The 72089-nt window shown below is 35.7% G+C and overlaps 4 protein-coding genes and 1 pseudogene across 4 annotated transcripts; 1 reads left to right on the forward strand and 4 right to left on the reverse strand.

Annotated features, from left to right (window-relative positions):
• Window positions 1–13171: 13171 nt before the first annotated feature.
• On the reverse strand, window positions 13172–14110 carry OR6C68 (olfactory receptor family 6 subfamily C member 68). Its single transcript, XM_001170548.4, has one exon. The coding sequence runs from the start codon at window positions 14108–14110 to the stop codon at window positions 13172–13174; it is 939 nt and encodes a 312-aa protein (XP_001170548.4).
• A 6245-nt stretch (window positions 14111–20355) lies between these two features.
• OR6C1 (olfactory receptor family 6 subfamily C member 1) lies at window positions 20356–28294 on the reverse strand. Its single transcript, XM_001155086.6, has 2 exons — window positions 28038–28294; window positions 20356–22151 (listed from the first exon to the last, which is right to left on the reverse strand). Exon 2 carries the CDS (start codon window positions 22116–22118, stop codon window positions 21180–21182), a length of 939 nt encoding a protein of 312 aa, XP_001155086.5. The 5' UTR covers window positions 22119–22151; window positions 28038–28294; the 3' UTR covers window positions 20356–21179.
• A 1582-nt stretch (window positions 28295–29876) lies between these two features.
• Window positions 29877–30816, reverse strand: LOC107967755 (olfactory receptor 6C3-like). Its single transcript, XM_016924803.3, is given in 2 exon segments — window positions 29877–30386; window positions 30388–30816. Coding segments are annotated over 2 exon segments (939 nt in total).
• Window positions 30817–46038: 15222 nt separating this feature from the next.
• On the forward strand, window positions 46039–48606 carry OR6C6 (olfactory receptor family 6 subfamily C member 6). The gene is made up of 2 exons (XM_522422.5): window positions 46039–46289; window positions 47351–48606. The coding sequence occupies exon 2, from the start codon at window positions 47376–47378 to the stop codon at window positions 48318–48320; it is 945 nt and encodes a 314-aa protein (XP_522422.5). The 5' UTR covers window positions 46039–46289; window positions 47351–47375; the 3' UTR covers window positions 48321–48606.
• Window positions 48607–58292: 9686 nt separating this feature from the next.
• Window positions 58293–59217, reverse strand: LOC100611256 (olfactory receptor 6C6-like; annotated as a pseudogene).
• Between the last annotated feature and the right edge of the window lie 12872 nt (window positions 59218–72089).

Here is a 72089-nt window from a genome sequence, read left to right on the forward strand (position 1 = left end):
CCATTCACAACTGCTTCAAAGAGAATAAAATACCTAGGAATCCACCTTACTAGGTACGTGAAGGATCTCTTCAAGGAGAACTACAAACCACTGCTCAATGAAATAAAAGAGGATACAAACAAATGGAAGAACATTCCATGCTCATGGGTAGGAAGAATCAATATAGTGAAAATGGCCATACTGCCAAAGGTAATTTATAGATTCAATGCCATCCCCATCAAGCTACTAATGACTTTCTTCACAGAATTGGAAAAAACTACTTTAAAGTTCATATGGAACCAAAAAAGAGCCCGCATTCCCAAGTCAATCCTAAGCCAAAGAACAAAGCTGGAGGCATCACGCTACCTGACTTCAAACTATACTACAAGGCTACAGTAACCAAAACAGCATGGTACTCATACCAAAGCAGAGATATAGACAAATGGAACAGAACAGAGCCCTCAGAAATAATACCATACATCTACAACTATCTGATCTTTGACAAACCTGAGAAAAACAAGCAATGGGGAAAGGATTCCCTATTTAATAAATGGTTCTGGGAAATCTGGCTTGCCATATGTAGAAAGCTGAAACTGGATCCCTTCCTTACTCCTTATACAAAAATGAATTCAAGATGGATTAAAGACTTACATGTTAGACCTAAAACCATAAAAACTCTAGAAGAAAACCTAGGCAATACCATTCAGGACATAGGCATGGGCAAGGACTTCATGTCTAAAACACCAAAAGCAATGGCAACAAAAGCCAAAATTGACAAATGGGATCTAATTAAACTAAAGAGCTTCTGCACAGCAAAAGAAACTACCATCAGAGTGAACAGGCAACCCACAAAATGGGAGAAAATTTTTGCAACCTACTCATCTGACAAAGGGCTAATATCCACAATCTACAATGAACTCAAAGGAATTTACAAGAAAAAAACAAACAACCCCATCAACAAGTGGGTGAAGGATATGAACATACACTTCTCAAAAGAAGACATTTATGCAGCCAAAAAGCACATGAAAAAATCTCATCGTCACTGGCCATCAGAGAAATTCAAATAAAAACCACAGTGAGGTACCATCTCACACCAGTTCGAATGGCGATCATTAAAAAGTCAGGAAACAACAGGTGCTGGAGTGGATGTGGAGAAATAGGAACACTTTTACACTGTCTGTGGGACTGTGAACTAGTTCAACCATTGTGGAAGTCAGTGTGGTGATTCCTCAGAGATCTAGAACTAGAAATACCATTTGACCCAGCCATCCCATTACTGGGTATATATCCAAAGGATTATAAATCATGCTGCTATAAAGACACATGCACACGTATGTTTATTGTGGCACTATTCACAACAGCAAAGCCTTGGAACCAACCCAAAAGTCCAACAACGATAGATTGGATTAAGAAAATGTGGCACATATACACCATGGAATACTATGCAGCCATGAAAAACGAAGAGTTCATGTCCTTTGTAGGGACATGGATGAAACTGGAAACCATCATTCTCAGTAAACTATCGCAAGGACAAAAAACAAACACTGCATGTTCTAACTCACAAGTGGGAACTGAACAATGAGAACACATGGACACAGGAAGGGGAACATCATACTCCGGGACTGTTGTGGGTTGGGGGGAGGGGGGAGGGATAGCATTAGCAGATATACCTAATGCTAAGTGACGAGTTAATGGGTGCAGCACACCAATATGGCACATGTATACATATGTAACAAACCTGCACATTGTGCACATGTACCCTAAAACTTAAAGTATAATAATGATAAAATAATAAAAAAAGAAAAAGACAAAATAAATTATGGGTATGAAAATCAGAAAATGAGTTAATGTTAGAATGATGGGGAGGAACTGTGATTGGGGCAGCAAGAGGGAGTACTGTGGGGTCTAGCAATGCTGTATTTTATGATCTGGATAGTGGTTACATGCAATTATTTAGTTGGTAATGATTCATAGGGCTTTGTACTTATCGTATGTTCCTTCTTTTGTATATATTATAGCTCAATCATGAATTCTTACTAGGCAAGAAACACTCCACCACTATGAGGAGTTATATGCCCAGTAATGTTTAAAGTTCAGGGATTTTTTATGAACGAAATCCTGGCAGTCCTGCAAATGCTTATTCTTAGCCAATGCATCTCCTCCCTCAATACACACCTATATTTTGGGGAGAATTTCATTTAACCCATTTACCAGGAAGAAAAACAATTGAGCTTAGCTTGTAGATAATCTTTGAGTATATGCTTATCTAACCAGAAGTAAGTTAATAACCATGTACATAAAGTTTTCTTTCTGTGGATAATAGTCACTTTTCTTAGCTAACTACTCTGTTGTTTACTTAATTGGGAAAATAATAAAAACAGCCATGCTGATTCTTTAAGATGTTATTTACAAGCTCAAGATATGTACTTTGACAACAATACTGACTTTGACCATGATGCGGGCCTACTTTGTCCGAGAAAGTGACCCATCCTAAGCACTTGTTTTGGCATCATATCTGTAAAGCAAATGGGAAATATTTGTTTCTAAAACAAATTTTATTTTATATAGGGATAGGGGATATGATTTTTCTTCCTGTCATGTTATACCAGTACCAGTATTGATGAACTATCTATATGCTTTTCCACTGGCAACTTATCCCACATGAAACGTTTTTGATTAAGACATGTCTATTTCAGCAAAATAAATAAGGCAATGGCTTGGTGCCACATATATACACTAGTGTTGTCATATACCATAACATATGGAAAAATTTGTCCTTGCAGAATGATGCATTGTCCTATTGAATATCAAGAGGATGGGTACATTATCTTCAATGTTGCCTTGTAGGAGATATACATAATGTTATGAACAAATAGCCTACGTATGCCCTAAATTTTTCATAGATAATATATGGGTCAGAGAATGAAGAATTAGAAGAAGGTGGCTGTGCTTTTCATGTTTTGCAACAATGACTCACCAACAAGTTTTCAGTTAGTGTGATGGTTAATACTGAGTGTCAACTTGATTGGATTGAAAGATGCAAAGTATTGATCTTGGGTGTGTCTGTGAGGGTCTTGCCAAAGGAGATAAACATGTGAATCAGTGGTCTGGGAAAGGCAGACCCACTGTTAATCTGGGTGGACACCATCTAATCCCCATTAATCTTGGTGGACACCATCTAATCATCTGCCAGTGCGGCCAGAATATAAAGCAGGCAGAGAAACGTGAAAATGCCAGATTGGCTTAGCCTCTCAGCCTACATCTTTCTCCCGGGCTGGATGCTTCCTGCCCTCAAACATCGGATTCTAAGTTCTTCAGCTTCTGTATTGGAGCTCACTTCCTTGCTCCTCAGCTTCCAGATGGCCTATTGTGTGACCTTGTGATCATGTGAGTTAATACTACTTAATAAACTCACCCTCTCTCTCTATAAATATATATCAAATTGATATATACTGTATATTTGATATATATGATATATACATATATACACACACACACACATATGTATATCCTATTAGTTCTGTCCCTCTAGAGAACCTTGACTAATACAGGGTTATCTATTTCTTTGTAACAAATTGCCACAAACCTAGAGGCTTAAAACCATACGCATGTATTATCTCACAATTTCTTTGGGTCGGGAGTTCAGGCATAGCTTAATTGGGTCCTCACAAATGAAGTCTCATCTTAGAGCTCTACTAGGAAAGAATCATTTTTTGGGTTCACATGGTTGTTAGCATGATTCACTTCCAGGCTGGTTTTTGAACGGAGAGCTTAAGTCCATTGCTTACCGTAGGCTGGAGGTAACCCTCGGATCCTTGCCACAGGGGATGAGGCCTCTCCAACATGGCCACTTGATTTATCAAAGCAGGAAAGACAAAAAGGCAGCAGGGAACTTTTGCTAGCAAGATGGAGGTTGCAGTTTCTTGTAACCTGGTCATAGAAGTAACATTATATTATCTTTGTTTTACTTTATACGTTCAAAGCAAATCTCTAGTCCAGCCTTCACTAAAGAGGAGGAAATTGTACAAATGTGGAGATGTCAGAAGGCAGGGATCATTGGGGGGCATTTTAGAGTCTGTCTGCCGCAGTTAAATTTTACATTACTGTACTCAGCTGAGTAAATATTTTAATATCTGAAGGAGGAATGTTTTAAACAAAGTAACACTTGTTAATTTTTTTCACTTTTATGTTAGGTTTGGAGTACATGTGCCGGTTTGTTACATAAGTAAATTGTGTGTCATGGAGATTTGGTATATTTCACCACCCAGGTAATCAGCATAGTACCTGATAGGTAGTTTTTCTATCCTCATCCTCCTCCCATCCTCCACCCTCAAGCAGGCTCTGGTGTCTGTTGTTCTCTTCCTTGTGTCCATATGTACTCAGTGTTTAGCTCCCACTTACAAGTGAGAACATGCAGTATTAGGTTTTCTGTTCCCGTGTTAGGTTGCTTAGGATAATAGCTTCCAGCTCTATCCATGTTGCTGCAAAGGACATAATCTCATTGGCTGCATAGTATACTGTGGCTGTATATGTACCACATTTTCTTTATCCAGTCTACTGTTGATGGATATTTAAGTTTCAAAAGAAGATACATATGGCCCCAACAGGCATATGAAAACATGCTCAGCATCACTAATCATCAGAGAAATGCAAACCCAAACCACAATGATACAATTCCCCAGCAGTCAGAATGGCTACTATTAAAAAGTCAAAAGCTAACAGATGTTACTGAGGTTGTAGAGAAAAGGGAACACTTAACACATTGCTGGGGGGAATATAAATTCGTTCAGCCATTGTGGAAAGCAGTTTGGCAAATCCTCAAAGCACTTAAAAAGGAATTACCATTCGACCCAGACATCCCATTACTCGGTATATATTCAAAGAAATATAAATCATTCTACCATAAAGACACATGCACACATATGTTCATCACAGCACTATTCACAATAGCAAAGATATGGTATCAGACTAACATACGTTGTATGATGACTATTTTGAACATCTAATACCACTATATAAACATGCAAAAGAAAACAATGTGTTAAGCGGGTGACTTAATCTGATTATTAAGTTGAAATATATTTATTCACTACTACAGTAGAGCAGGAGGATATATGGATAAAACACGTGATAAAGATGTACTTAAATCAAGCATAAGCAAGATGAACAAACACTACTATTTCTCAGCAATAAAGGTTTTGGTCACCCAGCTAAGTATAAAAAGCTGAGAAAATGCTAGATGAAGGAAATTGTAATCTGGATAAGTAACATAGGAGGGGAAATATGAATAAAATATATGGACTTGTGATTAGGTGCTAATTTTTATCTTCTTTTACCTTTCTGTTTTATCCAATACTGGATTTGCTTAGGCATATTTTTGATGATTAGTTTCATCTGAAGTTTGCATAAAATTAAAATAGGATCATGAGAAAACCAGAGAAAGATTGAGCAGCATCTAAAGAGCATGAAATTTGGCCAGGTGCAGTGGCTCATGCCTGCAATCCCAGCACTTTGGGAGGCCAAGGTGTGGGGATCACTTTAGGTCAGGAGTTCGAGACCAGCCTGGCCAACATGGCAAAACCCTGTCTCTACTAAAAATACAAAAATTAGCCATGCACGGTGGCGGGTGCCTGTAATGCCAGCTACTCGGGAAGCTGAGGCAGGAGAATCACTTGAACCCAGGAGGCGGAGGTTTCAGTGAGCTGAGATCGTGCCATTGCACTCCAGCCTGGGTGACAAGAGTGAAACTCTGTCTCAAAAAATGAAACAAAACAAAACAAAACAAACAAAAAAGATCATGAAATTTGCATGGGCTGGATGAAATGTTTGGTAATTAAATTTTATCCCTTGGGGTAAAGACAAATGGATTCTTAAGCCTTCTCTGTCTTTCTGTCTCTGTCTCTTGTCTCTCTCTGTCTCATACACACACACACCCCCACATACCCACCAGCCGAAATATTCATTTGTGTTTGTACATACAAAATGAATGTACAAAAGCATACATTATTTATTTTCATTAGCTTCACAAAGTTGATGAAGCATACATTTTAAATATACATTTTGAATGTCCTTCTGTTACAGTCTCACCAATGCACCACAATTTAATAGTCTCTCCTGTGAGGTATTACCCGGAGTTCTTCGTCTCATGTCCAAGATGATTAAGGAGCACAGACACAAGGGTCAGGTTGGAGGAAAAGTTTAATAAGTGAAAGAAGAAAGCTCTGCACAGTGGTGAGGGGAGTCTGAGTGGATTTCCATTTTTACGGTTGAGTTCAGAAGCTTTTATAAGAAACTCCTCTCATCTCTGTAGCAGTTCAAGTAACTTCTCTTATCAGTAAAGCTGTCTGTGCAGCTCACTTTATCTTATGCAGCTGTGGGTACGTCTCTAGGCAAGCACAAAGCGCAGCTTTTTTTGTTTGTGTAAGTGTGGGTTTGTTTTAGGTAAGCCTGCCTCCTCCCTGTGCAAGAGCCCACAGAGCCCACTGTGTACCTGTCTGAAAAGAGAAGGAAACTTTTTCCTGGGAGCTTGTTAATCATACAAAGAACGAAGGGCTTGTATGCTGGACTTTGCCTGCCTGTCTGCCTATCTGTGGCTTATTTGTGCAGCTGTAGTCTGAATTTTCGCCAGGCTGATGTATTTTTGCCTGTAGCTGTAATTTTTCAGGCAGGCAGCTTCTCTAAGGACTGGTCTCTTAGTTGTTTACCCAAGTCATTTTTCCTTTCCTTCTCCCTCACTTTTACTACCTGCAAAACCCAGGGCATAGGTATGTGGTTTTAGATGAGCTAATTGGATTCTTAAAACTGGTACTTCAAATCTTAGTGAGTGATATAAAAATGAAGGAAGGTGAGATTAGATATTGTATTAGGCTGTTCTCACCTTGCTATAAAGAAATACCTGTGACTGGGTAATTTATAAAGAAAAGAGGTTTAATTGGCTCACTTTTCTGCAGGCTGTGTAGGAAGCATAGCACTGGCATCTATTTGGCTTCTGAGGAGGCCTCAGGAAACTTACAATCATAGCAGAAGGCCAAGGGGGAGCAGACATGTCACATGGCCAGGGCAGGAGCAAGAGAGAGCAAGGGGGGAGGCGCTATACACTTTTAAATGACCAGATCTCACGAGAACTTACTATCATGAGGAAAGCACCAAGGGGTGGTGTTAACGTATTCATGAGAAATCTGTCCCCATGATCCAATCACCTCCGATCAGGCCTCATCTCCAACATTGAGGAATACATTTTGACATGAGATTTGGGTGAGGACACAGATCCGAACCATGTCATGTATTCCTACAGGCTTGCCAACATCTGGCTCAATGGCAACAGCTTCAAATGAAAGTTGTTTTTAGCAGATGAGAACTCTCGAGAGTATCTGTAGTCTTTGGGAAAGACCCTTCCTACTGCTCATCTCATCTCTGCTCATGATCACATTCTAGGCTTGCTTAATTAAATTTATCAGAGCATTTACATTTTGCAGTAAATTTCTTTTCTGCTTACCTTATTCTGGGCCAGTTTCTATATGCTACCCTTTGCTGCAGAGCAAACCATTTTAAAACTTAGTGGTTTAAACAGCCTTTTTTTTTTTTTTTTGCTTATAATTCTGTGAATTGTCAATTTGGTCAGGGTTCTGCTGATGTAGTTCCTCTCTACTCCAAGGGATGCTGGCTTGGCTCAGTCAGGTATTACCAATTATTTAGTAAGTCAACTGAGGACAGATCTGTTTTGTGCAGTCCTACTCACATGTCTGGTGGTTGGTGTTGGCTCTGGATAGGCCACACATATTTCCAGCAGGTGAGCCCTAGCACCTTCACATAATAATTGTGTTCCAAAAGCAGAAAGACGGAAGGCAAGCTCAAATGTACAAGCATTTTCCACCTCTCCTTGTATCATTTTGCAAATGATACAGCAAGGGAACCATGACTCCCTAGTCCATTAATGAAACGATCTGTTATGACTTCTATTGTTAGTAACCCTAGGAAAACCCAAAGTGCTGTGGAGGCATGTAGGGTGACAAAGCTTTTGATTCAGCTAGAAATGTTTGGTTGCACGTATGAGACACCTATTTTCAACTTGTTAGAGATAATAGACTCTGTTGATTGATGTGAGACAGAAAGTCTGATGGTAGGGCTGGTCTTGGTACACTATGATTCAGAAATTCGTGTCACTTCTTTTTTTCTGGTTCCACCTCCCTAAGAATTTCTAGGTTCTACTCTTCTCAGTATGACTTTTTATCCTCATGCTGGCTCCCTTTATAGTAGCAATACTTGTGACAGCAGTTCTGCATATAATATCCTTATATAACATCAGTGAGAAGAAAGAAAGTAGTCTGGTCCCTAGGGTTTTCAGGAAAAATTAAGATCTGCTTGTTTTCGTAGGGTCATTTTCAAGGCACTACGGTAGCTAGACAAACAGAACATGCTATGTGAATAATCCTAGACTACATCATTTACTCTTGTAGTCAACTATAAGATAAACATGTTTTTTTGCTTGTCTATTTGTTTTGCCTTATATGGTTTATTATGAGAAAGGAGAAAAGGTGCTGAGCAGAATAAAACGAAAACTGAAACTAAAACAATGCATGTTTATTACAATATGTATATTTTTGATAGCCTAGTTTCCACAAGCATGCTTCTTCCTCTACATATGCTTTTTAAACATCTTTCATATTATATTTAAAATAAATTGAGATACAATTTATGTATCATAACATTTATCCTTTGAAATTGTACACGTTTTAGTATACAAGCTTTTGAAAATGCTCAAGGGTGCATAGAACATAATAAATAATTCTCAAAAGGCAAACCCAAAGTGCATTTTCCTTTAAGTCCAGGAATATTGGATAATGTTGAATTACTTTTATTAGTTGTAGGTGCATCTTTCCTCAGATATGGAAGTTATTATTAAATAACGTTGGCCACATCCAACACACCCAATATACCATGGTAGAGAGAGAAGGTGATAATGAAAATGACTTCATTTCATTTCATTATTCCACGTTTGGAATAATAAGGAAAATAATGTATAGCAGTTACTAGTCTATAAATTGTGTCATGTTCTAATTGGAAGGCATAGCAAGAATTAATTGCCCAACTGGAGTGAATCAATTGGTGGCCAGTCCAGGTTCCTGTGGTTTTGAAATTTGGGAAATAGTCTTCATCTTGTCAGAGTGCACATACTTGAAATGGGCACTAAAGCTTTCCACCACAGGGATTTGTACAAAACTAACAGTTCACTTCTTGCTGAAAATGGGAGTGTATGTCTCTTGAGATTTTCTGAGGAGCTAAGCAATCATAAGCTGTTGGACAGACTTGGTGTTTCTTTGGCATTGGAGGAGCTTAAATTATTGGTATTTTGCAAAAGCTCAATACGTGCAACCATGAAAAGCTTTGTATTAGGTAATGTCACACAGTAAAAATAATAAGCATTATTTTAAAAATTAAGTTTGTGCAAAGCAATTCTAATAAAAATACTAGCACAGGTAAAATCTATGTTAAATTTGTAATAAATAAACACTATAGTAAATATGGGACTTTACCTTAAAAGGTAGTTGAATGTAAGGGTTGGTAGGAAAGGGCTGAAGATGCTGAGTTGTGGCGATAAGGGTAGTTTCAAGACAACATATGCCAAAATGAGCCAAGAGGAAGAATTCTGGATGAATCAGTCTGGTTTCACGATGTTATAATGCTCTATGGTTTCCTGCATTCTTCTCTGATAGTGCTCTTTGCTATTACTTGACAGCACAAAATATTACATGCTGGGAAAAAATGATAAATAAACTAAAGACTCCCATGTTATCTTGACAATATATCCCCATTCACTTATCATTTATGAGCCAAGTCATTACAGAAGCAAAGCTGAAGATATTTTCAAGTCAGATTCAGAAATGAATCTGAGGACTTGTGATATGACATCCAGCTCTTTTCCAGTGCTTTATTCAAACCTCTCATTAGTAACTGTCTTAGACTTGATCATGAACTGGAGACAATTCAAAGCAGTGGCCAGGTGTAGGGAAGCACCTTTAATCTGCCTTGTGTCTCCAGAATGGATCCCTCCTACTCTGTTGTAAACTGGAGTCAATCTTTACTAGTTGTAGCAGGGGATGCATCATGAAAATTATTTACTGTGGTACAGTGCCCGAGTAATAAAACCTATTGTTGAGTCCCATATCCCATATTATTTCTTACTAGAGTTCTTTATTCTAGACTTGCTTTCATTAACTTTAACTTGCAATATACAAAATTGACTTTTTCAAGCTTGCAAGGCTGCAGATTACTGATTTACAGGAATTCTGAGAAATAATTTAGTATCTTTTCTTTTTTCTGTGTGAGTCAGTTTCAAGTAAGCTTTATTTTTCTCTATTATATGACCATTTTGATGGCTATAGAAAGCTACTTAGAGTCAACCACCCTAAAATTTTTCCACTGTGTCCCCTAATCCTGTAGTTTTGCTAGACACAAATCCTGCATTCTCAACACAAGCCTGGTGGCAGTTTAACCAATTTGTTCACTACAGTATAAGAAATTTTTCCTTTCTTACATTGGTTTGTACAATTACAATTTTTAGATCTGTCACCTCTTTCTGCTACTCTTGGTAGCAATTTCTCATGAATAAGTATCTTTTACTGGCAAGTTACCAAAAAAACCTATGTTGGTGTAAGAAATACATCAATATACATACAAATACTCCAAATAAATTATTGACTGAGTTCATATAACTTGTGGAATTAACCTTTCTCATAGTTTGATCCAGAGGTCCATGAGGCAATAAGGGTACTGTTTCCATCTCTGTGTGACTCACTGAGCTATGTGCTCTAACCTTATCTGTGTGCTGGCCTGGTACTCAGGGTAGTTCCTTCTCTGATAGAAACTGTAACCACAGCAGTGTTAGACGTTACTTTTTCACACCATATCGGAGAAAGAATGTACAATGTATCCGACTTCCAGAAGAAGTCTTGATTAACTCTGATTGGCCTGATTTAGATCACAACCCTGAATTAAAAACACTGTGGATTGGTTAATAGAATGCAATAATTAACTTTTGGGGGGTTTTGAGGTTCTCCACTGAAATTAGGAATGGAAACAACTTTCCTGAAACATTCAATTTGATAAAGTTGTTCAATGGGTGTTTTACCTTCAACCCCAAAGATTAATGTAGGCTGAGAAACAAAGCAAGAGGCATTTGTCAAATATTACCAATAGAAACAAATGACACGGGCTTAGAGAACAGGTGAATATTCTTGAATTTTACATCACTCACTATTATCCCAAGATGAATGGTGTAAACTGTACAGTGTGTTTTTACATTTCATTTCTATTTACACAGAATAATTTATTCACATATTCAAACTTTCGTACAGGCAATTATTCATTAGTTCATTCATTTATCAAATATGTTCTGTGCATTGTGCAGCAAGATTATTGTATTTGGTGCTCGTGGTGTGGGAAAGGGATGACTAAAACATGTATTATCTATCTTTATGCATTTATGATCAACATAGGATTTTATTTTTCCTAAATGGCATAATGATGTATGTATTATCTTGCAAATAGTTTAAAAACAATTTTTTTTTTTTTTTGAGTCGCAGTCTCGCTCTGTCGCCCAGGCTGGAGTGCAGTGGCATCATCTCGGCTCACTGCAAGCTCTGCCTCCTGGGTTCATGCCATTCTCCTCCCTCAGCCTCCCCAGTAGCTGGGACTACAGGTGCCCACCACCTCGCCCAGCTAATTTTTTGTATTTTTAGTAGAGACGGGGTTTCACCATGTTAGCCAGGATGGTCTTGATCTCCTGACCTCGTGATCGGCCCGCCTCAGCCTCCCAAAGTGCTGGGATTATAGGCGTGAGCCACCGCGCCCAGCCAGTTTTTAAAATTTTTAATATCCTTCAATTATAAGATCAAGTTCTATATCATTTGATAAGTACTACATCTTATGCTGTAATTCCCTAATTGACTTACACATTGCCAAGTGATGTTCATTTGGTTATTTTCAATCTTTTACTATTACAAAATGACTGCAATGAGTATAATAATTGGCAAGTAGATTCTGGCATAAATCCCTAGATGTTGATTTCTAGATGAAATCTTATATGTACTGTTAGTAAATATAAATTCCAATGTTTTCAAGTAAGTTGTGCATTAAGGTGTATGTTTCACTTTAAGTGTTAGCATACTGGCTAATATTGAACATACGAAAAATTTAGTTTGTGCAAATATGATGGGTGAAATGTATATCATGACTTTAATGTTTAAATCTGTGGCTAATAGTGAAGTTGTGCATCCCTTCCTATTGCTATAGGTAATTTTATTTTTTAGTAAAATAAATATCTAATATTTTCTTGGTATTTATAGTAAATTTGTTGCCTGTTTTGATTCATAGAAACTTCCTACATGTTTATTATATTAAGCCTTTCATGTTAACTGTACCATAAAGCTATTCTTTTACTTATGTTTTCTCTTTAATATTTTTCCTTAAATTTTCTCTTTTTGCTGTAGATATTTTAAAGTTTCTTACTTAAATCTGACTTTTTTTCAGCGAGGGAAGGAATTTGTATCTTGATTAAGAGTGAATTCTCATAGACCAGGTGCAGTGGCTCACGCCTGTAATCCCAGCACCTTTGGGAGGCCGAGGTGGGTGGATCACTTGAGACCAGGAGTTTGAGATTAGCCTGGCCAACATGGTGCAACCCTGTCTATACTAAAAATACAAAAATTAGCTGGGCGTGGTGGCGCATGCTCTTAGTTCCAGTTACTTGGGAGGCTGAGTCATGAGAATTGCTTGAACCTGGAATTTGGAGGTTGCAGTGAGCCAAGATGGCGCCATCGCACTCCAGCCTGGACAACAGAGTGGGAATCTGTCTCCAGGGGGGGAGAAAAAAAAAAAAGAATGACTTCTCATAGAAGTTGGGAAAAAAATAACTTCACACCCATATTTTAAAATTATCAGAGAAAATCAACTGGAAAGAAGGAAAAAAGAGTGGTTTAATCCGGTTAAGGATTAAAAGTGATATATTTTGTCTATCATAGAATATTATTCAATAATTAATTTCTCAGTACGTAAATTAATAAAAAATTAATGATTAAATGGCTATGCAGTCAACTTGATTGCTCTATAGACTAAGAATTTACAAAGTTGGTTATTGGCTTTATGAAAAATATGAAGCAGATCTTTTATACTGATTTATCAACTTAGGTACACTTTACTTTTTTAAAAGAAATGCAATTTTTTTGAGTGAGTCATGAAAGCCTTGTTTAACTTGCTCATTCCTAAGAGTATATATGAAAGAATTCAACATAGGTGATATGGATGAAATAAGCACTGACACACCTTTATTAATGTTTACCTCTTCTTTTGCAGATGGCTTGATATAGATGAAGATGCAGCTGCCATAAGTGATGGAAACCACAGTAATATGTGAAGAACAGGTAGAAAAGGCTTTTTTCTTTTGTTGAACAGAAGGGAATTTTAGAATTGTTCTTATGATATATGTGTAGGACAGAACTACACATACAAGAGTGATAATAAAGGTTAATACAGAAGAGGCTACAACCATCTGCTCAATTAATGATGTGCCTGAGCATGGTATTTTCAGAATAGGCAATGCATCACAGCCAAAATGATTGATGACATTAGAGTCACAGAATTCTAGATGAAAACCTAAGCTAGGTGGTGGGAGGATAATCATAAGTGCTGCCATCCAACAACAAATAACCATTGTTTTGCACACTTTGTTGCTCATGATTGCCATATAATGCAAGGGTTTGCAGATGGCCACATAGCGATCATATGACATGGTAGCCAAAAGAAAAAATTCAGTTACCCCAAAGAGGTCTGCAAAAAATAGCTGAATGACACATGCATTATACGTTATTATTTTGTTCCCAGTTGAGATACTGTATAAGAATCTTGGAACACAGGTAGCTGTAAATGAGATTTCTAAGAAAGATAAATTTTGGAGAAAAAAATACATGGGTGTTTTCAGGTGGGGATCCAACAAGGTGAGGGTGATGATGGTCAGGTTCCCTGTTACACTCAACATGTAGGTGATAAATAGAAACATGAAAAGCAGAACCTGCAGCTGAGGATCTTCTGTCAGTCCCAGAAGGATGAATGTTGTTATTGCTGTGTGGTTTCTCATTACCGACTTCTGCATTTTTCCAAAACTACATGTAAATGTCAGAGAAATTTGAACTGCAGCATTCAATAAAAAAAGCAGCTAATGATGAACACTCTCATGCATGTTTCATTTATCCAACATCATAGGTTTTACTTGTTGATCTGCAGAAGTTTATAGTGAGAATATAAATAACATATATGTACATGTTTTAGTACGTTGAGCCCCCTTGATCTATTTATACAAAATGGCCAAATAAGATTATTTTATAAATTTTAGTCAACGAACTATAGAATAACTTTTCCTTATTAATCTTCTATAGTAATTAATTTATAGTGTATTAAACATTTTAACTCATTCTGAGTTGTGCCTTTTTATTGGATTGCATTATTTTTTGAAATATGACTGTTTTTTATGCTGCCAAATGTTTTTCTGCAACTCATAAGCTACATTAAAATAATTCGCTTTAGTTTCATCTCTGTTTTAAAATTTGGGAACTGTAAAACCCTAAAATAAAACGTACATCAGGTTCCAAACAAAACATTTCAATTCCCTCTAAGATGTATGTTTATTTGCTTTTTGACTGCTTTTTAATTGTTGGTTATTCATTTTAAGAGAAAACCATCTTTTGACCCTAAGGCATCCACGTTTATAATTTTACTTATCTCTTCTAAGTTTCATTATCTAAATCTTATATCTACTCCCTGGATAATGCTGTGTAGTATAATCTGATTATTTTTCAGTGCCCTTTTATCACAGTGCAAGACAGTTTTGATTATAATAAACGAACTGCTGAAAAATATAAAAACTATGTCTTCCTGTGTTCAGTTAGCTACTCAGATTAGAACAAGTTATACAACATGGATAAAAGTCAAGACAAAAATTGCTGAATATCCTCGCCATGACACAATATTCTCTCCTTTTTCATTTCCTTCAGATCTACATTCTTTGACTCTATTTCCACAGTACGCATTCGTTTCTCAATCTGTTACTCTCTTATTTTTCACCTCACCAGATTTTTAAAAGTGCTTAATCAGTTAACTTTCTGTGACTTAACCCAGTATAATCATAATATGACAAACACAAATCTCTTGCTATGCTTCAGGCAAATCTCTTGCTATGCTTCAGGCACTCTTTTAAGTCTATTACGTATATAATTAATATAATCCTTAGGACAACCTGTGAAGTAGGGAGGTATATTATCTCCACTTAAAAAATGAAAAAGCTTATCGACAAAGAGGTAAAGTATGTGGCCATTGTTTCAGGATAGTAAGTGGCTAGAGAAACCCCAGAGTCCCAGTTCTTTAATCACTGCACTGTGTTTGTGGTGAACATTTTACCTGAATGTTTTAATTTCATGAAGATAATATTCTGTCTATTGGTAATTGAAACAAAGCTGGGGTTACTACATAATTTATTATCTAAACCAAGATACTTGAGAAGCAAAGCAGGGGCAGTTAATAATTACGTTGATACAACTGGTGTAAACAGGGCTATCAAGAGCAAAAACTAAATGTGTGCCATTCTCTATACAAATACTTACTCCTCGATTCAGGTGTAATATTAGAGCTAACAGGGATTAAAATTTGCCAAAGGGCAACTGGCTAATTTCCCCCATCTTATTCTTTATTTCTTTTAGTATATTGATCCCTCAATGTTTCCTCAATATTTCTTTCAGTGAAATAATAAGACTGAAGACTAGGGACTCTGTTATTCTGGGCTAAGTTCAATAGCTAGGTAGAAGTTGCTGTTATGTATTCTCAATCATATTGTTAGATATTCACAGGTTTCTAATTTGTAAGTAATGTCTTAAGAGCTTCAAATTTTCTTACCTTTATTAAATGCAAGAGAGATATAAAATAAGGCATTTTCTTATGGTTTTAGAACATTTCACTCAGAAAGCCCTAATGCATCTACTACAAGAGCTTTAAACAATCAGTATTTTTCTCTTTTTTGTCTAATCAAGTAAGCACTGTCTTCTGCTAGTATACACCCAATATACTGAGCAAAATCTCCATGGTAGAGGAACACCATCACAGGGCAGACATCTTAATCTAGGCTCAGGGTAGATAAAGCTTGCTAGGAAGCTAATGCCCTTTTGAGGGAACATTATAATCAGAAGATGACTCTGTAACTCACACTTAGAACCTCTGTCCTGTTTTCTTCTTTTTCACTATTTCAATTTACCATTCAGTAGTTCTCTTGGTATTGGATTCAGCTTTGTTTGGGTCTTAAGACTATCTTTCATTTTTGATATTTTGCTTTCCCTGAATCCAGTCTTGCATAAATATTAAATATTTAACAATATCATCATATTCGTATTGACTCAATACTGCTTTGCATATTTAATTTCCAGAAAGTATTTCAATTTGGCAAGAGATCAGAAATTCATAATAAGATCTCATGTAATATTTCAGTCTGCTGCTATTATGCACACTGTGCACTTGAATTTATATATTTTTTTGCATACCTGTGTGTGTGTGGCAGGGGGGAGTTTTATTTCTGAATATTTCCCGCCCAGAATTGATAATGATTTCTAGGCTCATCATTCTAGAAAAAAAAAAAGGCATTTCATAAATGATTGTAGGATCTTTCCATCAAATGCTAACATAAGTATTCAACATATTGATTATTTAAGCCTAACACTTTACTTAAAGAGAGAAATATATCATTACACTTCCTACTCACCTCTCTCTTCCTGCCAGTATATATGCAACTGTACACTGAAATACACTGAAAATAACTTAAAGTAACAAACGTGTTCACACTTACCCTTTAAGCAGTAAGTTATTTCATGAAATCTGTTGACAGTTTATTTGCAGAAGCTCACGGTAAGAGAGGCTGAACAGGAATACGACTGTGGAGTCATGTGAATGCTAAGTTTTCTCAGGAACCAGAAAAGGCCCTGGAAGTGCCCAGGGCCCTTTTTCACAGATTTTTTTTTCCCCTGAAAGGGCTTCTGCCATTTTAATCTAAGAAGCCATGTTTTTGTTCTCTTGTTAGCTAAAATAAAGAAATACCTGGTGTAAAGTGCTGGGGATACCATGAGCTATTGGATGATAAAGGATAGTTGATCTTCTGAACTTATCAGTCAGAAAAACATGTTTGGCCTTAAATATTCATTTATAAAAGAAGTCAAGAGTCAACAAATGATAGAGTCTTTGGATCCCAGGTTTAAAAGTCACTAAGGAATCTTTATTGTAATCACTTTTGGCAATCAACCTCATACAGGCAACAATGGGGACAGAGTCCCTGGGGACAAAAAAATGCAACATGAGACATACTGTGATCAGACTGGACAATATAAGTCAAATAATAAGGTGTTTGTTTTTTTTCTTGTATTGTCTAAGGCAATAAAACTGGTATCGGAACACTTTCTCTACTTTTAAAAGGTAACTCGTGGATATCGTGAAAAATATGAAGATTCAAAAAAGACACATAGATAACCGTTCAAATATTAGCACATAAGTAAACCTGTAAAAACAGTTGTAATCTACTATTTTTGTTTATTATAGCTGTTTTTAATGATCATGTTTAGTGACTGGATTTATATATTTTAAATCTCAATTTGATAATAAGTACCACCAGTTTGGAAACTTAAATTGTTTACATTTCTTCTTCGTAATGAAAATACTGCCCTGAAGTTTTTATATAATTATCTTTGCACACATAACTGTTTATATACCAGAGCATTCTCATAGGAGAAATTCTTAATTGTAGGTAGAAAATTTTTGCATTTGTATTTACACATTAATATTCCTCCTTCTTAGTAAAACATACAAATATTTTCTCTGTTTTATTTAATCAATATATGTCCTGAGGACCATGCTACAACAGTGTATATCTCTCATCCCTTCTACAGCTGCAGTGTATAGCTATAGTACAGTTTATTCAAATTCTTAAAGACATTTATCCAATTCTTAAGATATTGGAAATGAAAAATGCAGCCCTACTGTTGCAGACTGTCTGGTTGGTAAGAGAAATGGGGATTTCAGGAATCTCAGGTCTCAAAATATGCAGAGAACAACCTATTCCTTGATACAGGCTAAGTTTTTCATCAGTAATACAGTCCACTTCCCACAACTGTATTCTTTCTAAACTGCTGTAATAATTTATGGTTGAAACGAAAGTGTCCATATGTATAGGTTCTGTCCAATTTCCTATTACAGACTTCCTTTAAATAAAGCTTGTTTGTTAAGTAAAATCAGTATAGAAGTTTAGCCTGGGAAATGACCCAAACCTAGCTATCTGAAGGTAGAGTTATCCATTCAACACCATTGTAAAATGTCTGTATATCAGTAGATACCTATTGGGTAGAAACCTGTAATATGAATTAAATGTTGAATGTCTACAAGCACTTCCAGAAAGTGAAAGCTTATTTGGAAGACACTAGAGGAATTATACTGTTGGTTATAACTATGTAACTTATACTTGTTTCTAAGGACAATAATATATTTGAATTGTTTTGAGCTGTTAATCTGTTAGTTTGGAACTGTCAACCTAGGATGAATGTCACCCATGCTCTGTCACCCAGGCTGGGTGGCATGTGCTTGGGTTCAGTGGTGTGATCTCAGCTCACTGCCACCTCTGCCTCCCAAGGTTCAAGTGATTCGCCTGTCTCAGCCTCCTGAGTAGTTGGGATTACAGGCACATGCTGCCACGCCCGGCTGATTTTTGTATTTTAGTAGACACGGGGTTTCACTGTGTTGCCCAGGCTGGTCTCAAACTCCTGACCTCAGGTGATCTGCCCACCTCGGCCTCCCACAGTACTAGGATTACAGGCATGAGCCACTGCACCTGGCCTAAAAAGACTTCTTTTTGTGGGTATTTTAATGGTGTCTCTGCTGGAAGTCTGGCTGCATTATCATCCAGGCCCTCTATGATAGTTATCTTTTAGATTTCTTGTATAATACTGTGAATGAACTCTAGTTACATGAGTTATTTATTTTTTATCTCTCTCTTCAAAAAGTGCCTGACAAATGAATGCTAATCTCTCTATTATGGACAAGCAAAGTTTATAGCAATAAGAATCTAACGGTGTGATTATGTGTTGCAAATGTGGGATCACCTATCTGCATATAAAGAACACAATGGTTGAGTTATTATTCTTTAGAATCTAAGCACTTATTCCTGGTAATCATACTGATTACTTTCTAACAAGTCTAAAATATTTCTAAATCAATTACCATAAAGAATACAAATATTTCAGACTGGTCTTCAAGCAATTCTATAATTTGTTTCTGGCTAAGTACATGTACATATCCTGTTTCTCAGTAACAATATAATATGCACCAATGTCAATATTCCAAGGACTCTCTTACCTCTCTCGTTTAAAAATTCCAAAATTCTGTAATTATTTTTCATATCAATCATGTTACAGCATAATGAATTTCTCAATATTTTATAATCATACAATCATCTTTATCAGGTTTCCATAGATAACTCTGAGTAAAATTTTCTCCTCCTCATCTGTTACTGAATTTAGTTTATACATCTTTTCAAACATTGATGATAATGTCATTTAGTTTTAATTTTTATAAATGCATCTGTCAGCTGTCAGCTATTATTGACCTGAAATCCTAAAGAAATAAAATTTTTTAAAATTTAAATCTGAACATAATTGTAGATGTACTATATGTAAAAATAACAATAGAAATAGTCGTTACTATGTATTGTTAGCTCATTATGTTACATGCTTTACAGATTGATTTCCATTCTTATAGTAACTTACTTAAGATGTTATGCCTGGTTTACACATGAGAAAATATGTGCTCAGAGGGCATAGAAACCACAGACTTGCAATCATTTTTCTTGTCTAACATGAAAATGTTATTTCTAATAGGAAGTAATAAAATTAAGAAACCATTTCTATCTTCTGTTTAACATTTTGAATTCATTTCAGTTTTCTTTGACTTTTTTTCTATGCAAACCTTGTTCTTAGTCTCCCAGTTGAATATATTGCACAAAAATCTTAAGGAATTTTGTATCACTGATTAGAATGATAATTTTTCTATTACTTAAAAATGTGGTCTATAAAATTTATAGTACTTTTTAGTATCATTAATTCTTATTTCAGCTTTTGAAACCATGGGCGCAGACACACACACACTCATCTTGCTTGCATATTTTAGACATTTATTAATATGTTAAGTACAAGGAAGCAAAATTTTAACAGATAAAAATCATAATTTTAGATATACTAAAAAACTTTTGCTTTTTTCTGAAGCTTTTATTTTCTATAAAACTAAACTTTAAATAATTTTGTTCAGGTATAAAATAATTTGGATACATATCGTGTTTTAAACTAGTCTAAAATTTAAGAAGATTTACATACTACTTTTAGGTAATGATAGAAAGAAGCTTATTTTCCACTCACAGAAAATTAACATATGTTAGGAATATACTATATATTCTCTATGTTTGACAAAACCTATGTATGTATTTGTATATGTGTCTATCCATCATCTGTCATTCTACAGAGAGAATATTATGGGATTCACAAATATGGAGCTCTACTTAGCACTTATAACAAAAAAGTATATATTGATAATGGTCTAGGCTCCTTTATTAATAGATTAATTTCACCAACATACCTAATTAAAATGAGTAATGAAATTTTTTTTGCTTTTCAAATGAATTCACTTACATTTTTAAAAAATTATATTGTATCTTTCACATATTTCCTAGAACATCAGTAGCATAGTGAAGGGAATTTCTATAAGCATAAATTAAAATTATAAAACTATATGTTCTGTGTATAACAAGTAGAATATCATATTGATATTTATAAAGCCATTCCAATGTATCTAGGTATAATTTTATTTCTTGAAGTAAACTGAAGAATAATTTTAGTTTTCAAAATATTCTTGAAGAGTTTGTAATTTTACAAAAAATTGTTCAAAGGGGGGGTGTCAGGAAGACACAAGAAAATTATTTTAAGTCAAATGAGAAATATATTAAATAAATATGCTTGCAAACTTTTAGGGAGAAGAAAATGATGCAGAAGACTGCAAGGAGGCCATTTTGATTGAAGAAGCTACTGAAAATTCATATTGTCCTTTCCTGTGCCTCTAATTCATCACACCATACCATTTCATGTGCTTGTGAAAAATACAGTCTTCCTTGCCATGTTAATTAAAGCTTGCTTGACTTGCTGATTTCTTAGGCTGTAAATAAAGGGGTTCATCATGGGGGCTACTGAGGTGTTTAGTATTGCCACTCCCTTGCTCAAGGACACTCTATCTTTTGCTGAGGGTTTAATGTACATAAAAATGCAGCTGCCATAAGAGATGGAGATAACAACCATGTGGGAAGAACATGTGGAAAAGGCCTTTGTCCTCTGACTAGTAGAAGGAATTCTCAAAATTGTTCTGACAATGTGTATGTAGGACAGAAATATAAATGCCAAAGTGAACATTAGAGTAAACGCAGCACAAGAAAATCCCATCACCTCTAAGAATTTTGTGTCTGAACAAGCAAGTTGCAGCAGTGGAAAATAATCACAGGTAAAATGGTCAATAATATTAGACCTACAGTAATCAAGCTTTAAAAGCAACATGAGTGCTGGGAATATGATTAAGAATGAAACCAGCCAAGAAGTAAAAACAGGCAGTGTGCAGACTCTTCGATTCATGATACTCAAGTAATGCAGAGGCTTGCAGATGGCCACATAGCGGTCATAGGACATGGCAGCCAGAAGGTAAAACTCTGTGACTCCCAAGAGAATGAAGAAAAATAACTGAACTATGCAATTATTAAAGGAAATGGTTTTATCTCCTGAAATAATGTTACCCAGAAACTTGGGTATACTGACGGTTGTGAATGAAATTTCTAATATGGAGAAATTTCTGAGGAAGAAATACATGGGGGTCTGCAGGTGGGAATCCAGCAGGGTGATTGTGATAAGGGTCAGGTTCCCAGTGATGCTGAGCATGTAGGTGATGAGCAGGAAGACAAAGATTACAACCTGAAAATTTGGGTCATCTGTTAATCCCAGAAGAATAAACTCTGTTATTTCTGTATGGTTTCTCATTCTTCAGTTGCTTTCTTTTTTCCCCTGCCAGACCTACAAGAGAAAGTACAAAGAACAAACTTGAAGAGTTATCGATTAACAAATATCCAAGTACGGAGCCGGAGTTTGGTTGACATAGTATGCCATTTCTACTTCAAGGGGAAATTTAACGCCACCCGATAATAACAGTGGTCCTTTAATTTCCACTGTTTTACAGGTGAAAACTCTTCACATAAGACAGGTTAAAAATTAAAGTTTATTATCACAGTTGGAAGTGGTAGGGCAGGAATTTGAAACCAGACTTTTCTGACTCCCCATAATACCTGTTATCTTTCAAAGACATGCCTACAAGTTTCCTCCCTAATCAGAACCACCTTTGTATTCTTGCACAAATCCCTATACAAGTTTCCTATTTATGTAAAAGTTTGATTACTCTGATGATTCTCAATATGGAGAAGATACTTGAGGTTGTTTTTTTTTGAGGTGGAGTCTCACTCTGTCACCCAGGCTGGAGTGCACTGGTGCAATCTTGGCTCACTGCAACCTCTGCCTCCTGGGTTCAAGCGATTCTCCTGCCTCAGTCTCCTGAGTAGCTGGGATTACAGGCACGTGCCACCATGCCTGGATAATTTTTGTATTTTTAGTAGAGATGGGGTTTCGCCATGTTGGTCAGGCTGGTCTCGAACTCCTGACCTCCAGTGATCCACGCCCCTTGGCCTCCCAAAGTGCTGGGATTACAGGCATGAGCCACTGCACCTGGCCCAGTTTTTAAAAGGTGAGTGCTTTGTCCTTAGCCATCGTGAAAGTTGATTGTATGGATTGGGTTGGGTCATTTTTGTCATACCCAACCAACACAGGGTCAAGATGCCAGGGGGGAAAAAGCACACAGGGCACATGGCATTGCTCTAAGAATGTAATTCTGTGTAAGCCTGACTGCTGAAACTGCCTGCTGTAACCTGAAATCTGTGTTATCTAATAGCTGCTGAAATCACCTGCTGTGATCCTATGGGTATCCTATGGGTAGTTTTACTCATTGCCTTAACTTACCAATCAAAACTTGGCAGCTCCCCTAAACCTTTCCAGTGTCAATGAACTTTCTTGAAGAGCAATAAATAACATTTCTCTTTTTTATACAGATTCTAACTTTCTCTTCGTTCTTTGGACATACTGAAAAACCACCTGGTCTGTGTGTATGTCTTGAATTGAAGTTTTTGGTTACCACCTGAGATGTTTTAAATTTTAGAGATTTGTCTCTGTATTTTATTTAACTTTAATGCCATCACTCAACTTTTGTGAATATTCAGATTTTCCAACTCCTATGTCCACTTTATTGAAAATCAGAAATACTTAAGCCATTACCATGAACAACTTCAGATGTTTGGAATACAGAAGAGGAAGAAGTATAGAGTAATGCAAGCTGGAAGAGCCCAAAACTGAAGTTTATTGCATGTGAATCAATATTTCATGATATTTCGTGATAGTTCAGCCTACCTATGTGTCATTTTATAACTTTTATTCCTGTAGAAGCCATTTTGCTTTCTAATTGAAATAAATAAGTAAATAATAAAATATTATTAATTTGAGAAGGATGCCCTCAGTTAAAGAGATAAGTACTCTCCAAGAAGATTTGCTTAATTGGGTATTCACACTTTGAAATAGCAATTTTTAATTCTTTCTTTTTAAAAATAAAGTTCAAATGATATTGTCATAAACATTTCCATAGAAAAGAGTGAGGTTATCTAGTTTTGAATCCAATCTATTTATTACGTCTGAAAATCACTTAACACTTCTGTGTCTCAGTATCCTCACCTATAGTTTCTTCCACTGTATACAAGTCTGTCTCATAGAGTTTTTGTGAGCATTAAGTTAATATATTTAACTTAATAATTTTCATATAACTTAATATATATTAGATTACTTATAACTTTTCTAAATTCTTTATAAATGTGTATTTGTATAATTTATATTTATATTTTATATATTTATATAAATAAATGTATTATATATTGTATAGTATATATTTATAAAACATTTAGAAAAGTGCTTAGCATTTAGCGAAAGCTGTATGAGGCTTTGTTCTACGGAGAAAGTATTTCCTAACCATTGAGCTGAAAATCTCTGGAAATGGGATGGTGTCCTGTCCAAAAGGTTATGTCTTAAATAAATAGTAATAATTATATTTGGCACCAAGAGAGTCACATGAGAACAATAACAACAAAGCAATAGGAAAAAAGTCACCAGGTTTCATAGTACCTGTCAGACACTCTAGGCAAGTAAATCTTTGCTCTTCCTTGTCTACATGGTGCTGACCTCTCCCACCACGGTATAGCTGTCTCTTTCACTTCATAACCACCCCCCCCCCCACCCACCCACCCACACACACACACTCCTCTTATCTTCAACCAGGATTTGATCACTGTGATGTTCATAGCTTGTCAACATTGCTACTCACAGCCAGTTATTTTCTCTGCTCTTCATTAGTAATAACCCTTCTAAAAGTGATTGAAGCTTGCAGTAAATTATGTGTGCATATATATTATATATACATATGTGAGTGTGCATATGTATTTATGTGTGTGTATATACGTGTATATATATGTGTGTGTATATATATGTGTGTGTATATATATATATATATTAGCATTGTGGGTAATACATTGTAATGACATCCCAAATTACCTTTGTTCTTATTTCTACAACACTAGGTTTAATACCCATTGTGTGCATTGCATGAGAATATTATGCTCATCCTTCCCAATTCATCACACTTACAACAGGCTGAAATCTCCTGTTAACTCCTCTGTTACTCTGTGCATTCTTGAGAGTTAGAACAGGATTTTATCTTCAAAGCTATTTCGACATAATCCAGTATTTAGTATAGTTGTGGTAGGCTTAAAGGAAACACTCATCTAGTTAATTAATTAATTAAAGTTGAATTTGTTATTGAATCACACACTGCCATCAGTGCAGTTTGCTATTTTATGCTGATATTCTAGCCTGGATCTTACTTAGTTTTTTATCTTTGTTTTACAAGATGTATTTTCTTACATGTCTTACCTTGTGAGCTGTGTTTACATATTTGGATCAAGTTCACCGTATTGGCTAAATTTAAAACAAAAGATATGAAAAGGGAACCACATTTTATTGATACATAAGTTTAAAGAAAACTTCATGAAACATTATTTCTGAATTACTGGGTTTAAATTTTTTTTTACAATTCATCCTTTCATTTCACTTTACTCCAGCTCCAGCAACATCATCCTTATTTCATCAGGGTTTATTTTTCATTAAAAGCATGAGCTTTTCATAACACTGTGAAGTCACAAAATACATTCATACCAAATATAACAAGATTTGGATTCAATCTGAAGATTCAATTTTATTCAACAATTTACTGACATGAGAGACTCAAGTTTTTAAAAAATATATATTATATTATTACTGGTCTATAGTGAATAATGTATCAATGCACTGTATTATTCACCTTATTTCAACTTTTTTTTGTATATCTGTTTTCCTCTTAAATTCCCTGCTAATTTTTTTAATGCTCTACTCAATAATAATACCATGACTCATTCTTTTGCTTCAGATGAAAGCTGTGAGGGAACATAGGAAAAGCTGTGAGGGAAGATATAAGTTGTTATTTGAAGGGTTCATGAGAGACTTCACAAAAAAAATAGACACTTCCATAGCTGGTCTTCAAAGACTAGGGAAACAGGCTTAAAGAAACTCTAGTAGTATGTGATCCAATAACAAGAACTGGGTGTGGGATATCATGCTTTTATGTAGAAATGTTTATGAAAGTTTAATGAATTGCATTCAGTTGCCAATATAAAATAAGCTTGATAAAAATTATCAGCATCCGTAGTCCTTTGAGAGGATTGAACCTCAATGTTTAACAAGTTGCAATGAATTCCTAGAGAATTAAAAGATCTCAGGACATATTCATATAGATAATGAGGAATAGGTCCAAGCATTTAATTAATTATCTTGGATTTTTATATCTGAATGCAAATCCATATTTTCTCCTGGAAGAATATGGCTTAGGTTGTTTTCATTTCCTTCCACCATTTCAACAAAATTACTTACTTGTTTTCTAAAGATTCCTGCAACAAATTATTTGAGCCATTTAAAATGAAAATTAAGGGTGCTATTTAATATTTACTAAATAAAATGGTTACAAAGCATCTTCAGAGCTTTCTAGAAACAACCCTATATCTTGCTCTGCCATCAAGTAAATATTAACGATGACCCCTTAAATAAATTAGGTTAAATATTGGCAGTTATTTGATGTGCCTGGTAAGAAAGGGACTGTTAGAGACTAAATCAGTTTGAAGAATCTAAGTATGTGCTTTTAAGAGACTGAGATAAGGGACTGACTGGCTCTATTTTATTATTCTCTCTCTCTCTGTGTGTGCGTGTGTGTGTGTGTGTGTGTGTGTATGTACTTTTTAATAAGGTATTAAATTACACTGAGTTGAGACCTCCCTTAGTAATGCAAATACTTTGAAAATCTAGTTTTTAAATTTTTCTGTGTTTACTCAGTTCTTTCTTCTTCACCTTGATAGAGATCACTGAAAAAATTTTGCAGAGCGTATCTTCAAAAACTATATTGCTCATATAACTCTGTGTTTTTTTTTCAACTTTAGAGCTTAGGTTAATACACTAATGAAAAAGAAAATTATTTAGCTCAATGTTGTGGGCAATATATAGCTCAGTTTTATAATTATGCTGAAGTACACTTTGGTACTGCTCGGTTATTCTAGGCTGTGGGCCATGACACAAGGGTTACTTTGAGAAATTCTGTAGGCCCGAATGAAACAGTGGCTCTTCAGGAAAATTCATTGAGTGCTTGAAATAATTATTTTATTAAATTTGTTTTTTACTGTTTTTATAATAATTTTAGATGACTATTTCCCTGGAGAAATAGGAATAATTTATATTTCTTCCTTTCAATAATGATGGGCAGGTTTAATTCTCAACCTTCATACAAGTGTGTATAGAAACAAATCAAGGGAAAAGAGGTGTCACCAAATCACACTTAATTTCATAAATAGTAACACTCATTTCTGTAAAGGTTTCTGGAAAATAAACACTCATAACCTCATTCCTTCAGTTCATTAACTAGCCATTTATAATTTTAACAAGATAGGAAAAGGACATAAATTAACAGAAAACTGTGGTATTAACACACTGTTAATTTCTTATTTATGACCTATAAGGCCAATTTATTATCACAGAAAGTATATAGGCTTTAACGTTAGAGAGATATGAATGAGACATTTAATGGATTTGTGACTTTGGGTGAGTTAATTAATGTCTTTAAATTTCAGTTTCCTCTGTTTAAAACAGAGTTGAAATTTCAAGGATGTTTCTGGGAATTAATTGAAATACTATAAATAAGTGTTCCATAAATCATGCAGCATTTAGTAGGTTCTAGGAATAGTTATATTATTTATTTTTCCTTTATTGGAAATTAATTTGGGAAAATATTCATTGTAGTTGTGATTTATTAAAGGCAGTATCTATTCTGAACTAGGGACTTTTTTTCTTTATCTCATTTAGACTTTATAACATAACTGAAGATTTTATCCTTATTCTGAAAAGAAGAGCTGAGGCTCAGAGAAATTATATAACTTAATTCATATAGCTAGCAAACATTAAGTATAATTCAGACGACTTAGCCTCTTCTCTTAAGCACAGTACTATATAGCTATATTTGATTAAAAACACAGAGACAGAGATAGTGATTTCCTGCTTTTAATTATTAGAGAATGAATAAACTGGTATAATAGGACATGCTAATCCTTTTTATACATTTTATTATGTGAAGTTTCAAAGTATAATACCTATTTACTTTGATTAAAAGTTGAGCTGTTAAGTAATGATTCAATGCTATGATTTGAGAGACTTCCATTGCCTTCTACAGGTTTTACTTACCTCTGATTTTCATATAGTTTCACTAACATTCAGAATGGCTGGAATAGTAGAGATATTAGCAAATGCCATTGCTATCCAGTAAAACCAGGATTTCTGAAAACATTCACTTTCTCATTGAAGAAATTTTCTTCCTATTTTCAATCTTTTGTCTTAATTTTCCCATTTTATCCAGACGGGACATGTGTCTTTGATAGTAGAGAGTGAGAAAGGAGCAAAAATATAAAATAGGGAAAGTATCTGAAAGTGTTTTAGAACTGTCTGGCATGGTTTCTACATAGATACTAGATGCCACGAGGTACGTAATGTTTCATCTAGTCTGTCTGCCACTGGCTCAAGGGGACTAATTCAGTGAATCAAAATTGCCAGAAGAGAAATGTACACAAAACACTAGGGAATATAAAACATAATACACATTAGTATTTAAATTGGAAAAGGAAGCTTGGGGCACAGTGTCCAATGAGACAGAAAAGAAAATAACAACAAACAAAAACAATACTAAGTGTGAAGACTTTTTTCCCTTGACATTATATGGCATATAGAGATAGCAATCAAATATCTTCATTCTTAATGCAGGTCTCTCTACTCAATACTCCATGCCATTTGTAAAACTGGGAAACTACTACCCCATTATTTTTAATCTGCCTTCTAGTAACTTTTACTACTGTAATACCGCTCACACTTTTCTCTGCTCACTGTACTGCTCACCAGCAATGGCAGTTGAAGAGTTTCTTGTTTTGATTGATTAATGTTACAATTTATATACCAAATATATTTTTAGGAGTTAGTGTCTGTCTAGACTATAATAGTATAATCATGCCCAAATGAGATAATGTAACTGAACAAGACAATAAAATTGTGCAGATTCTTAGTAAAAGCTATGCAAAATTTGCAAGTCCTTGCAGAGTTTCCAATATGTGTAAAAATAGAGCAAAGACTAGTTTTTTGGTTTGTTTTTTAAAATATACTATTATATTGTGTACTATAACTCAGTTACCTTAGGCAAATTACACAACTTTTCTGAGTATCAACGTACACATTTATACAAAGCAGATAACCATGTCTATTTTGCATGTAGCTATAAAGATTAAATGAGATATGAGATAGAACATACCTACCCCAGCATATGGAACAGAGTAAGTACTCTCTACAGAGGAGCTATTATTATTTAGGAAGTTTATATCAGACTCTCAGGGTGCCTAAGAGCAATGATGGCTGCCTAAATATTTATCTTTTTATACATTTTCAAAAACAAAGACATGATGAATAAGGAGAACATAAAAATTAGACATAGTGTGTACCTTCAGCATAACTAGAAAATAGAGTATATTATGAACTTCAAATTACTTGTGAGTAGGAAAATAAATACCCAAGTCCATCAGATGAGTAGGAAGAATTGGACGGATACTGCATGCAAAAAAGGTTTGTTGCAGATAGTAATTTATTTCATATATCATATATATAGAACATTTGAAAAAATTGTTATGTGAGTAACCAAGAAGAGAAATTTTAAGAGTAAGTTGATTAAAAGAGTGTTTACTTCTTTAAGTAACCATGGTATGAACCATTTGTATTGTTCAGAGTAATCAACAAGGTGATTTATGTTTATAGCCACTGGTTTTTTAACCAAAATTGGAAATCAATGGTTACGTGGAACCTACAGATAGTTTTAAAGGAAGGCACAACACAGTCACTTTCAAGTTAAAAAGAAAACTGAAGCAAATGAACTCAGCATTTCTGGTAGCTTTGAGATGGGCATAGGAGGATAGTGGACAAGTTAAAACTTCACTTTTCCTTTATTGAATCTTTACGATGACATTCATTCATGTTAGTACATACTTTTCATTTGTTTCTATAAAACACCACTTTGTGAGCCAAATCTTTAAAAGCTTGTTTTACTTGCTGGTTTCTCAGGGTGTAAATAGAAGGGTTCAGCATGGGGGCAAGTGAAGTGTTCAGAATAGCTACTCCTTTGGTCAATGATGCTCTTTCTTTTGCTGAAGCCTTGACATACATGAATATGCAGCTTCCATAAGAGATGGAGATGACGATCATATGAGAGGAGTAAGTGGAGAAAGCCTTTTTCCTCTGACTGGCACATGGGATTCTCAGAATAGTGCAAATGATGCATACGTAGGACAGAATTACTAATGCCAAGGTGATCAGCAGAGTAACAAAGGCAAAGTAAAAACCAATAATCTCTAAAAGCCATATGTCTGAGCATGAGAGTTGTAAAATGGGGAAATACTCACAGGAGAAGTGATCAATGACATTGGAAGCACAAAAATCTAATTTGAGGATAAGCGTGAGTGGTGGAAAAATGGTCAGAAATCCTCCCAGCCATGAACTTAAAGACAAGCAGGGTGCAAATTTTCTTGTTCATGATGGTGGTGTAGTGGAGAGGCTTGCAGATGGCCACATAACGATCATAAGACATTGCAGCTAGAAGAAAAAATTCAGACGCACCCATGAAGATGAAGAAAAATAATTGAGCTAAACAGTTGTTATAGGAAATGGTCTTGACCTTAGTAATAATTGCCCCCAAAAATTTGGGGATGGAAACACTGGTGAATGTAATTTCTAAAAAGGAGAAATTCCGGAGGAAGTAATACATAGGAGTCTTTAGACTAGAGTCTGTCAAGGTAAGGATGATGATGGTTAAATTGTCAGTTATGCTTAATACATAAGTTATAAATAAAAAGATAAAAATTACAATCTGAAGCTCTGGGCTGTCTGATATGCCCAAGAGTACAAACTCTGTAATCATTGTGTGGTTTCTCATGCTGAGATTTTTTTCTTTCAAGAAGATCCGCTGGCGAAAAATAAAACACACAAAAAGAATAAGTGAAATGTAAAGGAATTAAAATTTAAATATTTGTAATAACTGGCTTCAGTGACATGAAGCAATAGATGTCTTTCCTTGTAGTAATTTTTGTAATATCCATTTATTCCTATTAAAGCAGAAAAATTCTACATAGCCTCTATTAAAATGAAAACACGTATTCACATGTATGAAAAGTCTTCTTATTGGTGACTTTATATAAAACCTCTTCATCTAATAAAATCTTCTACTTGTGCAATATATCTTTGAATTACAGATCTCTACAGCAATATTTTAAAATTATATATGTCATTTTTATTTTTACATATGGTTTTTCAGTTTCCAGTGTTTTTAGGACTGAAATATCTGATTTTTAGTTTGAATTCCAATGTTATTTACAAACATAAATTTTATTGGTATAAATTTATTACCTAATCACAATTTCTGAGCTTAATAGTAGCTATGATTATTTTTATCCTTAACTTATATTCTTTTAAATATGATCAACAAAAATAAATGTGTTTGCAGTCATAGAAATATAAGACTAGAGTTGCTGTGGTTGCAAACGAAAGTTTTTAACTTATGGGAAAGAAAACACAAGCCAGAGAAATTGATTGTCACATAGATGGAGTTCAATAATATCGTTCTACAACATACTGATGATCCATGTATATAATTTTCATGTTTGTTATTTAAAATAAAAATTGACTTAAAAAAAAACTATATTAACTTAATCTTTTTAATCTTAAACTTGCCTGATGACAAGAAGCAACTCACAAGGGAGTTTTTCTGACGCCATAAAATCACATGGTCTCCTTTTTTGAAGACTAAATAATTGAATAAATTTTACGTAGGATTTTCTTTATAGAAACCACAAATCTCTAAAATGTGATCTACATGACTTTTATCTGTCTTGTTCTCTCCTTATCCTTAGCAAATGGCATTCTGTCTGTGATATGAGTTCTGAATATTTGTTGTATTACCTTCTTTCTGTAGCATGAACTGAACCACTCAGGAGATGATAAGTATCAAAGCTGTTACTGTGCATTTTTTCCTACTTTTTGTTTTATTCTTCTGTCAATTAGCATTCTTTTCTTTCAAGAAAATACACACTTGGTCATTAGCATATCATCAAAACTGGCAGATCAAAAGACAGAGATTGTTACTGTGATTTGAACAATGCTGAAACATATTAAATGTAAAGTTAATAGTAGTAAAGATGTTAAAGTGATAATTTGGGAATTCCTGGTATTTATTCCAACAAAATTAACTTTTGGATACAAAAGATAAAAATTTGTCTATTTATTGACAAATAAGAAAAATACTTTTTGGTAGGTCTAATTATGTAGTCATAAATATAATTATAGATTTTTCTTGTTTTATTTAAAATATGAAATATAATGCATTTATAATACATTTCAGGAGACTTTTTTGTCATTTAGTTTACCCTTGTCTCCATTACATAAAAATCTCTCACATTGAGAAAACATAGGCTGAATTACATGTAAGATTTTTAGCAGCCTCTGTTATTAGTAAAAATAAATTTATCTTTTAGCTTTGCATACAAATGTACATGTTGCTCTGGCCTGAACTCCAAGAAGCTACTATTGTAATTCTGAGACTTTAAGTAAATTTTCAGGGAATATTTATTTAAGAAATTGGAAGATAAAACCATTCAAAGGTCTCTGAATAAGATAAAGATTGAATAGTAAACAAAGATATCACAATTTTACCTTCTCTGGTGACCGTATAGATCCCTGAGAGACTAGAGTGAAGAAAGGAAGGATGCATGGAGAGATACATTCAAGAGAAGTAATGAGTCATCACATACCATTCTGGAAAGCCAAGCAATGTAACAAGATAAAAATGTACCAATCAGCTTATACAATGAACCTGCTTTCCTTTTGGCTATGCTTAATTTTCCTAAACGCACATGGCACTCAGAGTCTACACTCAGGAGATAATTTATTCTCTATTCCTTTCGGGGCTGGTTAATTCCAGAGCTGAACTACTCAACAGTGGACCACTCTTTGAGGGTAGTACCAACAATGCTTTATTCATTCATACATCTCTATATGCATTGAGCAGAATGAATGACTAAATAAAGCATTTTAATATTATAAAAATCATAAAAGTATTTAAAACTTCAGCATTTCATTTTTAATCTTAAAACTAATTTATGATTAAGATTATGAGAATCAAGTGTCACAGGAGTATATCATGATACATGGAATGGCCCTTATGTTTCCACCCAAACCTTCATTTTCAAATAAACCAGTATTAAACATTTATAATATGTTCTACCAGGTATTGTTCTGTATATTCATCAATAGTCACAGTCACAGTAACACATTCAGAGAGAAGAGGTTTTTTTGGTACAGTTATGCAATTTTTATTACAGAAAATATTGTGTATTTTTTTCTTTTTTTTAGTTAACCAGAAATAATGAATGTCACTCCTTCTCAAGTTATCTAAACAGTCATCCTTTTGTATCAATTGCATAGAATACCAGAGAAATACTTGTATGTAATTGAACAATATTATTGATTAAAATTTAGGGAATTTTATTGTTACTATTTTCATTAGTTACAATGCTACAGGACATTCTTTTTTTCCTGGGATACGTGTGCAGAATGTGCAGGTTTGTTACATAAGTATACATGTTTCATGGTGGTTTGCTGCACCTATTGACCCATCATCTATGTTTTAAGTCCTGCACGCATTAGGTATCTGTCCTAATGCTCCCCCTCCCCTTTCCCACCACCCCCTGACAGACCCAGCTCTGGTGTGTGATGTTCCCCTTCCTGTGTCCATGTGTTCTCATTGTTCAGCTCCCACTTATGAGTGAGAACATGAAGTGTTTGGTTTTCTGTTTCTGTGTTAGTTTGCTGAGAATGATGGCTTCCAGCTTCATCCATGTTCCTGCAAAGGACATGAACTCATCCTTTTTTATGGCTGCATAGTATTCCATGGTGTATATGTGCCACATTTTCTTTATCCAGTCTATCATTGATGGGCATTTGGGTTGGTTCCAAGTCTTTGCTATTGTAAATAGGGCTGCAATAAACATATGTGTGCATGTGTCTTTATAGTAAAATGATTCATAATCCTTTGGGTATATACTCAGTCATGGGATTGCTGGGTCAAATGGTGTTTCTGGTTCTAGATCCTTGAGGAATCCCCACACTGTCTTCCACAATGGTTGAACTAATTTACACTCCCACCAACAGTGTAAAAGTGTTCCTATTTCTCCAAACCCTTGCCAGCATCTGTTGTCTGCTGACTTTTTAATAATTACCATTCTAACTGGCATGAGATGGTATCTCATTGCGGTTTTGATTTGCATTTCTCTAATGACCAGTGATGATGAGCATTTTTTCATATATTTCCTGGATGCATGAATGTCTTCTTTTGAGAAATGTCTGTTTATATCCTTTGCCCACTTTTTGATGGGGTTGTTTTTTTCTTGTAAATTTGTTTAAGTTCCCTATAGATTCTGGATGTTAGACCTTTGTCAGATGGTAGATTGAAAAAATTTTCTTCCATCCTTTAGGTTGCCTAGGTTCACTCAGATAGTTTCTTTTGCTGATCAGAGGCTTTTTAGATTGTTAGATCCCATTTATCAATGTTGGCTTTTGTTGCAATTGCTTTTGGTGTTTTAGTCATGAAGTCTTTCCTGAATGGTATTGCCCAGGTTTTCTTCTAGGGTTTTTATGATTTTGGGTTTTACATTTAAGTCTTATTCCACATATGGCTAGCCAGTTTTCCCAGCACCATTTATTAAATAGAGAATCCTTTTCCCATTGCTTGTTTTTGTCATCTTTGTCAAAGATCAGATTGTTGTAGATGTGTGGTGTTATTTCTGAGGTCTCTGTTGTGCTCCATGGGTCTATAAATCTGTTTTGGTACCAGTACCATGCTGTTTTGGTTACTGTAGCCTTGTAGTATAGTTTGAAGTCAGGTAGTATGAGGCCTCCAGCTTTGTTCTTTTTGCTTAGGATTATCTTGGCTATGTGGGCTCTTTTTTGGTTCCTTATAAAATTTAAAGTAGTTTTTTCTAATTGTGCAATGAAAGTCAATAGTAGTTTGATGGGGATAGCATTGAATCTGTAAATTACTTTGGACAGTATGGCCATTTTCACTATATTGATTCTTCCTATCCATGAGCATGGAACTTTTTTCCATTTGTTTCTGTCCTCTCTGGTTTCCTTGAGCAGTGGTTTGTAGTTCTCCTTGAAGAGGCCCTTCACGTCCCCTGTAAGTTGTATTCCTAGGTGCTTTATTCTCTTTGTAGCAATTGTGAATGGGAGTGTATTCATGATTTGGCTCTCTGCTTGTCTATTGTTGCTGTACAGGAATCCTTGTGATTTTTGCATTGCTTTTGTATCCTGAGACTTTGCTGAAGATGCTTATTAGCTTAAGGAGTTTTGGGGCTGAGATGATGAGGTTTTCTAAATATACATTCATGTCATCTGCAAACAGAGACAATTTGACTTCTTCTTTTCCTATTTGAATACACTTTATGTCTTTCTCTTGCCTGATTGCCCTGGGCAGAACTTACATGCTGAATAAGAGTGGTGACAGAGGGCATCCTTGTCTTGTGCCAGTTTTATAAGGGAATGCTTCCAGCTTTTGCCCATTCAGTATGATATTGGCTATGGGTTTGTCATAAATAGCTCTTATTATTTTGAGATATGTTCCATCAATACCTAGTTTATTGAGAGTTTTTAGCATGAAGAGGTGTTGAACTTTATCGAGGGCCTTTTCTGCATCTATTGAGATAATCATGTGGTTTTTGTCATTGGTTCGGTTTATGTGATGGATTATGTTTATTGATTTGCATATGTTGAACCAATCTTGCATCCCAGGGATGAAGCCAACTTGATTGTGGTGGATAAGCTTTTTGATGTGCTGCTGGATTCAGTTTGCCAGTATTTTATTGAGGATATTCACATTGATGTTCATCAGGGATATTGACCTGAATTTTTCTCTTTTTGTTGTGTCTCTGCCAGGTTTTGGTATCAGGATGATGCCAGTCTCATAAAATGAGTTAGGGAGGAGTCCCTCTTTTTCTATTGTTTGGAATAGTTTTGGAAGGAATGGTACCAGCTCCTCTTCATACCTCCGGCAAAATTCGGCTGTGAATCTATCTGGTCCTGGGCTTTTTTTTGATTGGTAGGCTATTAATTACTGCCTCAATTTTAGAACTTGTTATTGGTCTATTCAGGGATTCAATTTATTCCTGGTTTAGTCTTGGGAGAGTGTATTTGTCCAGGAATTTATCCATTCCTTCTAGATTTTCTAGCTTATTTGCATAGAGGTGTTTATAGTATTCTCTGATGGTAGTTTGCATTTCTGTGCTATCAGGGGTGATATCCCCTTTATAATTTTTAAAGTGGGTTTATTTGATTCTCTCTTTTCTTCTTTATTAGTCTAGCTGAAGTCTATCTATTTTGTTAATCTTTTCAAAGAATCAGCTTCTGGAATCATTGAGTTCTTTTAAGGGTTTTTCATGTCTCTGTCTTCTTCAGTTCTGCTCTGATCTTAATTATTTCTTGTCTTCTGCTAGCTTTTTAATTTGTTTGCTCTTGCCTCTCTAGTTCTTTTAATTGTGATTTTACGGTATCAATTTCAGATATTTTCAGCTTTCTGATGTGGGCATTTAGTGCTATAAATTTCCCTCTTAACACTACTTTAGCTGTGTCCCAGAGATTCTGGTACGTTTTCTGTTTGTTCTCATTGGTTTCAAAGAACATGTTGATTTATTTCTGCCTTAATTTTGTTATTTACCCAGTAGTCATTCAGGAGCAGATTTTTCAATTCCCATGTAGTTGTGCGGTTTTTAGTGAGTTTCTTAATCTTGAGTTCTAATTTGATTGCACTCACTGTGGTCTGAGAGACTGTTTATTATGATTTCTGTTCTTTTACATTTTCTGAGGAGTGTTTTACTTCTAATTATGTGGTTGATTTTAGAATAAGTGCTACGTGACCCTGAGAAAAACGTATATTCTGTTGTTTTGGGGTAGAGAGTTCTGTAGATGTCTCCAGAGCTGAGTTCAAGTTCTGAATATCTTTGTTAGTTTTCTGTCTCATTGATCTGTCTAAAATTGGCAGTGGGGTGTTAAAGTCTCCCACTATTATTGTGTGTGAGTCTAAGTCTCTTTGTAGGTCTCTAAGAAAGTTTGATGAATCTGGGTGCTCCTGTATTGGGTGCATATATAGTTGGGATAGTTAGCTCTTCTTGTTGCATTGATACCTCTATCATTATTTAATGCCTTTCTTTGTCTTTTTTGATTTTTGTTAGTTTAAAGTCTGTTTTATCAGAGACTAGGATTGCAACCCCTGCTTTTTTTTGCTTTCCATTTGCTTGATAAATATTCCTCCATCTCTTTATTTTGAGCCTATGTGTGTCTTTGCACATGAGATGGGTCTCCTGAATACAGCACACTGATGGGTCTTGACTCCAATTTGCCATTGTGTGTCTTTTAATTGGGGCATTTAGCCCATTTACATTTAAGGTTAATATTGTTATGTGTAAATTTGATCCTGTCATCATGATGCTAGCTGATTATTTTGTGTATTAGCTGATGCAGTTTCTTCATAGTGTAATTGGTTTTTATGTTTTGGTGTGTTTTTGTGGTGGCTGGTACCGGTCTTTCTATATTTGTTCTTCCTTTGGGAGCTTTTGTAAGGCAGGCCTGGTGGTGACATAAATCCCTCCACATTTGCTTGTCTGTAAAGGATTTTATTTCTCCTTCACTTATGAAGCTTAGTTTGACTGGATACGAAATTCTGGGTTGAAAATTATTTTCTGCAGGAATGTTGAATATTGGCCCCTACTCTTTTCTGGCTTGTAGGGTTTCTGCAGAGAGATCCACTGTTAGTCTGATGGGCTTCCCTTTGTAGGTAACCTGACCTTTCTCTCTGGCTGCCCTTAACATTTTTTCCTTCATTTCAACCTTGGAGAATCTGACAATCATTTGTCTTGGTGTTGCTCTTCTCATGGAGTATCTTAGTGGTGTTCTCTGTATTTCCTGAATTTGAATGTTGGCCTGTCTTGCTAGGCTGGGGAAGTTCTCCTGGATAATATCCTGAAGAGTGTTTTCCAACTTGGTTCCATTCTCCCCATCACTTTCAGATATACCAATCCATCGTAGGTTTGGTCTTTACACATAGTCTTATATTTCTTGGAGGCTTTGTTCATTCCTTTTCATTCTTTTTTCTCTTATCTTGTTTTCACACCTTATTTTAGTAAGGTGGTCTTCAATCTCTGATATCCTGTCTTCTGCTTGATTGATTCAGCTACTGATACTTGTGTATGCTTCAAGAAGTTCTTGTGCTATGGTTTTCAGCTCTATCAGGTCATTCCTGTTCTTCTCTAAACTGGTTGTTCTAGTTAGCAGTTCCTGTAACCTTGTGTCAAGGTTCTTAGCTTCCTTGCATTGGGTTAGAACATGCTCCTTTAGCTCAGAGGAGGTTGTTATTACCCACCTTCTGAAGCTTGCTTCTGTCAATTCATCAATCTCATTCTCCGTCCAGTTTTGTGCCCTTACTGGAGAGGAGTTATGATCATTTGGATAAGAGACTTTCTGGTTTTTGGAATTTTCAGTGTTTTTGCACTGGGTTTTCCTCATCTTCATGGATTTATCTACCTTTGATCTTTGAGGCTGATGTTTTTTGGATGGGGTTTCTGTGTGGGGGCCTTTTTTGTTGATGTTGATGTTGTTGCTTTCTGTTTGTTAGTTTTTCTTCTAACAGTCAGGCCCCTCTTCTGCAGGTCTGCTGCAGTTTGCTGGAGGTCCACTCCAGACCTACAGGGCATTCTTATGCATTCATTTGCATATGTACAAGTTTTGGTACAAATAAGTACTAAATTTTGATGGATACTTCAACATTTCCCTCCTATAGACATGAATCAATTCTTTTCAGTGCATCCTAACCAACACTGGATATTACAAATCACTTGAAAGTTTTACAAGCAGAGGCATAAAAATGATATCACAATTCATTTAATGATAAAGATGGTATCATAAAGTCCAGATCATAGTGCCTGGGTTTTGAGGTTAAAAAGAACAAATTCCTTTTAAAGTTGCAAAATTTATTTAACCATTCTGAGCATCAATTTCCTTGCCTATAAAAGGGGAAGACCAATACTCCAAGGTCATGGAATATTATAGAGTTTGAATGAGATAATGGATAAAAGTGCTTAGCAAAGTAGTTATGGTACAGCAAATTCTTGGTATATACATGTTATATATTTTTAAATTTCATATTCACCAATTAATAGAGGTTGAATATTTTTAATATTTGTATTTCTTCCCTAGGAGTTGCCTATTAATAACCCGTCTTCACTTTCCATTGGATTGATTGTCTTATTTATGAACAGGAGATACTTGTGTATTATGAATAGAAACTATTGGTGTGTCTTATCCATTGCAACAGGTTTTCAGAGCCTATCCTTATTTTTTAACTTTTTAATTATGTGTTTCAACACAAAAAGTTTGGACAGTTTGTCATGAGTTCTTGGTGGCCTATTTTTCTTAGGACATTCTTTCCTACTTACCTCAAGTTTATATGAATATTATTTTACATTTAATACGAATGAAATATATAACTGAGAACTGGGGAAGTAGTTATTTCTCCTTTTATGACTGTTAGGGAATTAACTATGTGCATGATATATTTTCTAGAGCATAGGCTTTGTGCAACCTTTGCTCCGACCTCATCAAATTGTTCACCATTTCTTGTGACTGTGAGGCATTCTCTTTGTTTCCCTGTCTCTCTCTCTCTCTCTCTCACATACACACATACACACACACGCACACTCCAACCCATACTCACACAGTTTTCTTTAAAGTTTCATCTAAATATCAGGTAATCTATGAAATATTCCCTGTTTGCAAAGCCAGGATTAGTCACTCTCTTTTCTGTTCTTCTAAATTCCTACTGTCACCTTACTCATTTGCAATTATTTCTACATATTTTCATTTCTATTAAAAAGCTACCTAACTCTGACAAGGGCCTTGGTTAATTCATATTTATATATGCAGTTTCACATAGAGATGTTGCAACACAAAACTTCACTTTGATGCATTATCCTTTTTACAAATCACTATACTTGAATTATTGATCAAAAATTATTTTATTTTATTATTACTATACTTTAAGTTTTAGGATACATGTGCACAATGTGCAGGTTAGTTACATATGTATACATGTGCCACGCTGGTGTGCTGCACCCATTAACTCGTCACTTAGCATTAGGTATATCTCCTAATGCTATCCCTCCCCCCTCCCCCCACCCCACAACAGTCCCCAGAGTGTGATGTTCCCCTCCCTGTGTCCATGTGTTCTCATTGTTCAATTCCCACCTATGGGTGAGAACATGCAGTATTTGGTTTTTTGTCCTTGTGATAGTTTACTGAGAATGATGATTTCCAATTTCATCCATGTCCCTATAAAGGACATGAACTCATCGTTTTTTATGGCTGCATAGTATTCCACGGTGTAAATGTGCCACATTTTCTTAATCCAGTCTATCATTGTTGGACATTTGGGTTGGTTCCAAGTCTTTGCTATTGTGAATAGTGCTGCAATAAACATAGGTGTGCATGTGTCTTTATAGCGGCATGATTTATAGTCCTTTGGGTATATAGCCAGTAATGGGATGGCTGGGTCAAATGGTATTTCTAGTTCTAGATCCCTGAGGAATCGCCACACTGACTTCCACAATGGTTGAACTAGTTTACAGTCCCACCAACAGTGTAAAAGTGTTCCTATTTCTCCACATCCTCTCCAGCACCTGTTGTTTCCTGACTTTTTAATGATTGCCATTCTAACTGGTGTGAGATGGTACCTCACTGTGGTTTTGATTTGCATTTCTCTGATGGTCAGTGATGGTGAGCATTTTTTCATGTGTTTTTTGGCTGCATAAATGTCTTCTTTTGAGAAGTATCTGTTCATGTTCTTCACCCACTTTTTGATGGGGTTGTTTGTTTTTTCTTGTAAATTTGTTTGAGTTCATTGTAGATTCTGGATATTAGCCCTTTGTCAGATGAGTAGGTTGTGAAAATTTTCTCTCATTTTATAGGTTGCCTATTCACTCTTATGGTAGTTTCTTTTGCTGTGCAGAAGCTCTTTAGTTTAATTAGATCCCATTTGTCAATGTTGGCTTTTGTTGCCATTGCTTTTGGTGTTTTAGACATGAAGTCCTTGCCCATGCCTATGTCCTGAATGGTAATGCCTACATTTTCTTCTAGGGTTTCTATGGTTTCAGGTCTAACGTTTAAGTCTTTAATCCATCTTGAATTAATTTTCGTATAAGGTGTAAGGAAGGGATCCAGTTTCAGCTTTCTACATATGGCTAGCCAGTTTTCCCAGCACTGTTTATTAAATAGGGAATCCTTTCCCCATTGCTTGTTTTTCTCAGGTTTGTCAAAGATCAGATAGTTGTAGATATGTGGCATTATTTCTGAGGGCTCTGTTCTGTTCCATTGATCTATACCTCTGTTTTGGTACCAGTACCATGCTGTTTTGGTTACTGTAGCCTTGTAGTATAGTTTGAAGTCAGGTAGTGTGATGCCTCCAGCTTTGTTCTTTTGGCTTAGGATTGACTTGGCGATGCGGGCTCTTTTTTGGTTCCATATGAACTTTAAAGTAGTTTTTTCCAATTCTGTGAAGAAAGTCATTGGTAGCTTGATGGGGATGGCATTGAATCTGTAAATTACCTTGGGCAGTATGGCCATTTTCACGATATTGATTCTTCCAACCCATGAGCATGGAATGTTCTTCCATTTGTTTGTATCTTCTTTTATTTCATTGAATATTGATCAGATTTTGTCAAGAATTTTGTCATCTATGCTCGTGAGAGATATAAGGCTATAGTAGTTTCCTTTTCTTGTAATTTATTTTTCTACTCTCAAATTAGGGTAATGCTAGCCTCAGAATAAGTTGGTATGTTTCTCTACTGTTCTGTTTTTTGGAAGATGTGTGTACATATGTTTTAATTTTTTCCTTAAAAGTTTGGTAACATTAATCAGTGAAATTATCTGAGCTTCATATTTTATTTTTGGAAGGTTTTTAACTACACATTCTAGTTCTCTAATAGACTCAGGGATGCTGAAGTTACTATGCATTCTGCAGTGAGTTTTAGTCTTTATATTATTAGGAATTGGTCCATTTCACGTAAGTTATCAAACTGATGGGCATGCATTGTTTGTAATGCACTGGGGGATCATAGCTATGCCTTTTCCCTCCTTCCTGATATTGGTGTATTTGTCTTTTTAAGGTTTTTCTTACCTAGTCTTGCTAGATGTTGATAAATTCCCTGGATATTTTTTAAAAGCCAGATTTTGGACTTATTATTTTCTTTATTGTTTTTCTGTTTATTAATTTCTGTTGTAATGTTTGTCATTTCTCCCCCTCTGCTTGCTGTACATTTAATTTGCTCTTCCTTGTTTAATTTTCTGAGGTGGAAATAATGTTCTGATTTCAATTGTATGCATTTAATCATGTGTACACACATACATATGCATGTGTGTATATATATGTATATGTCACTGTATAATTTAATTTTCCCCCAAATGTGCATTTAATGCTGTAAATTTCTCTCTCTAAGCACTGTTTTACTTCTAGCTCCAAATTTTTGATATGGTATTTTTTTATTTTCATGTAGCTTAAGATAATTTTATTTTTCCCTTGAGACTTTCTTTTTCATGCATAAGTTATTTAGAATTGTATTGTTTAATTCCAAATATGTGTGGATTTTCTAATGTATTTGCATTATTGATTTCTTGCTTAATTTTATTGTGGCCTGAGAATGCAAATTGTCACTTTATGGTCCAGAATTTGACCTATTTTGGTGAATGCTTCATCTTCCCTTGAAAAATATTAGTTGCTTGACTACAAAAGTGAGACATGAAGATAGAGAAAGCGTTTACCATCAAAAATATCAATCTTGGAGAACCTATAATAATGTAAATATAATCAATAATCCATAGGAGCAGAAAATATGGGAGGTAATTTTGCTTACTTTAGATACACTAAAATTGAATATTAGTATTTAAGTGAGTGCCATTATCCCTAGTATCAGGCAGAATCGTATGTTAACCCAAGTTCATTGACTGAAAGTCCAGCGTTGTTTTTATTACAATCAAATATTTTGGTGAAATGGTAGGATGTACACTGCTCTTTGTATTGTTCAAAAAAGGGTTATATGTTCATGATGGTATTGTGTAGAATCATATTCCTAAATTCACAGTGACTAAAGTTCTAAAATTTATTAAAATACAAAAGGGAAGCTGACACATTATTCTTATCATTACAATTTCATTATAGAAGATTTCATCCTTGATTATTTATTTACTACAAAAACTCATAAAAATTTAGGATATGTAGCCTGTCTATAAAAACTAGAAAATATTTTTCTTCTTTTGGCCATTCCCTTGATGCTGTTTTGCATAGGGATTATCGACTAAGATAATTTATTTGTTTGCCCTTACGAAGAGTTCCAACTTTATTCAAAATATAACATGTAAAATCAAACAAATCTTGTTAGTCTACAATTTCAAACTTATTTGGCCCATTCACTATATAATAAACTTAACATCACTATCTCTTATATACACAAGTAAAAGCACATATACATTATTTATCATAAGGTCATATAGTGTATGAAATTAATACATAACTTTGTTACTTTCCCTTCACTCTGATTTTATTCTATGCTATTTGTAATGGCTATACATATACATATATGTATAAAATAAAAATCTTCTGCACAGGAAAGCAAACAATCTATAAGGTGGAAAGGCAACCTATGGAATTGGAGAAAGTATTTGTAAATTGTAAAACCCCGATGAAAGATTAATCTCCAAAATATAAATGAAACTTCTACAATTGAATAACAACCTTAAATTTAGGTAAACAACCCTAAATAATAACTCAATTAGAAAATGGGCAAAGGTCTTGACTATACATTTCTCCAAAACACACACACACACACACACACACACACACACACACACACAGACAACAAAGAAGCATTTGAAAATATCTTCAGCGTCACAGTTATCAGGAAATGCATATCCAAGCAACAATGAGATACCACCTCACATCTGTTAGGATGGCTATTATCAAAAAGCAAAAGATAGTTCCTTTTGCTGTGCAGAAGCTGTTTAATTTAATTAGGTCCCACTTGTCAATTTTTGTTTTTGTTCCAATTGTTTTTGGTGTCTTCATCATTAAATCTTTGCCAGGGCCTATGCCCAAAGTGTTATTTCCTAGGTTATCCTCCAGGGTTTTTATAGTTTTAGGTTTTACATTTAAGTCTTTAATCCATCTTGCGTTGTTTTTAGTATATGGTGTAAGGAAGGGATGTGGTTTCCATCTGCATATGACTAGCCAGTTATCCCAGCACTGACCTAGCAATCCCATTATTGGGTAAATACCCAAAGGAATACAAATTGTTTTACCATAAAGATATATGCATGTGTATGCTCATTGCAGCACTATTCACAATAGCAAAGACATGGAATCAACCTAAATTCCCATCAATGTAGACTGGATGAAGAAAATGTTGTACATATACACCATGAAATACTACACAGACGTAAATACAGAGCAAGATCATGTCCTTTGCAGCAACATGGGTGGAGCTGGAGGTCATTATCCTAAGCGAACTAATGCAGGAACAGAAAACCAAATACCTCGTGTTCTCATTTATAACTGGGAGCTAAACATTGAGTACACATGGATGCAAAGAAGGTAACAACAGACACCAATGCCTACTGGAGGGTAGAGGGTGGGGGGAGGGTGAGGATTGAAAAACTGCCTGTTGGGTATTATGTTTATTGCCTGGGTGACAAAATAATCTGTACACCAAGCCCCCATGAAATGCAATTCACCTATATAACAAACCTGCAGATGTACCTCTGAACCTAAAATAAATGTTTTCCTTTTAAAATAAAAGATATTGTTCATGAGAATGTGGAGAAATTAGAACTATTGTACACTGTTGTTGGGAATGGAAAACAGTGCAGTCATGGGGAAAAACATTAAAATGGAGCTATCATAAGATCCAGCAATCCCACTTCTAGGTACACATCCAAAAGAATTGAAACCAGGATCTCAAATTGATATCTGCACTCCCACGTTCAATGCATCATTGTTGATATAGCATGTATAAAATCAACTCTCTTCTCTGTGTCTCCATATATTTCTATTTATATCTATATCTATATATCTATATCTATATCTAATATATATCTATCTTATGGGCCAGTGTAGACCTAAGTAGTCTTCTAAATAGCCTGTTAAAAAAGAGGCAACTAATATCGAAATAATTTTAATGGTTAATGAATGAGTTTGAATTCAACGAAAAAGTTCACCTTTTGTGGGTACATCATTTGATGTGCTTTGCCAAATATATATAGTCATGCAATTCCCCCACAATCAAGATACAAAACACTTTCATTATCCTAAAAAGTTCCCTTCGGGAACTTCTGCAGCTAATCTCTTCTGTAGCTAATTTTCTGCCTCTGGAACTACTGATCAAATATCTGTTCCCGTAGTTTAGTCTTTTCCAGAATCATATAAATGAAACCATATAGTACTTTTATATGATTATAAATCATTTGTATCTGTTTCTTTCACTTAGCATATCATTTTTAAGATTCTTGTTTTTTATGTATCAGTAGTTTATTCCGATATATGTGTAAACCAGTTTGAGATGGTCCGATGTTGCCCTGGACAGTGAACTGCTGATGTTACTGTTAAATATCTCATTGATTTTTCTAAATCACTTACAATACTCCTCTGGGATACTTTTTCTTCAGCTAAAGTAGCCTAGAGTGGTGTCTTTTATTGCTGATAATTAGTGCTTCTGTAACACTGACCCCCAGAGAAAAGTTTGTCTTTGTTTTATTTCAATAGATTCCCTTGAGTCTATAGTAAGTAAAAACGATAAAATTGCAGCATTTTATAAATGCACAATTGGTAATATAGAATATCTATTTCTTGCAATAATTGTTTATCTTTCATCAAATAATTTCTTGATTTTAATTTTCACTTCCCAATCTTATTTTATTTCAAAGAATATATATCTATCTTGTTTGAGGCTTTGAGTGTTGGCAATCTCAATTGTAATAACAAAATTTCACAAAGTTTAAGTTACTTGGAATGAAAGATAGATGTCCATTAAAATTATTAATACCTGAGTATCAATCTTTATAGTGAGGATGAAGTTGAGGAAATGTGGAAATTCTCTACAGAAACACAATACATACACATTGCCTCTCCCCACAAAAATCATTGGTAATAAATGTGCCTATTGGATAATAAAATGTGGTCATAAAATGAGTAGAATTGTCACTAATTATGTTAGCATGCATCTCTTCCATGCACACAGAAAGAAATGAATAATAGATCCAAAAAAGGTAAGTCAACTATAATTTTAACTTAGTCTAAAATCAGAAATTAAGGCAAATGTACAGTAAGTGCAGCTCATGGAGTTAAATTTGGCTGCTGAATTTTTGTGCTTTATAAATGTGTTTTAATAGTACATTAATTTTATAGTTATATACTAATGAGTGTTGTAATCTGTTTTATTCATATACTGTTGTATCAATATAATGAAGTAGACTGACGCATTTAATATAACAGAAAGGTAGTACAAACTGGGACTAAATAGAATTTTTATATGTAGAAAGGATAGAAAGTAATATTTCTTCAGGGATTTTCAATGGTGTTATAAAGAATATGGAGGAAGTAAAAAATAGCCGAAATTATGTAGTCACACTAATAAAATGATATTTCAAAAAGGTTAATTGAAAAGAAGACACAATTTTTTATTAAAATATATAACTTCTTTATTTTATCATGTTTTCATTTATTTGTCCCATAAGCTCTTAAACGACTGTTGATTTGAATATAGAAAAGTGCCAATAAAAATAATGTTAATAATATGGCGTATTCTCAATGCAAAGAAAATATCAAAACTATTGAAATGAGGATCTTTAACTATTTATTGCATCAATGCTGCCATAGTCATTGATCAGTACAGGAATTATAATTTAACCCTAAATCCTGGTTTTGAAACATCATCCTCATACTTGTTACAAAAAGACAAACTAACAGTATAATTTGTACAGATATGTTAGAAATAATAGAGAAAAAAATTTAAAATATTAATATGATTTTGTTTAAATTACAAATGCAGAGTAGAGTTCATCTGAGAGTGACAAGCTAAAATTCATATTTACCAAAAGTATATATTATTCAAGTTCTGGAAGAAACTTTGTGAGGAATATTATAAAGAGAACTAGTAGATTAGAGCAAATTTTGAATTCACCTGTGGCATGTAATTATGTGTCATCTACAATTTCAGGCTGGAGAAACCATTTGCACATGGATAAATTTAAAAAGATATATTTTTTCTGCTTTATAAATACATATATGTATATATATGTATAAATTTTGTTTTTCCCTTTCTATGTAGATTTGATAAGGATCACAAAAGAGAAATGAAGAACAAATCAATGGAAATAGAGTTCATTCTCCTAGGATTGACAGATGACCCACAGTTGCAAATTGTGATTTTCCTGTTTCTATTTCTCAACTACACCTTGAGCCTGATGGGGAACTTAATCATCATCATCCTCACCCTGCTGGATCCCCGGCTCAAGACGCCAATGTATTTCTTTCTCCGTAATTTCTCCTTTTTGGAAATAATATTCACAACAGTGTGTATTCCTAGATTCTTGATAACCATTGTGACTAGAGACAAAACCATTTCTTATAATAATTGTGCAACTCAATTATTTTTTATCCTTTTACCGGGAGTTACTGAGTTTTACCTCCTGGCTGCCATGTCCTATGACCGCTACGTTGCCATCTGCAAACCACTGCATTATCCAATCATTATGAGCAGCAAAGTCTGCTATCAACTTGTACTTAGCTCTTGGGTAACTGGATTCTTAATCATATTTCCCCCATTGGTCATGGGACTCAAGCTGGATTTTTGTGCTTCCAAAACTATTGACCACTTTATGTGTGACACTTCTCCTATTCTGCAGATCTCCTGCACAGATACCCATGTCCTAGAATTGACGTCTTTTACCTTAGCTGTGGTGACACTTGTGGTCACACTGGTATTAGTGATTCTCTCTTACACTTGCATTATTAAGACCATTCTGAAATTCTCTTCTGCGCAGCAAAGGAACAAAGCGTTTTCCACCTGTACTTCCCACATGATTGTTGTCTCCATGACATATGGTAGCTGTATCTTTATGTATATTAAACCATCTGCAAAAGAAAGAGTGACTGTATCCAAAGGTGTAGCTTTGCTCTATACCTCAATTGCCCCTTTACTAAATCCCTTCATTTATACTCTCAGAAACCAGCAGGTGAAAGAAGTCTTCTGGGATGTATTACAAAAGAATTGGTGTTTTTCTAAAAGACCATTTTAAGAATCTGCTACAAATTACAACTTTACCATAAAAACTGGAAAACGGCCTGGCATGGTGGCTCATGCCTGTAATCACAGCACTTTGGGAGGCTGAGGAGGGTGGTTGCCTGAGACCAGCCTGGCCAACATGGTGAAACCCCGTCTCTACTTAAAAGTACAAAAATTAGCCGGGCGTGGTGGAGAGTGCCTGTAATCCCAGCTACTCAGGAGTCTGAGGCAAGAGAATAGCTTGAACTCGGGAGGTGGAGGTTGCAGTGAGCCCAGATGGTGCCACTGCACTCCAGCTTGGGCGACAAGAGCGAGACTCTGTCTCAAAAAAAAAAAATGAATAAATAAATAAAAATAAATATAAAAAAAGTTGGATTAAGGAATAGAAGAAAGTTAGAGTGGAACTGAGCCATAAAGTTCTTCAAGAGACTATCCTATAACTGATAACTGATAAGGAAGAAAAACTGGAAAACATGTTTTATACATTTATTTTGATCATGTTCTCCCACCTAACCTGCACAATGTGCACATGTACCCTAAAACTTAAAGTATAATAATAAAAGGAAAAAAACCTTAAAAAAAAAAAGAGTTATCTCACATAGGATAGTCTCTTGAAGAACTTTATAGCTCAGTTCCACTCTTACATTATATTCCTTCTCATGAAATGTTTCACACTACTACAATCACTTTCCTCGATTCTTTAATCCAACTTTTAAATAACACCTCTTTATGGCATATCACTTTTCAGAAACCATGACTTTGAATAAAATATGCCTTGTATAAATGTAACTTGGCATATGTAATTTGATAACTAATTCACCATATATTTATTGTAATCTATGTTATTGCAGACATTGTGAGGGGTTCAATCGGTACGTTTAAGAAGCTTTCATTGTTTAAAGGACATAAACACATAAACAAAATAGGATCGTGCATTGCTTAACAATGGGGATACTTCTGAGAAATGTATTGCTAGGTGATTCTGTTGTACAAACATCCAAGTGTACTTCCAGGAACCTAGGTTGTATAGCTTACTACACACCTATGCCATATAGTATAGCCCTTGTTTCTAGGCTGCAAACTGGTACAGCATGTTACTGTACTAAATACTGTAGGCAATTGTAACACAATGGTAAGTATTTATACATCTAAGCATATCTAAACACAGAAAAGGTACAATAAAAATATGGTATTATAATATTATGGGGCCATCATTGTACATGCAGTCTGTCATTGACCAAAATGTTATTACATGGGACATGACTGTATTGATATACAGCATCTAATTAGTGTTGTAATAAAGATCTACAAAAACATTTATGGGGCAGAGAGGATGGCTTCCATGGAATTTTGGAGATAAGGGAAGCCTTTCAAGAGAAAGTAATAATTATGCTAAAATATGCATAAGGAAAGATGACTGAGATATAAATATATGCAAATAACACAGGTATTAGATAACCGCATGCATTTGGAGAATTAGTATACCTCATTATTAGAAAATGGCTTCAAGATATTCAGTTAGGTTCAGTAAAAGCTTTTCTACACACTCTGGAACACTGCGCAGATCATGCACACTTTTTATGTGTTAGTTTCTCCATATGTAAAGTGGGAGAAATGTACCCCATACCTCATTGCTCAGTAAATATATGCTATTAGAACTATTTGCCACTCAATAAAAGATAGCACTTAAATTTTTGAACAATTCAAGAATGTGGTATAACTAATATTTTTGTGTGCCGATGAAAGTAAAGTCAACAATAAGTTTGAGGAGGTTGAAGGGTGAAAGCATAAAGGGCCCTGTTTGCCAGGATAGTATTTTGGACTTAAATCTATCATATCAGTAATTTTCAAAGGTTTGACTTTCAAGAATCACCCAGATCAGGGGTGTCCAATCTTTTGGCTTTCCTGGGCCACAGTGGAAGAAGAAGAATTGTCTTGGGCCACACATAAAACACACTAACACTAATGACAGCTGACGAAGTTTAAAATAATCACAAAAACATCTCACAATGTTCTAAGAAAGTTTACAAATTGATGTTGGGCCACATTCAAAGCTGTCCTGTGCCACATATGGCCCATGGGCCGTGAGTTGGACAAGCTTGACCTAGATATTTTGTAAATGTAATTTCGAGTTATCATTTTTACTGCTTCTGGGTCAGTATTTCTGGGATAGAGTTAATGTAGCCTATGTTTAATATGCACCCCAGGAGGCTGGGTGCGGTGGCTCACACTTGTAATCCCAGTACTTTGGGAGGCTGAGGTGGGTGGATCACGAGGTCAGGAGTTCAAGACCAGCCTGGCCAACATGGTGAAACCCTGTCTGTACTAAAAATACAAAAAAATTAGCTGGGCTTGGTGGTGGACACCTGTAATCCCAGCTACTCAGGAGGCTGAGGCAGATAATTGCTTGAACCCGGGAGGTGGAGGTTGCAGTGAGCTGAGATCACACCACTGCACTCCAGCCTGGGTGACAAAGTGAGACTCCCATCTCAAAAAAAAAAAAAAAAAAAGCACCCCAGGTTATTGTAGATAATCTGCATGTTAAATGTCAAGTAAAGGCTACAATCTCATTGACATTTCCAACTAGACAGAAGTCATTGAAAGTGTATTTAAGATGAAAAATTTAATGTTAACTTCTTGTTTTTAGGGAGATTACTCTTGGAAATGATATGGAATATGGGCTGTCTTATTATCAGGGTGCAGGTGAGGGGGCCTTTATTTTAAACTATTTATAAATTTTAAATCTTAGTGTATAAATGTGACAGTGGGACTAGAATACAGGTAAAGAGTCAAAGATATTTACAAGAAAGAAATTAGAGATTTTAATAAACTTTTGGATTGTGAGAATAATTCAATGGGAGGGTTTGGGTTTAATTCTCTATTTTCACTCCCAACCACATATACAGTAAATGATTTTAAGGAAGTTCATTTTACTCCACAGCATACAGCAATTCTGACTATTGCATTTTGGTTTTGAATTAAGATAATCCTTTCATGTCCTTCAGATAAACAATTTGCCCACAAGTTTTAATCTGATTATATTCATGCATCTGGATAAAAACAGTGTGGGGAGAGATAAGGAGAGAGAGAAAGAGGAAGAGAGTGTGAGAGAGACACAGAGGGAGAGAGAGAGAGAGAGAGATTTGATCCCAACTAAACGAGATTTATTTTTTTCAGGAGTTCTGAAACAACCTAATACTTAGACATTAATTCTTCTCATTCTGTATACAAATCTCATCTCCACTTTCTGAAAATCTAGACTATATCTTCATAATATAAAATTATAGTATCACTTGATTTTCAGTCTGAAAATATCCTTCCATGTATTCATTTATCTCTGAGGAGACTCAGGACCCATGATCTCAGATAGCTTTCCTCAGATAATGTAATTGGTTAATGGTGTAAGACTTTCATCCCCAGGACCATAATTGTGTCATTTTCATCTTTTTTTGTCATTGTCATCATTGTCATCATTATCATGATCACATATCTAAGACATTCAAATGTATGAACAGAACTGATTTATATTTCTTATTGACGTAGGAATGTTATTATCATCTTTATTCATTCTCTGGTTTCCTGTATGTAGACAAAAGCAGGCAAAAGCTATTCTTGTTTACCACAGTACTATATCAAATCTTAATTTATGTTAAATTCCTTTATTTTAATAATGCATTGCTAGCAAATTATGAAGTGATAGCTATGATATCATCTTAAGCATGTAGATGACAGTTAATAAAGTATTTTTATGGTTCTGTTTCAATCAAATAGGCACCTCGAAAATTAAGAAAAAATTAAATATTCAGTTGTAATGTTTCTAATGATTCCAAATATAACTTTTTTCATATAACAAATTATCAGTTTTGAAAGGGAATGGTTATTGTACAAAATCAAAATTGCTGAGAATGAAAGCATTAATAGCAGATGATCTGTAATTCTCTCACTCTATCCTTGATGATGCATGAGGTAGTTTTGATTTAGATTAGACCTTGCAAATGCTCAGATAGAATTTACTAGTTGAAAGACAACCAGCTACTTGGGAGGCTGAGCCATGAGAATAGCTTGAATCCGGGAGGTGGAGGCTGCAGTAAGCCGAGATTGCACCACTGCACTCCAGCCTGGGTGACAGAGCAAGACCCTGTCTCAAAAAAAAAAAAAAAAAAAAAAAAAAAGAAACTGTTAACATAGGCAATAGTACGGACGAATCTCAAAATAATTAGGCTGGGTGAAAGAAGCCTAGTCAAAAAGAATACTGCATTATTCCATTCCTATAACATTCTAGAAAATGTGATAGTAAATAGAAATGTAATCTGTAATCTACAGTGACATAAAGCAGGTAAGTGATTCCTGAAGTATAGTGACAGAGGTATAGTAAGCAGGGATACAGTGTTGCATTAGGAAACTTTTGGTAGTGCTGGATATGTTCAATATTGTACTTGCAGTGATGAGTTCAGCTTTATATAATTCTTAGAAAATATAAAATAAGGCTGGGCACTGTGGTTCACACCTGTAATCCCAGCGCTTTGGGAGGCCAAGGTGGGTAGATGATTTGAGGCCATGGGTTTGAGACCAGCCTGGGCAACATGGCAAACCCAGTCTTTACTAAAAACAGAAAAATTAGCCGGGTGTGGTAGTGCACGCCTGTAATCCCAGCTACTTCAGAGGCTGAGGCAGGAGAATCACTTGAATCTGGGAGGCGGAGGTTGCAGTTCATGCACGTTGAGATTGTGTCACTGCACTCTAGCCTGGGCAACAGAGCGAGATTCTGTCTCAAAAAAAAAAAAAAAAAGAAAGAAAATATAAAATATTTTACACGTGTCGAAGCTTATATTATATACTTTAAATCTATGCAGTTTCTTCCATACCACCTCAATAAAGCTTTTAAAATGTGTATTGACTCAAATGAATCACTTTGCTGAATAAATACTGCATATAATAAATATGTGCTTTTTGTATATAAGACCCAATGGTTTTATAAAATTGTTATGAAAACAAATCTAGAGTTGTTCCTTATCAACATAATGTCATTAAAACCACTGGTTAATATAAGGTTTATCTCAAAGTCTTTTTCTCAATTCTAGTTCCTTTTCTACGTAGCAAATTTATGTTAAGTAATTCTGATCATGGGAAATAATGCAGTCTTCTCCTTGAGCAGCACTAGTGTGGGTCAGCACATTCAATCATTCAGCAAGCTTCCAGCCAGGAAAAGAACAATTTCTTTGTGTAGGTATTTCAACTTGGCTTCAGGATGGTAATCGTACCACATTTTTTCTTTTCTCTATCCCACTCCTCTTGTTTCTGGTTTTAAGATCAATACTTCCAGCTCTTTGTAAGCATGACAGAAATGCATCTACTTCCAGTTGTTGGTGACAGTCTTTAGACGGGCATACAATGCCTTATATTTTGAACGTTTATAACAATTCATGAGCAAAATGAAATTCTCATTTAATATCCAAATTTGCAAGCTACTTTTATTTATTACCAAAAGTGTGATTACTAGTATTATCACTGAATGATTCTGAGACTCTTAAATTATTAAAAATGTTTTTTTTCCATGTTCTACTCCTAGAGCCCTATTTTCCATTTCTTCTGAAAGCTTCATCTTTAGGTATTTCACACCCCACTACCCCTGAAAACAACATTATTGTTTTGATGATTAAAAGAGTAATCCTGCATTGAAACACTGTATTCATTTATAAGGGTCTCACTATTAAAATTAGTTAAAGTATAACTACAGAGAATGTTAAAAAGTCTGCTTGGCTGGGCCCCATGGCTCACACCTGTAATCCCAGCACTTTGGGAGTCCGAGGCAGGTGGATTGCCTGAGGTCAGGAGTTTGAGACCAGTCTGGCCAACATGGTGAAACCCCGTCTTTACTAAAAATATACACAAAAAATTAGCCAGACGTGGTGGCGTGCGCCTGTGATCGCAGCTACTCAAGAAGCTGAGGCAGGGGAATTGTTTGAACCAGGAAGGTGGAGGTTGCACCGAGCCGAGATAGCACCACTACACTCCAGCCTGGGCGACAGGGCGAGACTCCATCTTAAAAAAAAAAAAAAAAGAAAAGAAAAGAAAAAAGAAAATAGAAAAAAAGAAGTCTGCCCATAGTCTGTAATCAGTGAAACTATAAACACTTAATCGGGGATAAATTGAATCCAAATTTGGATTCAACTGTAAAAACGGCAACCCATTTTGGCCTCCTTTTTTACTGTGGAGAACTTTTTTTTGCTTATTAAGCTTTCGCTCCAACCTCACCCTTGTGTCCACACTTATTAATTTTCTTGGTTGTGAGACAATGAGCTCGGATAACACTTCAGACAACGAGACCATTGACCCTAGACCATTTCAATTTCTCCTAGCATGTCTCCAACACTGATATCACTCTGGGTAGAGCCAGTGATAGAAGCAATGATTTGATATTTCTGAAACCATGGCTTTGGTTGTTTCAAAGAAGCTACTTTGAATTCTATGTTGCCAACTGAATACCACATATGACTCTTTTTTTTCAACTTTTATTTTAGGTTTAAGGGTATATGTGCAGGTCTGTTACATGAGTGAATTGCATGTTGCTGAGGTTTGGGGTACAACTGATCCCATCACCCAGGTAGTGAGCACAGTATTTGATAGGTCATTTTTTTTTTTTTTTTGAGATGGAGTCTCGCTCTTTCGCCCAGGCCGGACTGCAGTGGCGCTCTCTCGGCTCACTGCAAGCTCCGCCTCCCGGTTTCATGCCATTCTCCTGCCTCAACCTCCTGAGTAGCTGGGACTACAGGCGCCCGCCACAACGCCAGGCTAATTTTTTATATTTTTTAGTAGAGACGGGGTTTCACCGTGTTAGCCAAGATGGTCTCGATCTCCTGACCTCGTGATCCACCCGCCCCGGCCTCCCAAAGTGCTGGGATTACAGGCGTGAGCCACCGCGCCCGGCTGATAGGTCATTTTTTAACCATCACTTCCCTTTTCCTCTCTAGTAGTCCCTAGTAGCTATTGTTCCCATCTTTATGTCCATGTGTACCCAATGTTTACCTCCCACTTGTAAGTGAGAATATGCAGTATTCGGTTTTCAGTTTCTGCATTAATTTATTTAGGATAATGGCCTGCAGCTGCATCCATGTGGCTGCAAAAGACATGATTTAATTCTTTTTTTTATGATTGTGCAGTATTCCCGTATTTGACCTTTTTCATTGTTCTGTAAATGCAGAGGAGATACCGGGAGGCCATTTTTCAGAATCCCCTGATCACTATAGTTCTATCTCAAAGTTTTTCAGTGAGAGTACTTTGCTCAAAATTTGGAAGTTGTAAGAGAAGCAGAGGCTGTTATTTTCCAGAGGTATTTATAGTCAAACCGGAGAGCAAGGTGAGATCCATAGTAACTTCTCACTAACTGTTTGAGAACTACATACTTTACTGCTAAGACTATTGGTTAGAACTTTCTCAAAAATTACTGAAAGTCACTGCCATTTCCCACTGAGCTTTCCTGAATCATTCTCTGTAGGGCTTGGAGCTGAAATCTCTAGTTCTAGTTTCCTCAAGCTTCATCTCTGGTTCTCAGACTTTTGCTTCCCTTCCATTCTTCAAAAGAAGGTTGAGTCTTGGAGCCTACTGCATACAAAAGAGTATAAGTTAATTTGGGGTTGAAATGGGTCACTAAAATGAGCAACCAAATGAGGAATTGAGATCCTCCATGTGTATCCTTTTTCTTTTCCTTTAGAGACAATTTTTGAAGCTCCTCTGCCTTGGAGAATAGGATTGAGAAGTAGAGTCACCAAGACATAGGGCAAAAATTCCTTCCAATTAACTCCCATTTGTTGGATCAGCTTATTTCTAAAAGACATTATAGGAAGATAGAGGCCTTCAGGGATTGGCAATTCAGAATATGGAATGTAATCAGGTTTCACACTGATCAAACTAAATGGTTCAGTTATGTGAAGATATTCTTCAGAGAATAAAAATACCAAAGTATGGGATAAAGGAGATAATGCTGGCTGTCACAAAAGGACACTAGATATTCTGCTAAATTCTATCAACAAAAAGGAATTAACTATGAATGCATGCAATAGCATGAATGAAACTCAAAAAATATTATCCTGAGCAAAAGCAGCCATACATAAAGTTCACACAGTATGCCCTCTTTTGTAAGAAATTCCAGGCTGAGTACCATGGTTCATGCTTGTAATGCCAACACTTTGAGAGGCAGAGGCAGGAGGATTGCTTGAGCTTAGGAATTTAAGACCAACCTGGGCAACACAGCAAGACCTCACCTCTACAAAAATTAAAAAATTAGCTGGGTGTGATGGTGTGCACCTGTAGTCCCAGCTACTTGGGAGGTTGAGGTGGGAGGATTGCTTGAGCTCCGGAGTTTGAGGCTGTAGTGAACCATAATTATGCCACTCCACTCCAGCCTCTGAGACACTGTCTTAAAATATATATATATAAAATAAAGAAATTTCAGAAAAGACAAAACACATCTGTAGTGACTGAAAGAACACCAGTGAACACCTCAATCCAGTGACAGATGGGGTTAGAGGTGGGAGATGGAGAATGACTGGAAAGAGGCAAAGGAAACTATTTAATATGTTGTAAATGTTTTCTATATTTTTACATGAATATGAATATTTGTCCAAATGCATTGTTTTATGTATGCTATTGTATAAAAGATATACTTAATTAATTTGGTAAAAATTTACACAAGCAGAATTGATTAGAAAGCTTTTAGTTTATGAATTATTTAAAATACATGAAAAGTTTCCCAAACTCAAATATAAGTAAATTATACCTTGAATTTATTTCATGGGTTACTATCACATGTAGACTTCAGAGATTATAAGACAACATAAACAATTCGAACCAGGGCCTTAAGTTAAATTATTAATTAATTAATTAATTTATTTATTTATGTTTGAGATGGAGTCTCACTCTGTCGCTGAGGCTGGAGTGCAATGGCACGATCTTGGCTCACTGCAACCTACGCCTTCCGCGTTCAAGCGATTCTCCTGCCTCAGCCTCCCGAGTAGCTGGGATTACAGGCGTATGCCACCATGCCCGGCTAAGTTTTGTCTTTTTTGGTGGAGGTGGGGTTTCACCATATCAGGCTGGTCTCAAACTCCTGACCTCAGATGATCCACCTGCCTCAGCCTCCCAAAGTGCTGGGATTACAGGCATGAGCCACTGCACCTGGCCCAGTTAAATTATTTTTATCCCCCCAAACAACTGAAAATGTTTACAAATATCATATTCTTAATATTCTTTTTTTTCACATGGCACATGTATGCATATGCAACAAACCTGCACCTTGTGCACATGTACCCTAGAACTTAAAGTATAACAAAATATATATAAAAAATTTTTAATATTCTTAATCATTGTAACTCTCCAGGTGAACCTTCTACAGTAGACTAATTTATTTGCATATTTTATACTCTGATTACAGCATCCTAGAACCTTTAATTTTTTTCTTCATCTTTCAAGTCCATCATAAGCAATGATCTCTTGTGGGGCTACTTTGATCTTTAAAATTAATCAGATTTTCTACCTCGTTTTTATCACAGCATCAATTACATAACATAATAATTATCAGATTCTGTGTTTTTGACTGTCTTAGGAATGCAAAATACTTAAGAGCAGATACAATACTTAGCAATTAACACACATATTGAAGTAATTGTCTCAGTATATCTAGCAATATTCACTGGTACAAAACACTCAGTATATAAAACTATTATTTATGGAAGAGCTATTTCTAGGCACAGAGGAAATTTAATATTCTGGATTGAAGAAGGTAGTTTATCACTAGAGAGTAGGAAGAGCTACTCAGAAAGAACAACACAGAGGGCTGCAGAGAACACAGAGATGTAGTAAACCGAATATGATATTATTCAAGTGGAGAAATGGAATAACTGAACGAAGGTAATTTATTGAAGACTGCATTCAATTTTCCCATCCATGTTCCAATAGTATATTATTTATATTCAAATTTTGCCTTGTTTCAAAAATAGCAAAATCTTTGAAGCATGTCCTTGAGAGCTTCTTTCACCTGCTGGTTCCTTAGAGTGTGAAAGGGCTGAGTAAAGGGGCAACAGAGGTATTGAGTACAGATACTCCTTTAGTTAAAGTCACTCTTTCTTTTGCTGATGGTTTCATATACATAAAGATACAACTCCCATAAGTAATAGAGACAACAATCATGTGTGAAGAACAAGTGGAAAAAGCCTTGGTTTGTTGTTGAACAGAAGGGAATTTTAGAATGGGTTTGATGATGTATGTGTAGGAGAGGATCACTAACAACAGTGTGGTGATGAGTGTCAGCACAGCTAAGATAAAAGCCATTAATTCTATAAAACTTGTATCTGTGCAAGAAATCTGTAGAATAGGAGAAGTGTCACATAAGAAGTGATCAATAGTTTGGAAGCACAGAAATCCAGCTTGAGTCCCAAGACCAAAAGGGGAAAGATGATTACGAATCCAGCTACCTAACAGATGATTACAAGTTGGTAGCACGCTTTGCTGCTCATAATGATTGGATAATGCAGTGGTTTGCAGATGGCAATGTAGCGGTCACAGGACATGGCAGCCAGGAGGTAAAACTCAGTAACTCCTAATAAAAGAAAGAAGAATAATCGAATTGCACAAGCATTGTAGGAAATTGTCTTGTCTCCAGTCAGAATGCTTGTCGAGAATCGTGGAATGCAAACAGTTGTGAATGAAATTTCTAAGAAGGAGAAATTTCGGAGGAAGAAATACATTGGAGTCTTGAGCCATGGATCCAGCAGGCTGAGGAGGATAATGGTTAAGTTCCCTCTCAGGCTCACGACATAATTAAAAAATAGAAACAAAAATATCACAATCTGTAGTAGAGGGTCGTTTGTCAGTCCAAGCAGAGTGAACACTATCCCCATTGATTGGTTCTTCATTTTTCTTTTGTCCTGTGAAATCTGCAGAAAATAAAAACTAATACCACAAGTAAGAAAATACATTACTTCATTCTCAGCCATAGAAAATTTCGTATTTAGAAAATTACCCATGTGCAGATATTTTCACAAATCAACTTAGAGTTCATAAAAATGAACATATCCTCCAATTCATCAGTCATGTTTATAAGAATGTTGAGAGATTCTTCTCTTGTCCAGAGTTAAATAAGTCCTACTTGCCACGTTACTGAAGGCTTTTCAGTCATTTGAAATAAGTTTCATACTTTGGTTAGTGTTAACTTTTGATTCATCTTTCAAGCACTTTATCCCAAAAGGCAGTTTAAATGTTTAGTAGTTTGAAATTTCTGAATTTAGCTAACATCTCAAGTAACTTGTTACGTAAGAGATTCATTTATTCATCAAGTTCCATTTTATATTTATTCATTGATATATGTTTATCCATCATCAAGTTCAATTTTATATTTTATTTACTTAGTTTTTGTGTTTCCATTCCTACAGTTTTTCTAGCTCCACTTACGTGCCTATTCGTACTTTATCAATTGCCTTTAGATTGACCACTTTTCCAGTAAGTCATTAACAGTGCCTCAATTCTGTATGACAGAGATATATCCAACAGAAAAACTAAAACTAGTCTTTCTATATTTTATCTTCCATTTTTCTTTAATCTATTTATAATGGTTTCTTATTTCTTTCTTTTGCAAATACAGTAAGAAGCTATATATTGTTTTATTTTCAATGTAAAATGATTTTAAGTACTAGTTGCAGGTCTTCTTACTGACTAGTATTGCAGTTATATTCCATAGTAACTGATTATAATTTATTTTTCATTAATTATTTTTGCTAAAGAAAGGCTGCTTCGTCTTAGCCAATTTTCAGAATTCCCGGGCAATATTCAAAAGGGCGCTTTTTCCATTTTCTGGCTTCCTTTTATAACATGCAAGCTATAATAAAAAAATCAAATATCATGCAAGTTATTTTTCTTTTTGATTAAAATATTTAATTATTTCTCTGCTTTTTTACATAGCTTAATATTCTTTTTTTATATATATTCATTTTAAAATTACTGAATCCCTATAAAACCTTTGGTTTTAATTAAGGAATCCTTAGAATCTTTGTTTTAAACAATGATTGCTCTCTAGTAATCTTAATTTGTGTGTCTTTCATAAATAATAAGTTCATGCATAATAGTACTTGCAACATAAAAATATTTCTATTTTTGTTATCTCTTGGGTTTTTCATTAGTCACTCCTTTTCTAGTATAACAAAATTTACATGTAGTTTACGTGTATATGTATTATAATACATATTTTACATATAACTACATATTACATGTAACGTAATAAATAGAAATTTACTTTTTTCATGTATTATCTGTGAAATTTTTATGATGTGGTAGACTAAGTATAATTAGTGAAGATTTTTAAAAAATTTCGTCATTGTTCTACCGATCAAAATCTGGGCTTTGTTAAACACAATAGCGATCTTTAATCTTAAGCTGGATGTAAATGTGTTTGTAGATTTTCTCAACATGTAAATAGCTGCTTTCTAATTTCCTCTATGATTCATTCAATGCAACTACAAGCTCATAGAGATAGATTAAAAAATTAATTAGAGTAACAAACCTGCACATTCTGCACATGTACCCCAAAACTTAAAATAAAAGCTGAAGAAAAAAAATTAGACTCATTTGTATTTTTAAAAAATGTATTCTATTACATTATATATAAGATAAATATAAGAGGTAAAAATATGAAAATATAGCTGAAGAAGTAAAAATTTCTTATATATAATAGAAATATATATTAGGAATTTTTAATATATCTATAAATATATAACAATATATATTTAATGTCTATATTAGAAAGTTTTCTTCTTCATCAGAAGGAATAAAGCAAATAGGACAATTTAAGGGCAAATTTAATTCCCTGACTTGGATTTCCAAAGTTGTGCCCTAACTTTTGTTGCACAAAAAGATAAGTTAAAAATGGTGTTACCTTACACAGGGTATATTGGATTTGTTTTTATATTATGGTACATGATAGAATGCAAAGGCTAACTAAATTAAGGATATTTATAATCATTTCAATACAATGTCCCATTATTAAAGAGATATTAAATACCTAGTTTTCTTCGGAAGGATCCGTGTAAAGATAAAATGAGAGAATATTTTGTTTAAACATTTTCCACTTTCACTTAAGTTCATATTCACTACACATCTCAGGATTCAGACACACACACACAAAATTCTAATGTATCTCTATCATTCTCTACAGTCTGGTTAAATTTCTAAAAGTTTTCATTAATACTTAACTAGACTTGTTACACCAAAGATGAAAGCCTAGGAAAAAGAACAGACTTTAAGTAGAGAAATGTCACGTATCCCATTAAGCTAGAGTTACAGTTTTATCTTTTTGCTCAGTAAAGACACAAGGGAATCTATTGAAACTACAAAACAAAAGAAAATAGAGAAAAAATTCCTTAGAGACTGCTGTTCAAAAAGTTTATTTATGCATATAACAATCTATACTGTCTGTTTTTAAAATCTAGGCAATATGCAACAAAACATCAATTGTTCTCACTGTCATGAGGCAACGTGAGAAAATCTGCTGGGCTAGTTTTTTCAAATAAAAAGATCTTTCTGTTACTTTCACTAAAAAAAAAAGAAGAAATTCAAAACAAGTGTACAGCAGGCTTGAATATTGCAAACAAATTCAAACTTAAAATGAGGTTTCAGTTGTGTACTGGCAGGACACTGGGTATGCAAGGGTAATGGGTTTGGTTATTTTTAAAAGTGTCCTTTTTATAAATTTGGAAAAAATCAATAGTATTGCATTTGGTTTGTGACATGCAGGTGCAGGATAATTTGAATATCTGAAGCCTGTGAATCGTGTTAATATAAAGACTATACTCAAAATGAGTAAAAAGGATTGGTCGTGTATACTGTCTTTGTTTTTGTTTTTTTTTGTATTTTCTTTTTTTTTTTTTTTAATTATACTTTAAGTTTTAGGGTACATGTGCACATTGTGCAGGTTAGTTACATATGTATACATGTGCCATGCTGGTGCGCTGCACCCACTAACTCGTCATCTAGCATTAGGTATATCTCCCAATGCTATCCCTCCCCCCTCCCCCCTCCCCACCACAGTCCCCAGAGTGTGATATTCCCCTTCCTGTGTCCATGTGATCTCATTGTTCAATTCCCACCTATGAGTGAGAATATGCGGTGTTTGGTTTTTTGTTCTTGCGATAGTTTACTGAGAATGATGGTTTCCAATTTCATCCATGTCCCTACAAAGGATATGAACTCATCATTTTTTATGGCTGCATAGTATTCCATGGTGTATATGTGCCACATTTTCTTAATCCAGTCTATCATTGTTGGACATTTGGGTTGGTTCCAAGTCTTTGCTATTGTGAATAATGCCGCAATAAACATACGTGTGCATGTGTCTTTATAGCAGCATGATTTATAGTCACTTGGGTATATACCCAGTAATGGGATGGCTGGGTCAAATGGTATTTCTAGTTCTAGATCCCTGAGGAATCGCCACACTGACTTCCACAATGGTTGAACTAGTTTACAGTCCCACCAACAGTGTAAAAGTGTTCCTATTTCTCCACATCCTCTCCAGCACCTGTTGTTTCCTGACTTTTTAATGATTGCCATTCTAACTGGTGTGAGATGATATCTCATAGTGGTTTTGATTTGCATTTCTCTGATGGCCAGTGATGATGAGCATTTTTTCATGTGTTTTTTGGCTGCATAAATGTCTTCTTTTGAGAAGTGTCTGTTCATGTCCTTCGCCCACTTTTTGATGGGGTTGTTTGTTTTTTTCTTGTAAATTTGTTTGAGTTCACTGTAGATTCTGGATATTAGCCCTTTGTCAGATGAGTAGGTTGTGAAAATTTTCTCCCATGTTGTAGGTTGCCTATTGACTCTGATGGTAGTTTCTTTTGCTGTGCAGAAGCTCTTTAGTTTAATTAGATCCCATTTGTCAATTTTGGCTTTTGTTGCCATTGCTTTTGGTGTTTTAGACATGAAGTCCTTGCCAACGCCTATGTCCTGAATGGTAAGGCCTAGGTTTTCTTCTAGGGTTTTTATGGTTTTAGGTCTAACGTTTAAATCTTTAATCCATCTTGAATTGATTTTTGTATAAGGTGTAAGGAAGGGATCCAGTTTCAGCTTTCTACATATGGCTAGCCAGGTCGTGTATACTGTCTTTGTAACCAAGCTCTAAAAGGTATTAAACAAAGCCCTGTCTAAGGACCACAAAACATGACTCAAAACAAATGTCACCAAAAACAAATCCAAATGACTAGGTACTAATGTTTAGACATGAAAAAAATGCTCACTGTCATCCATTCTTAAGAAAGCATCAGATCGGCGGGGAGGAGCCAAGATGGCCGAATAGGAACAGCTCCGGTCTACAGCTCCCAACGTGAGCGACGCAGAAGAAGGGTGATTTCTGCATTTCCATCTAAGGTACCGGGTTCATCTCACTAGGGAGTGCCAGACAGTGGGTGCAGGTCAGTGGGTGCGTGCACCGTGTGCGAGCTGAAGCTGGGCGAGGCATTGCCTCACTTGGGAAGTGCAAGGGGTCAGGGAGTTCCCTTTCTGAGTCAAAGAAAGGGGTGACAGATGGCACCTGGAAAATTGGGTCACTCCCACCTGAATACTGCGCTTTTCCGATGGGCTTAAAAAACGACGCACCAGGAGATTATATCCCGCACCTGGCTCGGAGGGTCCTACGCCCATGGAGTCTTGCTGATTGCTAGCACAGCAGTCTGAGATCAAACTGCAAGGCGGCACTGAGGCTGGGGGAGGGGCACCCGCCATTGCCCAGGCTTGATTAGGTAAACAAAGCAGCCCGGAAGCTCGAACTGGGTGGAACCCACCACAGCTCAAGGAGGCCTGCCTGCCTCTGTAGGCTCCACCTCTGGGGGCAGGGCACAGACAAACAAAAAGACAGCAGTAACCTCTGCAGACTTAAATGTCCCTGTCTGACAGCTTTGAAGAGAGCAGTGGTTCTCCCAGCACACAGCTGGAGATCTGAGAACAGGCAGACTGCCTCCTCAAGTGGGTCCCTGACCTCTGACCCCGGGCAGCCTAACTGGGAGGCACCCCCCAGCAGGGGCACACTGATACCTCACACGGCAGGGTATTCCAACAGACCTGCAGCTGAGGGTCCTCTCTGTTAGAAGGAAAACTAACAAACAGAAAGGACATCCACACCAAAAACCCATCTGTACATCACCATCATCAAAGACCAAAAGTAGATAAAACCACAAAGATGGGGAAAAAACAGAACAGAAAAACTGGAATCTCTAAAAAGCAGAGCACCTCTCCTCCTCCAAAGGAATGCAGTTCCTCACCAGCAACGGAACAAAGCTGGATGGAGAATGGCTTTGACGAGCTGAGAGAAGAAGGCTTCAGACAATCAAATTACTCTGAGCTACGGGAGGACATTCAAACCAAAGGCAAAGAAGTTGAAAACTTTGAAAAAAATTTAGACGAATGTATAACTAGAATAACCAATACAGAGAAGTGCTTAAAGGAGCTGATGGAGCTGAAAACCAAGGCTCAAGAACTACGTGAAGAATGCAGAAGCCTCAGGAGCCGATGAGATCAACTGGAAGAAAGGGTATCAGCAATAGAAGATGAAATGAATGAAATGAAGTGAGAAGGGAAGTTTAGAGAAAAAAGAATAAAAAGAAACGAGCAAAGCCTCCAAGAAATAGGGGACTATGTGAAAAGACCAACTCTACGTCTGATTGGTGTACCTGAAAGTGACGGGGAGAATGGAACCAAGTTGGAAAACACTCCGCAGGATATTATCCAGGAGAACTTCCCCAATCTAGCAAGGCAGGTCAACGTTCAGATTCAGGAAATACAGAGAACGCCACAAAGATACTCCTTGAGAAGAGCAACTCCAAGACACATAATTGTCAGATTCACCAAAGTTGAAATGAAGGAAAAAATGTTAAGGGCAGTCAGAGAGAAAGGTTGGGTTACCCTCAAAGGGAAGCCCATCAGACTAACAGCAGATCTCTCGGCAGAAACCCTACAAGCCAGAAGAGAGTGGGGGCCAATATTCAACATTCTTAAAGAAAATAATTTTCAACCCAGAATTTCAAATCCAGCCAAACTAAGCTTCATAAGTGAAGGAGAAATAAAATCCTTTACAGACAAGCAAATGCTGAGAGATTTTGTCACCACCAGGCCGGCCTTCCAAGAGCTCCTGAAGGAAGCACTAAATATGGAAAGCAACAACCAGTACCAGCCACTGCAAAATCATGCCAAATTGTAAAGACCACTGAGACTAGGAAGAAACTGCATCAATTAACGAGCAAAATCACCAGCTAACATCATAATGACAGGATCAAATTCACACATAACAATATTAACTTTAAATGTAAATCGACTAAATGCTCCAATAAAAAGACACAGACTGGCAAATTGGATAAAGAGTCAAGACCCATCAGTGTGCTGTATTCAGGAAACCCATCTCATGTGCAGAGACACACATAGGCTCAAAATAAAAGGATGGAGGAAGAGCTACCAAGCAAATGGATAACAAAAAAAGGCAGGGGTTGCAATCCTAGTCTCTGATAAAACAGACTTTCAACCAACAAAGATCAAAAGAGACAAAGAAGGCCATTATATAATGGTAAAGGGATCAATTCAACAAGAAGAGCTAACTATCCTAAATATTTATGCACCCAATACAGGAGCACCCAGACACATAAAGCAAGTTCTGAGTGACCTACAAAGAGACTTAGACTCCCACACATTAATAATGGGAGATTTTAACACCCCACTGTCAACATTAGACAGATCAATGAGACAGAAAGTCAACAAGGATACCCAGGAATTGAACTCAGCTCTGCACCAAGTGGACCTAATAGACATCTACAGAACTCTCCACCCCAAATCAACAGAATATACATTTTTTTCAGCACCACACCACACCTATTCCAAAATTGACCACATACTTGGAAGTAAAGCTCTCCTCAGCAAATGTAAAAGAACAGAAATTATAACAAACTATCTCTCAGACCACAGTGCAATCAAACTAGAACTCAGGATTAAGAATCTCACTCAAAACTGCTCAACCACATGGAAACTGAACAACCTGCTCCTGAATGACTACTGGGTACATAACGAAATGAAGGCAGAAATAAAGATGTTCTTTGAAACCAATGAGAACAAAGACACAACATACCAGAATCTCTGGGACGCATTCAAAGCAGTGTGTACAGGGAAATTTATAGCACTAAATGCCCACAAGAGAAAGCAGAAAAGATCCAAAATTGACACCCTAACATCACATTTAAAAGAACTAGGAAAGTAAGAGCAAACACATTCAAAAGCTAGCAGAAGGCAAGAAATAACTAAAATCAGAGCAGAACTGAAGGAAATAGAGACACAAAAAACCCTTCAAAAAATTAATGAATCCAGGAGCTAGTTGTTTGAAAGGATCAACAAAATTGATAGACCGCTAGCAAGACTAATAAAGAAAAAAAAGAGAGAAGAATCTAATAGATGCAATAAAAAATGATAAAGGGGATATCACCACCGATCCCACAGAAATACAAACTACCATCAGGGAATACTGCAAACACCTCTACGCAAATATACTAGAAAATGTAGAAGAAATGGATAAATTCCTTGACACATACACTCTCCCAAGACTAAACCAGGGAGAAGTGGAATCTCTGAATAGACCAATAACAGGATCTGAAATTGTGGCAATAATCAATAGCTTACCAACCAAAAAGAGTCCAGGACCAGATGGATTCACAGCTGAATTCTACCAGAGGTACACGGAGGAACTGGTACCATTCCTTCTGAAACTATTCCAATCAATAGAAAAAGAGGGAATCCTCCCTAACTCATTTTATGAGGCCAGCTTCATCCTGATACAAAAGCTGGGCAGAGACACAACCAAAAAAGAGAATTTTAGACCAATATCCTTGATGAACATTGATGCAAAAATCCTCAATAAAATACTGGCAAAATGAATCCAGCAGCACATCAAAAAGCTTATCCACCATGATCAAGTGGGCTTCATCCCTGGGATGCAAGGCTGGTTCAATATACGCAAATCAATAAATGTAATCCAGCATATAAACAGAGCCAAAGACAAAAACCACATGATTATCTCAATAGATGCAGATAAAGCCTTTGACAAAATTCAACAACCTTCATGCTAAAAACTCTCAATAAATTAGGTATTGATGGGACATATTTCAAAATAATAAGAGCTATCTATGACAAACCCACAGCCAATATCATACTGAATGGGCAAAACCTGGAAGCATTCCCTTTGAAAACTGGCACAAGACAGGGATGCCCTCTCTCACCACTCCTATTCAACATAGTGTTGGAAGTTCTGGCCAGAGCAATTAGGCAGGAGAAGGAAATAAAGGGTATTCAATTAGGAAAAGAGGAAGTCAAATTGTCCCTGTTTGCAGATGACATGATTGTATATCTAGAAAACCCTATTGTCTCAGCCCAAAATCTCCTTAAGCTGATAAGCAACTTCAGCAAAGTCTCAGGATACAAAATCAATGTACAAAAATCACAAGCATTCTTATACACCAATAACAGACAAACAGAGAGCCAAATCATGAGTGAACTCCCATTCACAGCTGCTTCAAAGAGAATAAAATACCTAGGAATCCAACTTACAAGGGATGTGAAGGACCTCTTCAAGGAGAACTACAAACCACTGCTCAAGGAAATAAAAGAGGATACAAACAAATGGAAGAACATTCCATGCTCATGGGTAGGAAGAATCAATATCATGAAAATGGCCATACTGCCCAAGGTAATTTACAGATTCAATGCCATCCCCATCAAGCTACCAATGCCTTTCTTCACAGAATTGGAAAAAACTACTTCACAGTTCATATGGAACCAAAAAAGAGCCCGCATCACCAAGTCAATCCTAAGCCAAAAGAACAAAGCTGGAGGCATCACACTACCTGATTTCAAACTGTACTACAAGGCTACAGTAACCAAAACAGCATGGTACTGGTACCAAAACAGAGATCTAGATCAATGGAACAGAACAGAGCCCTCAGAAATAATGCCGCATACCTACAACTATCTGATCTTTGACAAACCTGAGAAAAACAAGCAATGGGGAAAGGATTCCCTATTTAATAAATGGTGCTGGGAAAACTGGCTAGCCATATGTAGAAAGCTGAAACTGGATCCCTTCCTTACACCTTATACAAAAATCAATTCAAGATGGATTAAAGACTTAAATGTTAGACCTAAAACCATAAAAACCCTAGAAGAAAACCTAGGCATTACCATTCAGGACATAGGCATGGGCAAGGACTTCATGTCTAAAACACCAAAAGCAATGGCAACAAAAGACAAAATTGACAAATGGGATCTAATTAAACTAAAGAGCTTCTGCACAGCAAAAGAAACTACCATCAAACTGAACAGGCAACCTACAAAATGGGAGAAAATTTTCGCAACCTACTCATCTGACAAAGGGCTAATATCCAGAATCTACAATGAACTGAAACAAATTTACAAGAAGAAACAAACAACCCCATCAAAAAGTGGGCAAAGGACATGAACAGACACTTCTCAAAAGAAGACATTTATGCAGCCCAAAAACACATGAAAAAATGCTCATCATCACTGGCCATCAGAGAAATGCAAATCAAAACCACAATGAGATACCATCTCACACCAGTTAGAATGGCAATCATTAAAAAGTCAGGAAACAACAGGTGCTGGAGAGGATGTGGAGAAATAGGAACACTTTTACACTGTTGGTGGGACTGTAAACTAGTTCAACCATTGTGGAAGTCAGTGTGGCGATTCCTCAGGGATCTAGAACTGGAAATACCATTTGACTCAGCCATCCCATTACTGGGTATATACCCAAAGGACTATAAATCATGCTGCTATAAAGACACATGCACACGTATGTTTATTGCGGCATTATTCACAATAGCAGAGACTTGGAACCAATCCAAATGTCCAACAATGATAGACTGGATTAAGAAAATGTGGCACATATACACCATGGAATACTATGCAGCCATAAAAAATGATGAGTTCATGTCCTTTGTAGGGACATGGATGAAATTGGAAACCATCATTCTCAGTAAACTATCGCAAGAACAAAAAACCAAACACTGCATATTCTCACTCATAGGTGGGAATTGAACAATGAGATCACATGGACACAGGAAGGGGAATATCACACTCTGGGGACTGTTTTGGGGTGGGGGTAGGGGGGAGGGATAGCATTGGGAGATATCCCTAATGCTAGATGATGACTTAGTGGGTGGAGTGCACCAGCATGGCACATGTATACATATGTAACTAACCTGCACAATGTGCACATGTACCCTAGAACTTAATGTATAATAAAAAAAAATTCCTCTTAGGTGTATGTTAATTATTTATGTATTGAATGTTTTCCTAAGTAGTATTACACACAGTGCCACATAAAATTAATCAACTCTTGATCCATTGGAGTTTTTATGCTTTCTGTGCCCTGAAGAAAAATAAAGATTATGAAGGATTCTCAGGAAAATATCAGATCCAAGAACACCATTTCCCAAAGGATGACTACTTCATATGTTATTCAAATGTTCTCTCAAGGCACTAAATAACTTTAAAAACAAAATACCTACTTAAAAATAACTAAACAGACTGTTTCTCAAGAGAAATCAGTGTAGATTGCCCCAATATGTGTTTGTCCTCCCATCTCTATGTTTTGAAATCCCAGATATATAGATGAGGATTTGGAAGCATTATATAGTATCATATAATGTTTTAACATTCAATATTCATCAAAGTGTATTTTTAAATATGATACTCTTTCTCAAGGGAAGTGGGGATATTTTGTGCATTAACCACAAAGAATAAAAAATGTACTGGGCCTTGTTTTTCTTGTTTAAAAGGTTGAAGCTTGAAGCTAAGTATACTTAGTGCTTATAAACATTCTTTACCTTAATTGAAATATTACATTAAACATTGACAGACATAAAAAAGAAAACTATTATTTTATGCGAGACTAAAAGGTGGGAATATAAAATGGAGAACGTAGCCTGTCATAGACAAAATCCACCTCAAGCTAAATGCACATCATTAATTCATCAGGTACAACTGAACATTTTATGTCCTATATAAACTTGACTTTCTTTTCTGCAAGTTATACTTTCTGCAGTCTTTGGGATATTGTCTAGTGGTCTGAAACACATTTCATAATAGATAACCATTTTCCACTTCTTCCATATTAATAGAAGTTTCCATGTCTTTGCCTTTGGTACAATTTATGGTAACCTTGTGGATAAATTCTGGCCAAAGGATGGAAACATAGATAGTTTGTGCAATTTCCCGGAATCATCCTTCATGTTCTTGTCAGCATCTCTTTTCCCCTAAAGGTGGAGGACAATGTAGAGGAGGCCCTAATGTGCACACAATGCACCCAATTCACAAATGGGGGACCCCAGGTATATTAAATTCCCAGTCTTTTTAGAGACTACTTGCAAAGCTGCCTAACTTTTTCCCACTAGAAGACAATACTCTGGTCAGTAAAAAAGAAAGACACCACTCAAAGGTGGGCACAACAATGTAGAAAACCAATTCGGAAAGTGTAAGTTTATGTAAAATAGGTGGAAGGTGAGGATCAATCAAAGAAAAATGCGCCCAATGGGAAGATAGGCTCTCAATTCAGTTCAAGGATTTAACTTGTAGCTTGGCCTTCAGGCATTAAACTGTCTTCTGCTAGGAGGTGAGGTTTCACTGCGGACGTGCCCCTATCTGCCTAAGCATTTGACTACCTCCTGTCACTATCAAGTGACATGAAGATGGTGTAATAGTACCTTATTGTCACCATCAAGTGACATGCAGATGGTGTAATAGTACCTCCTGTCACTATCAAGTGACATGCAGATGGTGTAATAGTACCTCCTGTCACTATCAAGTGACATGCAGGTGGTGTAATAGTACCTTATTGTCTCTGTTATCCTGACAGAGCCATCTCTGTCTGGTAAAGGATGGAAGATGCAGCAGTCCATCAAAATTAAGGCTCTTGTGGCAGACGTAGAGTGGAAGTTTTCTTCTGGAGGAAAGGGCCCAGGATACTTCTTAAAGGCAAAGATTACTAATACCTCTCTCCATGGCGCCTGAGTATACAAGGTGTTTTCTCCTCATATGCCAGCTTTTTCTCTACCTATACTTCCTTCAAATCTGGGTTCTCCTTTCCTGTAGCTATAGCTTCACCTTCTTTTTTCTCCCAATCATAGCCGACTCATATTCAGATCTTTCATCTAGAAGAGTCAGATAAATGAAGAAAAACGAATTTTTTTTTAGATTTCAACAAGTATCAAACTCTAATTTCTTAGGCCCCCTTGTGTCCAAATTACCACCTGGAAGGTATGGCACCAGGCTTATCTAGATTTGATCTTAGGGAAAAGAAAGGTACATCATTCTTTGAATGACTGAGATGGAATTTTGAATTTTCAAAGTAAGTCTGTATAATTCCCAACCACTTTTATCTTGATCATTACCCTGGAAGAAGATGAGTAGTCAAGTCTGGGAACAGCTGCATTCAATGACCATACTGCTTTACCTAGGTGCATGGATCAGGAAGAGATGAGGAGGCAGAGGCTATTAGTCCTTTGCTGAATAGCTTGGACAATAAAAGTTGTCAAACTGTAGATGCTCTGAGGATCTAAAGACATGACACAGATAATGTCAAAGACCACAGTTGTGTGCCATAGTCAACTTATCAGTAACCTAAAACAGCATCTACCCGGTGAGGCACTACCAATAGAACCAAGGTGGTCAAGTTGCCAAAAGCAGGAGGAGG

This window comes from Pan troglodytes, chromosome 10 (assembly GCF_028858775.2).
Source record: "Pan troglodytes isolate AG18354 chromosome 10, NHGRI_mPanTro3-v2.0_pri, whole genome shotgun sequence".
Taxonomy (NCBI): domain Eukaryota; kingdom Metazoa; phylum Chordata; class Mammalia; order Primates; family Hominidae; genus Pan; species Pan troglodytes.

What these genes read in the sequence shown, in the direction of transcription:
- OR6C6 (XM_522422.5), top strand. Translation starts at nt 47,376, where the DNA reads ATGAAGAACAAATCAATGGAAATAGAGTTCATTCTCCTAGGATTGACA.
- OR6C68 (XM_001170548.4), bottom strand. Translation starts at nt 14,110, where the DNA reads ATGAGAAACCACACAGCAATAACAACATTCATCCTTCTGGGACTGACA.
- OR6C1 (XM_001155086.6), bottom strand. Translation starts at nt 22,118, where the DNA reads ATGAGAAACCATACAGAAATAACAGAGTTTATTCTTCTGGGATTAACA.